Genomic DNA, 72,089 nt, shown 5'->3' on the forward strand with positions numbered 1-72,089 from the left:
GCTCGCTTGCACTCCTCAGTCTTCAAGTGCCCAAGACCATGGTTAAGGAGTACTGAGCTGAGAGACACAATAGCTAGGATGCAGTCCTGCTTCAACCGCTTGAAGACTGAAGTGCCCTGGCAGGCTGTTCCTGCTAAGAGTCAGAACCTCCTCCTCTCCCCCATTCACACATGGGGAACAGTGTTAAAGTGGAGCTAAAGAACTGGGTAACAACACAAGTGAAAACCCAAGAGAGCATCAGAACATGCATGTTTATTAAAGTGCATGCCAGGCCCTTCCCAAGGAGGATGACTAGAGGGGAGGGAACACAACCTATAGGACCACCACTAACCATGGCTTACAAAGACATTAAATACAAAAGCAATCTTCATCTCAGGCATCCTCTGAATATATATGCTTAACTGAACAACTGCAAATCAAAATTGCTCTTCCTCATTACATCAAGGTTTCTATTTGATTAAACACCAACCAAAAAATGGAGGGTTTCTCAAGTCTGGTCTCTTACTTCATAGAGCAGGGAGAATCCCTTCAAATATAAAAGTTTCCAGTCCTCACTTTTTCTCCACTAAAAAGAATCTAGGATCCTCAAAGAAAGGGCTGATTCCAGGGCTAGGGGAGAGTATATACAAGATGAGCCTGAACATCTTGCTATACCAGAGCGTTCTCAAAAAACTAACAAGTTATCTGGGGGTGGGCATGAGAACAGGCTACATGGCACAAATGAGTACAGCAATGAATCACAAACCAACAGGAGATGGGAGTTCATGAGTCCATGCCATTAATAACTAAATAAATATGAATGAAGGACTCTTGCTTACAGAACACTGAGGGCAGCTGTGCACATGGAAGGCGTACTAAGATAGAAAACCCTGATTGTACCCATCACAGCAAATACTGGATCTAGTAAAAATCATCAATAGATGTTAAACCTTGTACTTATTTTGATGAGAAGCAGAGTTATCTGCATTATTTTAAAGCATCTCCCATAGACTTGCAAGTGAAGAAAAAATAATAACAATTAAATGGTAGAGACACTGAACAGCATTCTGATGGCATGATCAAAGGCATCCCCATCAATCAGGCTTCCTTACCTGCAGATGTGAGACCCTGAGAAGTGCACAATGTCAGCTCTACAATATTCCAACTGAGAATACATAACCTATATCAATCATGAGGAAATATCAAACAACCCCAATGGAAGACCACTGTAGATCTTAATGGGAAGAATGAATTCTTAAAAATTATCAATGTCATAAAAAGTAAAGTGAGGCTGTACAACTGATTCCGTTTAAAAGAAACTCATCAATGATATAAAAACGCCTGCCATAGTCTGTACTTAAGGGGAAAGTGTAATAAAAGACATCGCTGGGTCAACTGGTCAAGTTGTCATATGAATGTGAGAATTGATTTATATTTAAAAATTATATCAATGTAATTTACTGGAGTTGAAATAGTGCTGTTGTTCTATAAGAGGATATCTCAATTCTTAGGAAATAAATACTTAGTAATATGGAGGTAAAGAGCTATGATATATTAATATATCCTCAAAACAATTCCCAAAATACTGTGTGTGTGCATACACATGCACACATATCTATACATGTGTGTCTGTAGGAAATAATAAAGCAAAGAGATTAAACACAACAACAGGTAAGTCTGAGGAAAGAATGCATAGATATTCTTTGTACTCCTTTTGTGTACCTTTGAAATTATTTCTAAATGAAAAGTAAAATCAAACAAAAATACATTGTTCTCTCATATTCTGATTACATTTTCTTGAAATATCTCCATGGCTTACCTTCCAGCACATCATTCTCCTCTGGATTTCCTACATTCTCTCTGACTTCTAGAAGTAAATCCTGTTCAATTCATTTCCTAAAATTAGTGGGTCTCTTGTCTATGCAGGATCCTAGAATCTTGCTCAGATCCACAGTCTCACTGACAAGACTCAGCTTTCAAATCTGGGGACCTAACAAAGAAACTCCACCAAAGAACCCTCTCATTCCTCACCCCTATGACTGATAGGTCCACTCAGATGGAAGGGCCAGAAAACAAATGCTGTATTTCACACCTGGAACAGTAGCAAGCTAGAATGAAAGGACGGATTATTTTTTAAATTACTCAAAATAAAGGGAAGAATTGAAAAAGAACAAGTATAATTTCACTCTTCTATGCTGTAGTAAGTAAAGTTCTTAGATTCTAAGAAACCAAAGCAACGAATGTCATAGTTTTCAAGTTTTCCTTATCATGTCACAAGCAAATACCCAGCTAAATGAGTGCCCAGCAGGTGAGACTCGGGGATCCATTATTCTTCACTATCAAGGCTGCCTCTCACCTCCCTCATTTCAAAATTCAGAATATTGGGACTTCCTGCTAGTTCACTATATCAGGGAATAGGACAGGTCCAGGGTTGCATCAGAAAACAATAATCCCAATTAATATTAATTGCCCAATCCCAATTAATATTCTTTGACAACTTTTTACCTGGTATTATGGTCTGGATATGAAATATCCCCCATAAGCTCACCTGTCAGACAGTGCAAGAAGGTTCAGAGGAGAAATGACTGGCTTGTAAGAGTCTTAACCCAATTAATGATTTAATCCCCTGATAGTGATTAACTGAGTGATAGCTAAAGTGGTAGGGTCTGGATGGAGGAGGTAGAAATTGGGGCATAGCTTTGGGTATATATTTGTATCTGGTGAGTGGTGTGTGTGTGTGTCTGTGTCTGTCTCTGTCTCTATCTCTCTCTGCTTCCTGATCATCATGATGTGATCTTCTCCCTGCTATACTCTCCCGCCATGATGTTCAGCCTCACCTCAATCCCTGAGAAATGAAGCCAGCTTAACTATAGACTAAGTATGAAACTGTGAGCCTCAAATAAACCTCTCCTCCTCTATAGTTGTTCTGGTTGGGTCCTTTAGCCACAGCATCAAGAAAAGCTGACTGAAACACCTGGTATCACTTTTTTGTCTTGTAGAGGATAAAAAGAATAAAGTTGAGGACACCTCTGATGGAACTTAGATAGCTCACAGGTGGGGCTGGATCTGGAAACAGGAGGTTTTCACTCACAAGTGACCTAGGCACCCAATTCCAGTGTCCCAGTTACCAGGGAGCATTTCAAACTTCTAAAGGGAGCATCCCTTTTTAGGAATGCTACTGAAATTACAACCCAGCCCTGGCAAATTTCTGCCTAAAAACTGGAAGCAATCCTCCTTTTTGGACACTGCAGATGGCTTATTTGCATATTCTAATTCAGCCAGTTGATGACTGTTTGGGGGCATTATGGGAAGAAGCAGATGGGTGGACAAACTTTTTTTTTTTTTAATGTGTCACTCTGGCGAGTAACCAGGCTAATAAATAATCCCTAAACAATAAACTTTCAAATCAATTCATAATGCATATTCATTAAAAGGTTGCAGAAAATGCCAAAATGACAAATAGAGAAATATCCTCCTCCTAGTTTGACCAAAATTTACGTTTGCAAAAAATTGAAAGATTCCATGGCTCTAGAGAGACAAGGGCTATGGAAAACCAAAGTGGAAACATTATAGAGGTTGGAGAGCACAGCAGAGTAGAAAATAAAGTAGAAAACTGGGGCAATTACTGGCATAATTCCAGTTCAAAACTCATCCTACCTATGCCCCAAATAAAGGAATAAAGTAAAATTTGGTTTTGTCCTGAATTACGCACATAATAGCTTTAATCCTCTATGATTTATCACAGAATCAGAGAAAGTATACACACCTGATAGGTCCAGTGCCCTCCTAGCTATTGGCCAGTTTTAGGCAGATTTAATCTCAAAGTCACTTTAAACATCCTTCAGGCATCAATACTTGTCTAAAGTTAAAGAGCAATGATCTTAATCCCCCCCGGTTTTTTTATCTGATTGTATTTCTAAAACTTCTTGGCAACATTCCGTGTGGAATCAGGAATTGACTTAGAACCTGGCTCTGCCACTTAGTAGTTGGATGTCCATGAGCATATCACTTAGCTTCTCAGTGCTTCAATCTCATCAATTACCTGGAGACAATAATGTGTCTACCCACAGGGCTGTTGGGTGGTTAAATGAGCAACATATATAAAGTTAAAACAGTGCCTGGCACTTAAGAACCATACAAACATTTCCAATTATTGTTTTTATAAATTTATTCCTTATTAGATCTGCAATAAACAATATAGTGTGTGGTAAATAAAAGATACTTCATAAATATTCACTGAATGGCTATTTTAGGCATGCACTAATCACATGCCAATAAGATTCTGGCAAAAGTAACCCCTAATGCTGTATATCCGCTAGCTTTTTAAAATGTGAAATGAAGCCTCAATTTAACTTCATGGATTAAGATGTAAAGAAAATGGCTCTAAAATTTATTTTTTTTAATTTAAACTTTTAAAAAATAAATTGTTCCATGGGCTGGGGTTGTGGCTCATCAGTAGAGTGCTCACCTAGTGTGTGAAAAACCCTGGGTTCGATCCTAAGCACCACATAAAAATAAATAAAACAAAGTTATTGTGTCCAACTACAACCAAAAAATAAATATTTTTAAAAATAAATAAGTAAATAAATAAATAGATTGTTCCGACTACTCAATTTGGGTATTCTTATCCTAAATTTTTTTTATAATGTTTAACTCTTAGTTTCCTGACCAATTAAAAAAATGTCCAGCCATCTGCTTAATTTCCCAGAAAACATCAAGAGACTACATCACAGACTCAAAAATCGGGTGGAAAATTTTTAACATCCCATGCTTTCTAGTGGGAAAATAACCAATACATTTTCTTGGGTATATGAAGAGTCAATAAAAAGTTATATACTCTGATTCCCTTTAAAAATACTCCCTAGAGTTGGGGGTATAGCTCAGGGATAGAGAGTTTACTAACATATACATAGCCCTAGGTTCTATCCCCAGCACTGAAAAAAAAAATAAAAATAAACAATCAGAGGACAAATATTTATATATAAATGTGTTCATGCCAATGTTCTATTATGAAAAAAATTGGAAATAATCTAAATGCCAATAGATGAATGAAATAAATTCTGGTTCACTCAACTATTCTTGTAATTTTTTAAGCAGCAATTTAACAGTGAGATTTTTGAAAAATATGTAACATAATAAGGGAAATACTCTTCCAACATGAAGGAGGTTCAAAAAAATAAAAGCTATAAGGAAATACACTCAAGAACAAAGGCAGCTCTCTCTAGCCACTCAGATCCAGATGGTTTTCTTCTCTATGCCAGAGTTCAAACCTTAGTTGCCATCTAATCGATCTCAGATTTTGGGCAAATTGCTCTTCTACAATTTGCGAACTTGTAAGTATAACAGAAGTTTAAGGGTCAATTAACACCCGTAAAATACCAAGCACAGTGTCTGGCACACAAATACACTGCACAGGTGTTGACAATATTATTACCTTTCTGTGTTAGATTCTTCATGATGATCCTGAATTGTTTTGGGAGCTTAAAAAACTAATACATATTAATAAAAGTTCTGAATATCTTAATAGAAACTAAATGAAGCAAGAATGCAAATCAATATATAAATCCATAATCACTTCTCTGAAACCTCTGGAACACAAAAAAAGAACATGAGGCCCTGTTTTTGATTCCCGAGTACCACAAAACAAGCAAACCACCAGAATTTTTCAGATTTTTCAACAATGATAACAGTGTATTGACCATGCTATATGAAATCCCTCACTAGGTCTAGGCTAACACCCTAAAATCAAACATATAAACATTTACACAAAATCCAGTAAATCAAGACTATAAATACCTACCTATCAACAAAGATTCCTGTATGTAGAAACTTTACCTACTCAGAGCTTTATAAATTTGAATTTATAAATTCAACTATGAATTAGGAGTCATGAATCTATCCTATCAATTCTAGATAATGTCTGCAGCACATGAGCTATTTCTGCCACCTTGGATGCATGGAGAAAAGATGACCATTTCCTAGTCCTCACTTCTAGTAATATTCTATTGAAGCAGGATGTACTGGGGCTATAGCTGATGCCTTAGGCTGAATAAAGCTTTATAGTGGTGTTCTGTTCTGTACACTGAAAGACTGCTTAGAACTACCCTTGATCTCTGCCTATCAGATGTCAATAGCACCTTTGCAGTCATGATAACCAAAAATGTCTCTAGACATTGCCAAAATCATCCCTACTGAGAATCGGGGCCCTATTGCAAAACAGTAAGTAAACAAACAAACAACCACTTTCTGCTCCAGATTCCACAAGAGAACCACAAACTGCAAATTTCTGCTGGAATACTGTTTACTTCAGAAAGTCTCTCCCCTCTCCTCTTCTCCATGCTAGTCTCCAAGCCACCAAAATGACTTTTCTAATTTTGCCCCAAATTATCAAAACATTCTTTTTATAAGTTGCTGTTTTAGCTCTCACCAGGGTCTACCCAAAATATCAGATCCCACATTCTCTCATGCTCACAGAACATGGTTGTGATATGCAGCCTTCGTAACAGGCCATTTCTCACACTAGAGTGAGTGAATAAGCTGCAGACAACAGGAACATGCCTCCAAAGACAGGACATCTGTCAGCTGAAAAATCAAAGGTTTAGCTAGTTTCCAGGAGACAGGAAGAATCACAAAGGTCAGCTCTTCCCAGAACTGTCATGCCAGTGAGGCACCTTGAAAACGTGATGCCCAAGCAGGTCTGAAAAGTCAAATCTGACAGCATATTGGTGTGTTGGTGTAGTGTAGCCCCAGTACACCACATGAATACTTTAAGTCTTTAACATTCTAATTATTTTATGACAGCCCGAGAGATAAATCAAGAACACTGCATTTCACCAATTTATTTAGCCATGAAATCCCATCTTCCTTCTACTCCAACAATGTCTATTTTCCTGATGAGGAAAGGAGCATTAATCTGGGGAACAGAGACGAAAACTCAGGGGCAATTCTGGAACCCTCTTTGAAGCTATTGGTTTCCATTTCTTTCTAAACAAATCTACTATGTGTATAGTTTTACTACTATACATCATATCTACTATATGTGTATACTATAGCATTAGTCAAAAGATTAAAATGGAAACATATTAAATAAAACATCTACTAGTAGTATATTTGTTAAGTAAATCATGACATATTAATTCACAAGACCATTATCCAAGCATGAAACGTTGAGGAAGTTTTTCGAGCGCTGAAACAGAAGGGTCTATACAGTGCATGAAGTGAAAAAAAACAGGCGGACATGGAATATCATATTTGATCATCACTGCTGGTGTAAGAAAGGAGAGGAGGGGGAGCATTTTTCAAAGACTTTGGAAACATGTGACAGTAACACTGGTTACCTCCAGGGAAGAAGACAAGGTAAGGGAAGGAGCAGAACAGACATCACCATTTAACCTTTTACACTAGCCTAACTGTATTATATATTTGGAAATTAAGTTTAAAATAAGTATATAAACTAATTTTACCAATCTCTGGAAAATAAAAATCAAAAACATTAGAATGTAATACTCTACAGGCTATATGAGTAAAAATGTCAAAGAACTTTACTATATCAATTATGATTCTGTACACTGATACCTTCTTGTTTTTTAAGAATAAAGGAGAAAATAATTTTTGATAAAGCTGTAACTACTTATTCTGATTTGTGATTTCATAAAGACAATCTCATTATTAATTTGTTCTATTATGTGCAGACATCTCCCTTCTCCCTCTTATACTATTTCATAAAAATAAAATAAAACACCTCCATAAAAAAACACAACAGTTTATTTCATTAGTTCAGTGCATATAGAATTAGTTCTGGCAAATTTCTCCTTGTTGGTTCCAATGTTTTAAAGTGCTGCTACAACCAATGAGCTGGAGTTGGAAGTTCTACCCATATGCTGTGTTTGTCCTCAATGTAACAAAAATGCAGCTGCCACTTTTATGATAGATGGTCCCTGACTCACTGTGCATCACATCATGTAGTCTTTGCTACCTTGGTAGCTCTTGTTCTGTTTATTTTGTTGCTGGTGTTGTTTTGACACTAAGAACTGAATCCAGGGCTTGGCACATACTAAGTACATGCTCTTCCATTGAGCTATTCCCCCTACCCCTGTCCCTTTTTGTGTTTGTTTTAATAAAAATCTACAAGCTTCCTAGTTTATCCTTTTCCCTGAAATCTAAGAGTTTATCCAATGTGTGATCCAATATACACAAAATAGCTTCAATAATATTTTCCATAACACATAAGGTTGATGTAGGCTAAACATAACAATGGGCAGCTCTCCACTACCGAGAGCCTCCTAAGCAGGGAGATCTGGAGAAAGCAGAAGGCCAGCTTCCTCAGAATCATGATTCCCATAAATAACTCTCTGGATATTCCCATAAATACCTACTACTGAGCACTAATATTAAATACACTGCTTTTCCTATCTCCAAACCCTCTAGCAAATCAGTCTTTCTCATAAGATCAATGTTCTGTATGTAGAGGGTTGGTGGGCAAAGGAAAGGGTCTGGGTTGGAGTTTGAATGACCCGGATTCAGATTCTGTCCCTAACATTTACTGTGTGGCCACAGATGTGTGGCTTCACTGTGCCTGGTACATAATTATGGCACTGCTAACAAAAAGCTAATTACTGTAAGGATCAAATGAAATAACCTATGTAAAGCAATCAGCAAGTGAAGGGGCTCAGTAGCTGTTTGAAAAAACAAAACAGCCTGTGTCACAAATTACACTGTGCTGATCTCCACTTGCTTTGTATGTCCAAAGCTTGTCCCCTCTCTAACTGGGAGTGCAAAGAAAATGTTATTCAATAGAATCCGGCCAAATGCTTCCCTCACTGTCGCCTTCCCTGTCTTGCCACATTAACAAACTTAATAAATTAACACACACTTAACAAAACACAAAGGTTAACACTCATCTACCAGCGAAAAAAATGATTCCTTAATTACACACAAATGATTCTTCCTGCAAGGCACTGAGGGAGATGGGAAAAAGAGGGTATGATTCTCATCTTTCTAATGAAGAATCTGAGGCATCAATTAAGACTATGCTCTTTAAATTATCACATAAAAGTGTGGCAAACTGTTGGAGGATCACAGATCTTCTGGGGTCTGGGCCATGTCTGATCTTTTTAGTTTTGCTGCTGCGCTAGTTAACTTCTCTGTCTGCCTGTCAGCTCTGCTTTCCATAATTCTCCCCTGAGAAGTTATCAGACTCTGTGAGTCGGGAGGCTGCCATCTTGGTGTCTAGCTCTCTGACACTGACTCAATTGTGACTATATCCTTGGGCAGATTGCAGGGAGCTGAGTGGAAGGAGAAATGGAGGAGCTACAGTCCTACGTGTTAACCACGCCCTGATGAAGATGCTCAAGACACAGTCCCTTTTCTTGGTGGGTCTCCATTCCCTAATGCTACAGATCCATCCTTCTTCCTGTCTCCTATTCTTTGCCCTTCTGTCCCCATTTAGGGAGACATTTAATTATTTCTCAGTACCCCTTTTTTTTCTTGGCAATTACAAACAACATTGGGATTATTTTCCTTATAATTAGATGTTGTGTATATTTTAAATGATTTCCCTGGAAAAAATTTCCCCATTTCGTCTTCCCTTCTCATTTGGAATAGGGCACAAGTCTGGGATAGCCTGGTTCAGCACATGGGGTCCTGTGGATGAAAGTGTGTTGGGGACAAAATGTGAGTAGAACAGAACTGAGATCCATACCCAAGTGTGGCAAAATGATCTGCATTCTCCCTAAGGGACAGTGAGGACCAGGAGCCACACGCAGGGAAAATACCACTTCTGATCTCCCTATTTCCACACCAGGGCACCATGAAAGAAGGAAAGAAAAAGAGGAAGGAGAGCTTATTAGTCTTCTATTGTTGCTTTAACAAATTTTGCCTCAATATTGTGACTTCAGGCTACAACTTTGTGGCTTGTTCTCTTACAGTTCTGGAAGGCTAAAAGTCTAAGAGCAAGTATTGGTCTTCAGGACAGAAGGCATTTCCTTGCCTTCTTCTGGGTGCATGCATTCCTGGCTCACAGTGCTTCTCTCCAACTTCTGGTTCTATTCTTAGATCCTCTCTAACCTTGATCTTCCTGCCTTCCTTTAATAAGGACTTATGTGATTACACTTGTCCTACCCATACAGTGCAGAATAATCTCCCCATCAAAAGATTCTGATATGGGGCTGGTGTTGTGGCTCAGTGGTAGAGTGCTTGCTTCGAACTCGTGAGACACTGGGTTCGATCCTCAGCACCACATAAAAATAAATGAGCCCATCTACATCTAAAAATATTTTTAAAAAATATTCTGATTTAATCATATCTTCAAAACCCCTTTTATTATATAAAGTAACATATTCATAGGTTCTGGGTATTAGGGCATCTGGGAGGCCATTATTCAATCTACCACAGCACTTTCTCTGGTCATTCAAAACGTTATGGCCATTCCACACTCAAAAATATGCATCCCATTCCAAACCCTACCCCAAAGTTCCAACCCGTTGCAGCATCAACTTGAAGTTTAACATCTCATCTAAACATTATCAGCTCAGAGACTCCAAATCTTATTATCTAAACCATCTGTTATGGCTTAGATATGAGGTGTCCCCCAAAAGCTCATGTGAGACAGTGCGAGAAAGTTTAGAGGTGAGATGATTGGGTTATGGGAGTTTTAATCTAATCAGTGTGTTAATCCCCTGTCAGAGATTAACTGGGTGGGAACGTAGGCAGGTAGAGTGTGGCTGGGGGAAGTGGGTCCCTTTGGGGTTTATACTTTGTCCTTGTTGAGTGGAGCTTTCTCTCTTCTTCTTTCTCTCTTTCTCTCGTCATGTCCAGAACTGCTTTCCTTCACCACCTGCTGCCGTAATGTTCTGCCTTACCTCGAACCCCATAGAATGGAGTCAGCCTTCTATGGGCTGGGCCCCCTGAGACTGTGAGCCACCAAATAAACTTTTCCTCCTTAAAATTGTTCTCGTCAGGTTCTTTGGTCACAGAAGTGAAAACGTTGACCAGAACACCATCTAAATCAGGTATGGGACAGATATTGAATATGAGCCATCCTGAGTCAAAATTCTTCTCCATGTGGGTTTTTTTTTTGAGAGAGAGAGAGAGCGAGAGGGAGACAGAGAGAGAGGGAGAGAGAGAGAGCATTTTTTAATATTTATTTTTTAGTTTTTTGCAGACACAACATCTTTGTTGGTATGTGGTGCTGAGGATCGAACCCGGGCCGCATGCATGCCAGACGAGTGCGCTACCTCTTGAGCCACATCCCCAGCCCTCCATGTAGGTTTATGAAGTGAAAAAAACAAGATATTTGCACTAAACAGGGAGAAAATGGAACGATTAAAGGAGTCACCAGTTCCAAAGAATTTTGTAATATAGCCTAAGAAAACTCCAATATGTTTTAAAATTCTGCAATAATTCTCTGTGATTTTATGCTCTGCCCCTGGGTTCCCTCCTCTACCCATTTAGCTCCACTCTCTGGGCCTAGAGTGCTGTCCTCTGAGTTATCCCAGATTTTCCTTGAAAGATTTTCCTTGTTTTTGAATAGTTTAGTTGGTTTGCTTTTTAAATAAGGATATTGGCATTTGAAAGCCTTCTTTAATTTCATCTTCTCTCTATTCCTTTCTGTTTAAGCTGGAAGTGTTTTTGCTGATATAACATCCTCGAAACCTTGTGGGTCTCTTATGTACATTATAGCATTTCACTCCAGTCTCTATTCCTGGCTTCTGCTGAGATGGCTAAAGGGATCCATGATTCACATACCTAATCCCTTCAAAAAGTCCTCTATGTAATTGAAAGCTCTTTTCTTTTATCCTTTCTGGGGCCTGAGAAAAGGTTGTTTAGCCACACTCTTAACTTTCCCTTCTCAGTATACTCCTGACAGTGAATATCCTAATTGTCTTTTGCAATCTTGATAGGCTCAAAACTTTCCAAATAATAAAGTCCTAGTTCCTTTTTAATATCTATATTTATTACTTACAAGTTGTTCTTCCACCTAACCATTGAGACACGATTCTGCTAAGCTTTTTGTCACTGTATGTGAATCCACTTTCCTCCCTTTTCCAATATGACTTCATTTCTTTCCAATATTCTTCATTTCTTTCTAAGCTCTAACCAGCAGCACCTTTAGCATTAATATTCCTACCAACATTCTGCTTATGATTTGGTATTCTTTAAGAGGATGGTAGTCCCTACTACACCCCTCTCTTCCTTCTGAACCTCTGCTGGCAGAGTCCTTAGTATCCATGTTTCTACCAACGATTTCCTCAAGGGAATCTATGCTGTTTCCGTCACACTCCTCAAAATTCTTCCACCAATTCCAAAGCTCTCTCCACATTTTACATGTATTTGTTACAGCAGCACTGCACTCCCAGTTACCACAATATGCATTAGTTTCCAATGGCTGCTGTAACAAATTACCATAAGCTCAGTGGCTTAACGCAACACAAATTTATTCTTTTAAGAGTTCTGAAGGTCAAAGTCTAAAATCAAGTTATTGATAGGGCTGTGCTCCTTATGGAAGCTTCAGGGAAGAATTCATTTCTGGTTTATGGAGCCCACCTCAGAGGGGAAGCCTGAATTGGATGAATTTTTCCTTCAAATAGTTGAGTTGTAATCAGAACTTACCGGTACTTGAATTGACCGGTGTAATTTTCCTCTATTGAAGAAGTGGAGGCTCAGAAGCTAGGTTAAAATATAGATAGATGAAAGCTCTACTGTTATATAACTGATTTTCTTGTTGTGACTTAAAAAAATCTGCTACATGCATACTGCCAAATTATCCTTTGGAAAGATTGTACTAATTGGTGTTTTCTGAAGTTGCTGAGTGCCCCTTTCCTCTGGATCCTTGCCAAAAATAAGCACAAATGTTATTTTCTTTTTGGCAATTTGAAAATAGTACCTCATTGTAGCCATAATTGACATTTATTTAATTATAAGTGAAGTTAAAAATTTATTTAATAGGTACTTGAAGTGTTTTTATTTATTTTCCCATTATTTTCTTGTTTTTATAAAACTTTGCACGTGTCTTTGTTGTTTTCAGAAATTGTACCCCATTTGAATCAAATGTATTATATGTCAAGATCATTGTAATGTCTTGAGCAACTAATAAAAAAATTTAAAAAAAGGAAAAAAAAGAAATTGCCAGTTTTCCTCTTAATTCTGTTCTCTTCCTCATTCTTGGCAGTATGACTAAGCTAGAGAATGTAGGTGCCCAGGTATACCACATTGTCAACATTTCTTGAGGGATGGTATGACCACATGGTCAACTTCTCTCCATTGGATGCACATAGGAGCAATGTGTGCCACTTCCAGGACTGGGCCACGAAACCTCCTTTGGAAGAGCAACCACGGCTACTTGGCAGCCATTTGTTGACAATTATTGCATGAGCAAGATTTAAGCTCCTGTTTTGTTTGAGCCAATTGAAGTTTACTTTACCATTACACACTGTTATAACATATGTGCAGGTTTATTTATTCTTAATCGAATTCTTGTCCCTCACTGAACTATGAGCAGAGCCCTTGCTTTAGTTGTCTCTTTAGCCTTATGGCCCAAGGTAAGTTTTCAATAAACACAAATTGAAATGAATGAATGAACTGCATAGTTATTTGAAAAGATTCTTGCTGATTCTCAGAGATATTGTTTATGCTCAGTACCAGGGAAAACAATGAAATCCTACAGGTGAATTTCATGGTGACACCCAAACCAATTCCAAGGCATGTTTCCACTTATGAAATGCAATCCATTGTCTCACCTGATAAGTCAGAGACCAGAAGGTGCTGATTTTATAGCCTCCTGACCTCTCAGGTGATGAGGGAGAAAATGGCTCTGGACGATTGTTTATCGTGGTGTTACCATTACCACTTCAAACTGAGTTCTTGTGAAACTTCAGGCCTCCTGCCTGGAGAAAAGTAATTTTTTTTTTATCCCACACTAGAAGACACATAAACACACAGATCAATTCAAAAAGAGGAAATGACAGTTGTAAATATATATGCACCCAACACAAAGCACTGAATTATATTAGGTAAAGCAAAATTATTAGATCAAAATGAAGCCTACACTCTAATGCAGTAATAGTTGGGGACTTCAACACCCAACTTTCATCAATGGACAAATCATTCACAGAAAAAAAAAATCAACACAAAAACGTTAAAATTAAACCATACTATAGACCAAATTAATCAAAAAGTTACAGAATATTTCATTTAACAGCTACAGAATATACATTCTTTTCAACAGCATATGGAACATAGATTATATGTAAGGCTACAAAAAAGTCTCAAAAAATGTAAAACAGTCAAAATCCTAGCATAGATCTTTTCTGACCACTGTGAAACAATAGAAATTAACAAGCAAGGCTTAAGAAATTACAACTGTATGTTGAAATTAAACAATACTCTTGAATGATCAATGGATTAATGAAGAAATTAAAATGGAAACAAAATTTTTTGAAATAAATGAAAATGAAAATACTAAATACTAAATCTTATGAGATACAGCAAAAGCAGGACTTAGAGGGAATGTTTTAGCAATAAATGCTTACATCAAAAAAGAGAAAAATTTCAAATGAACAACCAAATGATCTGACTCAAAGAATTCAAAAAGAAAAGAAAACTTAAAGTAGAATAACAAAAAACAGACACAAATTAAGCAAAACAAAGACAAAAAAAATAGAAAAGATCCATGAAATTAAAAGTTAGTTTTTGGAAAAGATAAACAAAACTGACAAACTTTCAGCTATACTAACCAAGAAGTGGGTAGGGGTCGGGGAATCCAAGTAAATAAAATCAGAGACAAAAAGAAGACGGTACAACTGGTACTTCAGAAGACCAAGGCTCATTAAGAACTATCATGAATTCCTGTATACCAAAAAAATTGAAAAACCTAGAAGAAATGGATGGATTTCTGGACTCATTATAACTTATCAAAGTAGAAGCAGGGGGGCAAAAACCTAAACAGACCAATAACAAATAATGAGACTGAATTAGTAATAAAAAGTCTCCATATGAAGAAATGTTCAAAATCAGATAGCTTCACTGCTAAATTCTATCAAACTTTTAAAACTATTACAAAGTACTGAAAGGGGGAGAACCCTTCCCAACTCATTCTACCAGTCCAGCATACCAAAACCAGACAAGGGCTCAATAAGAGCACTATAGACCAACATCCCTGACAAACATAGATGTAAAAGTTCTCAACAAAATCAAATCAAGAGCACATAAAACGTTATACACCATAATCAAGGGTGATTTATCCTAAAGATACAAGGATGGTTCAACATGCACAAATTAGGTATAAAAGGAATATACCTCAATGCAATAGAGCAAAAACTACAAACCTACAGCCTACATTATACTGAATGGGGAAAAGATTTTCCTTTCCTTTTCTCTAAGATCAGGAAAAAAAATGAAGATATCTACTTTATTTAGATTGAAAGTCTTAGAGCAATGAAATAAGAGAAAAAAATGAAAGGCATTCAAATAAGAAAAATGAAGATCAGAAAGTTAGTGAACTCTGCAATAAAAATAAAATTCTGATGAAATCAATTGAAGAGGACATACAAAAAGGGGTAACAACATTCCCTGTTCATGAATTGGAAGAATATTATTAAAATGTTTGTACTACCCAAAGTGATCTTCAGATTAAATCCAATTCCTACCAAAATACCAAAGGTATTCCTCACAGAGCTAAGAAAAACACTCTGAAAATGTGTATGGAACTACAAGAGACCCTGAAGAGCAAAAGCAACTCTGAGCAGAAAGAAGAAATCTGGAGGCATTGAACACCCAATTTCATCGTATACTACAAAGGAATAGTAGCCACCAAAGCAGGTAAAAGCACAAAAACAGACACAGAGACCAATGAATTGAAGAGACAACCAGAAATAAATTCATATATTTACTGTCAACTGATGTTTGACAAAGATAGCAAGAACATACATACATTGGGGGAAAGGAAAATCTCTGAGATGAATGATCCTGGGAATACTAGGTATCATGAATGATCCTGGGAATACTGGGTATCTACATGCAGAAGAAAACGAGACCCCAATCTCTCACTATGCAAAAATCAACTAAAAATAAATCCAAGACTTGAATATAAGAACTAAAAGTCCGAGACAACTGGAAGAAAATATAGTGACAAGACTTCAGGACATTAGTCTAGGCAAAGAGGCTTTGAATATGACCCCCAGAACACAGAGAAGAAAGCAAAAATTCATAAATGTAACTATATAAAACTAAAAAAAATCATGCAACAATGGAAATAATCAATAAAGAGACAATCTACAGAATGGGAGGAAATATTTGTGAACGATCCATCTAAGAAGGAATTAATTTTCATAATACTTAAGGGACTCAAGCAACTCCAGAAAAAAAATATCAGATTATAAATAGGTGAATGATCTAAATATACATTTCTCAAGAGATGATATACAAATGTCCAACAAATATAATAAAGTTTTTCAGCATCATTTATTATCAGATAAATACAAAATATAAATCAAAATGAGATACCACAGTGAAATATCATCTCAGCCCAGTTAGAATGGCTATTTTTGAAAAGAAAAAGAAATACAAATTCTGGTGAGGATACAGAGAAAGGAGAACTGTCACACATTATTTTTGGGATGTAAATTAGTAAAGTCATTATGGAAAACAGTCTGGAGTTTCTCAAAACACTAGAAATATAACTACCATGTGATCTAGCAACCCCACTGCTGGGTAAAGAGCCAAAGAAATTGAAATCAATTATGTCAGAGAGACATCTGTACCTCCATGTTTATTGCAGCACTGTTCCCAATGTCTAAATAAGAAATCAACCTAGGTGTCCATGTGGTGAATATATACACAATGAAATAAAAAATAATAAAATTCTGTCATTTGCAGCAACATGGATGAATCCGTGAGACAATGGACTAAGTGAAATAAATCAGCCACAGAAAGACAAATATGTCATTTTCTTATGTGGAATCTAAAAGGTTGATCAAAAGAGGTGAGGAAGAGGGGGATAGAGAAAGGATTGTTAAGGCATACCAGGATACCATTGGTTAGGAGGTGTAGCTTCTAATGTTTTACAGCATAATAGGTCAACTATGGTTGATAAAAACTGAATATTTCAAAGCAGCAAGCAAGAGAGGCTTTTAAATATTCTCTACACAAAGAAATGATATGTCTGAGGTTACGGACATGCCAATTACCCTGATCTGATCATTACATATTATATGTATGTATGTGTGTGTGTGTGTGTGTGTGTGTGTGTGTGTGTATTGAAATGTCACACCATACCCCATTAATAGATACAATTACTATGGCAATTAAAGATCAATTTTAAAAAGAGATTTTTTATATTAAAATAGTTGAAAACCTTTGATTTTTATCATTTTAGAACTTTGTGGTTAATTGGCATTGGCACACTAGAACATGTAATTACAAGAACTTCATTCTATAGATTAAAAAAAACTCAAAAATCTATGTAATTGTCCAAAGTCATGCAATCAGCAAGCAGAGTTTGGATTGTGGTCTTCTGCCTTTTCCCTTAGCACTCTTCCCAAGATTCTACATCATGCCATGCATGCAATTAGTTTACATGACTTCATTTTATACTGATTCATATTTGACACCCCTTCACACAGTATGATTCAGATGCACAAAAAGAATATAATGTAATTTCTTTTTGTCACATTTTTGGATCTTTAGAGGAAAACTAATGTCTTAGCTACATATTGTCCCCTATTTTGCAGATTATATATAAGACTAAACAAAAGAATCCTTTGACCTGTTGATTTGGTTAAATGCATAGGAACTGGGTGAAATATTATTCAGCCTTTATTTTAACCATTGGCAGAAGATTGCTGAAGAAAGCCTATTAGATCCACATTTGAGTGAAAATTATTTCTTAGACTTCCCCACCCCCCATAAAAAGGTCTGCAGAGACAGGTGTTGTTTCTCTTTTATAAAGTATACAAATATATATTATATATACAAATATATGAATATATTATATGTACTCTATATATATAACATCAATCTTCTTAAAATTTATATATATGTATATATATACATATATATATATAAACATGATTTTGGACAACTTAGTTATTTATCTGTGTGTGTGTACACACACACACACACACACACACAGAGAGAGAGAGAGAGAGAGAGAGAGAGAGAGAGAGAGAGAGAGAGAGAGAGATCTCAAAGTGGAATTCCAGTGTTTATAATAATAGCCAAAAGGCAGAAGGAACTCAAATGTCCAACAATGAATGAATGGATAAACAAAATGTGGTGTGTGTGTTTATGCAAAGAAACACTATTTAGCCCCGCAAAAGAAGAAGACTGTGATAAATATTATAACACCCACGAAACGTGAATACCATGCTAAACAAAATAAACCAGTCACAAAAAAATGACAAATACTGGATTATTCTATTTCTATGAAGTACCTAGTACTATAGTCAGGTTCGTAGGCAGAGAAATTAGAATGGTGATTATCACTAGGGGCTGGAGAAGAGAAGATAGGAGTTGTTTTTTAGTGGGTATAGTTTCAATTCTGCAAGATGAAAAAAGTTCATTTTGGAGGGGCGAGTAGTGACAGTTGTACAATGAAGTACTTAATAGGGATGAACTGTGTATTCAAAAATTGTTAAGATGGTAAAGCTTATGTCTTACAATGATAAAAAAATTTTTAAAAATTTAAATGATAAAGTCAAAGATAATTTTAGGTGGTTTCACAGTCATGTCAAAGAATTTCTGTTCACAAGTGTGCACAGTCAGAAAACCTAAATATCTAGACCACATCTTGGAAGTCTCAATATTTGGAAAAGCTAATGAGGTTGAAACCAGAGCCACAAAGTGAACATTCTAGGTTCAAGATAACATTATACTTAGCACCCTCTTGAATTGGATTTGGCCAATAACATGTGAGCAGAAGCAATGTCCATGGCCTTAGAATGAAAGTATTTGTTTAGACTCCTTTAGACTCCTTTTCCTGCCCTGGAGGCCACGGGTGTGGAGGTGAAGATGGAGCTACTGTCAGCAGGGATTACTGTGGGCACACAGTGGACCAAGTACCAAATAATTTGCACCGGAGCTGTGGCCAAATGGGGAAATAACCCTTTGTGGTGTTAAGCCACCATGATTCGCAATCATTGGTTGCACATAATCTCTCCCATCCTTATATAGAGTTTTAGAAGGAGTGTTAGAACATGAGAAATCGAATTTCAGCATGTATCAGTAAAAAGGCACTCTTTAATAACAGCCATTTTCTCTGCAACAGACTTCTGAAAGAAAATTCACAGTGATCATTCTTCATGAAATGCACAAGATTATAACAATGACTATTAACAGTACAGAAAATTTCGTTTCTTTCCATACGTAGGTTGACATCACATGCTATGCATGACTCAGTGTAGAATGTATGCGTGTATTTTGTTTGGCTTGTTTGTGGTTGAGATGGGGAGAACATCCTAAATAATAGGCACATGAAACATTTCCTTTCTCCCTCCAAGAATGTAGCAGCAGTTGCTACATCGCACTTGGAAAGGGAAGGTGTTCACCAGCATGTACTCTTCATTTCATCAAGTGTAAGATTCCTGGATGCTTTGGACAGTTTTCTAACTAAGGATCTGTTAATCTTCTAGGGGCATGATGGCTAGAAGAAAAAGTACACAGAAGCCAGTCTCCAGCAGGTTTTGTGGGCGGGAGAGGGTGGAGGGCTTTCCTCTCCCTTTTTCCTGACCATTCCTCAGCTGCAGAGTGACTATGAGCTGAAGCTATTCCCAAACATCTGAAAACCATTTATAAAAAACTGAGGTTACTACAAATAAAGACACTTTAAGCTGGTAGTTCATATCTTTAGTTCATGATGTAACGAGACACTAAAATAATAGTGTGTGCTCTACTGGGAAAAATCATTGAACAGAGTTATGAGACACGTGGTCCACTCCCACCAAACTGGGACAAGTCACTCAACTGCCTAGGACCTTATTTCTCTCATCTGTAAGTAAGAGAGGTCAGATCTGTGTGTCCCCAAAAGTGGTCTTTAGTCCAACTCTGGGTATCTGAGGGCAGTACCTGTAACAAATGCAGATTCTTAGGCCCATCCTACTCATGTAAATCAGAATCTCTGAGTGTGAGGCTCAGGAATCTGCATTGAAAGTTTCTAAGCACTTAGTCAGATATCTCTATGCTTGGTGACCTCTGGAAGTATATAATATGGCAGATAAAATATTGAGAAGGAAATTATCAAAGACAAATGAAAGCAGATATTACCCAAACTGACTTGCACATGCTGAACTTTGTGAACCACAAGATTAAAGAATCACTAAGCCTTCTTCCAGCTATGCAGTCCCATGTCATGAATGGGGTAGAAAAGAAATGTTGCTTCTGTCCCACCCACTCCATCATCCCCCAAAATGCACAATCCTCTACTTAGAGATCATCCTAGTACAAAACAAAATATTAAAACTGATATGGAATTAATATCTATTCAGAACTATTTCCTCATTCATTTTACCTCATCTCTATCCTCTACTACAAAAAAAGTCTGAATATCAATCACACCTTAGAGAATAAATTTTAATACAATAGATGATATTTCAAGGCCAGATCTTTACATCATGTTAACTCCATGTTCCCTCATAAAACTGTTTCCAAATATGAACACCAAAATTTGTAAAACAAAATATTACTGTGCTGCATCTATCAGCAAATAGGTTAGACTCTGTTTTACTTAAAACAGCATGAAATAAGATGGAAACAGTTACTGAAGATATGAAAACTAAAACCCAAAAATGAAAATGAAGAAAGTATGTATTATTGTGTTTGAAACCCAGAAGGTAAGCAATGATTCCATTCCCTCAATAAAATCCTGAGTCTCTTAGTTGCAGAGAGGGTCAGTATACCCAGAACCAGTTCCCAGACCTCTAGAACTCCAGTTCAGTGTCTTCTTTATAATATTGGGCAAAGTCTCACACTGAGAATTGAAAAGCATCAGTCTTGGAAAAGTATGTATCATAACCAAAATGATTTTTAATGGGATTTGGAAACGGGTAAGGATGAGAAAATGGAATTATGAAAGAGAATACATAGTGCTAACTTCTAGTCTAACATGGCAGATTGAACACCATATTTTCTCCATTCTTTCAGAAATGTCTTTTAAAATAACAGTAAATAAATAAATATGACAAGAGAACTGGAAAGGAGACAACAGCAGACAAAAGATGCCAATAAATTCTTGGAATATGGAAAACTCGTGGAGGATGTAACTGGCTGAACAGAATTGTGCCTCCAGAGAAAGACAATGATGAGAAGCAAGACCATTTGGCCTGTAAAACTTCAAGAAAGAAGACTTCCAACTTGGAGACACCTGGTGCTGTAGATAGGGAGGGAAGAAGAGAGTTTATCTACAAAAAGGAATACTAGTTGAAAATCTATGAAGATTGTTAGAAAATAAAACTGAGAAAAATCTTGTAAATAAAACCATAACAATAAGGCAATAAAAATAAGAGAAAATGTTTTTAAAGATAGATTTTTGATCTAGGAAATCCATAACTAATAGACATTTCATATAAAGAAGACATATAAGATATTGAGAATAAATTATCAAAGACATATGAAAGCAGATATTCCTCAAACTGAAGGAGATAGATCTATTGAAAGCCCACAGATAACCTAGCACAATGAATTTAAACAAACCACACCAAGCCACAATATCATGAAACTTCAACATAGCACTCAGCAAATTATGGCTCGTAAGCCAAATCTTGCCTATCACCTGTTTTTGTAAATAGTTTATTGGAGCAGAGCCTTATTCCATTTATATAATCATTCATTTACATATTGTCTATGGTTATTTTCATGTACAACAGCAGAGTTGAGTAGCTGGGACACAGTATGGCCCACAAAGCCTAAAATACATACAACATTGCCCTTTACAGAAAAATTGTACCAACCTCCATTTAGAGCACCAGATAAAGAGTAACCATTCTAGAAATATATATTTTTTTAAATCAGACTAACAACACAGGATCTAGATTAGAAATGTCATTGGATGCTCAAAGAGATATAGTAATGCCTTCAAAACTTGGGTGGTGTGGTGGAGAGTAGATACAGGGAGAAAATTATTTTCAACATAGGACTATAAACCATGCAAAGTAAGAAACAAGTGAGAGCAGAATAATTTTTTTAGACACAAAACTAATTAAAAATTTTACTTCCATACTCATACTTTATGGTTGTGGAATCTGTAATAGGAAATTTGACAGAATAAAAACAGTAGAGGGAAGTCTTGGTATGACAGCTAAGTGGGCAACTCTGCAGAAAGCAATCAGATAGGAAGACAGCCCAAGACTGTGGAAGGAGAAACCCCAGCAAAGGAACAAATAGGATTGTACTGTGCCTTGGCACCTGAAAAAGGTATTCGTAATATTATGATAGGTCTACGTAGCATTAGAGGAAAAGAGTGACAATTACATAAATTAAGAATTTTCTTTCTACCAAGGCAATTGTTAACTCCCTGAAAAAAAATATGATAAGTAGGGGCTGGGGATGTGGCTCAAGCGGTAGCGCGCTCACCTGGCATGTGTGCAGCACTGGGTTCGATCCTCAGCACCTTATACAAATAAAGATGTTGTGTCTGCCAAAAACTAAAAAATAAATACTAAAGAGAAATAGAAAAATCCACATAGATGATGATTTTGATACTCTTCTCTCAGTATTCAATATAATAAGTATAAAGAAAATCAGTAAGTGTACAGATGATTTGAACAATGCTATCCACAGGACTTAATCGATATTTATAGACTATTCCACCAAACAACAGCCAGGAAAAAAGTAGAAGACACAAATCCGTAGAAAATCTAGTTCTTTTCAAACACACATATGAGTGTATTTACTAAGAGTGAACATACTCTATGCCATAAAACAAGTGTCAACAAATTTTTAAAAATTCAAGTTCCATAAAATGTATTCTCTGACCAGATTGGAATTAAATTAAAAAATCAATAACATAAAGATATCTAGGAAATCCTGTATTGTTTAGAAACAAAACAATATACTTCTGAATACCCACTGGTCAAATAAGAAATCAAAGTGAAATAACAAATATTTTGATCTGAATAAAACTGATACATCAAAATTTATGGCATATGACTAAATAAGAATTTAATAACATTTAAATCATTAAAAAGCTATATCAAAAAACTAAAAAGGTCTTATAGCTATGATCTCAGCATATGCCTTTAGAAACTAAAAAAGTAAGACCAAATAAAACTCAAAATAGTATCAGAAAAAAAAATAATATAAAAGAGGAAATGAAAATATAAGCAAGGAAATAGAAAGCAAGAACAACAAAGAAAAATTCATGAAATTAAAAGTGGTTCTTTAAGAAGGCTTGATAAAATTGAAAATTTTCCAGATTAGTCAGGAAAAAAAAGAAAGAACAAAAGAAAGAACCAGTAGCAGAAATGAGTCAGACAACATAACTACATACTCTAATAATATTAAATTAGATAATAAAGGAGCACAAAAAGAAAAACAAAAGAAATATTTATTAATAAAGCTGACAAAAATGTGTAAGACTACATACTGAAACAATCTGATATGGCTTAAAGGACCTAAACAAATAAAGAGATATACCATATCCATGGATCATATAACTTAGTATTGTCAAGAGGCCAATTTTCTCAAAATAAATCTATAAATTAAAATACTCCCAAATAAATCCCTGCATGTTTTTAAACTACCAAACCGATTATAAAATTCATATAAAATAACCAAATCTATGATATGAAAATGAAGGACAAAGTTGGAAGGATCACATTCCTGAGTTAATGACCTTTTATAAAACTCCAGTACACAAGAGAGCATGCTACTGGCATAGCAATAGACAAAGAGTTCATTCAAGTACAATGGAAAACCCAAAAATAGACCCCTCATGAATAGACAACTGATTTTAATGAAGGTATGTATATAGACAGCATAGTGGAGAAAGGGTAATCTCTACAAAAAATTATGCTAGAACAATCAAATTTCAAATTATGTGAAAACTGAACTGTGGCCCATGCATACAAATGAACTCAATATGATATGTAGATTAAATGTAAAACCAAAAACTAGAAACTTTTAGGAAAAATGTTTCTGTGATCCTTGAGTAGATCAAATGTTTCTTAGAAATGAGCAAAATCACAATACACCAAGAAATGATTTGATAAGTCCAATTTCATCAAAATTAAAAACTTCATCAGAAGATGCTATTAAAGAAAAATACACACCACAGACTGAGAAAAATTTTTTCAAATCATGCATTTCTTCAAAGACATAGCCAGAATACATCAAGAATTCTCCAAACTCAATAATAAAAAACTAACAATTCAATAAAGAACCAATATTTGAATAGAAATTTTTCCAAAGAGTACTGTCATGCGTAATATGCATATTGACATTTCAGTAGATAATGGACTGCTTATATGATGGTGGTCCCATAAGATTTTATCACTTAGTGACATCAGAATAGTCATAGTTTATGTAAGTACACTCTATAAGGTTCAAAAATGGCAAAAATCGTGCAATGACTCATTTCTCAGAACATTTATCCACCATTAAGTGATACATGAATATATATGCAAATAAACCCATGAAATAAATAAAACCCATGAAAAAATGTTCAACATCATTAATACTTAGTGAATTTCAAATTAAAACACAGAATAAACTATTACTACAGGTATGGCTAAAATAAAGCACCACACATGCCAGGGGTTGGCAAAGATAAGAATATAAGAAGAATTCTAAGTCTCATGAGCTTTTGTAAGAACGTAAAATGATAGAGTGGCCTTCCTTTATCCTCAGGGAATATTCTCTGAGACACTCAGAGAATGCTTAAAATTTCAGGTAATACCAATGGTTTTTCTTATTCATATATTTCTATGGGAAACTTTGATTTATAGATGAGGCAGAGTAAAAAATTAACAAAAACAACAATGATATGGAACAGTTAGCAATACAATCATAAGTTATTTAAAACTTATAAATTATTTCTTGAACTTTCCATTTAATATTTTCAGACCACAGCTGACAACAGAGAATAGAAAACACAGAAAGTGAAACCATAGGTTGGGGGGACCACGGTGTTATCTTTAAAAACTAAGTTTCTTAAAAAGTTAAGCACACACCTGACATATGATTCAGCCATTCAACTCCTAGGTATTTACATAATATAAATAAAAACCACATATTTGTGCAAACACTTGTACACAACTGTTCATAGCAACTTTATTTATAATAGCCAAAAAGAAACACACTGGATATTAATAGGTGAAAGTTGATGTACAATAAACTATGAAAAATCCATACAGTGTAAACTCAGGGGGAATAAAAGCAATGAACTATTATTGATATATGATACAGCATAGATAATCACAAGATAATTATACTGAGTGAAAAAGGCTAAACCAAAAAGGATGTGGAGGGTCTGATCCCATTTACAAAAAAATTCTAGAAATGTAAACTGATTTATAGAAATGTAAACTAATTATGTTCCTAATGATATGGATGAGAGGGAGACATCACAAAAGGTCATGAGGAAACTGGGATAACGGTGTCATGGGTGTATGCATACATCAAAACTTATTAAGTTGTACATTTTAAATGTGTAGTTTACTGTATGCCAGATATACCTCAATACAATAAAAATGAAAATGATTGCCTCTAGGGATGGTATCTAAGCTTAAGAAAAACAGTGGAGCAAGAAGTTGCTGTTTCTTTCTAAGCTCTTAGTAGTATTTTTTAACCACACAGTAGTTATTACTCTAAAAATTAAAATAAATGACAGCAAACACATAAACAGACCAATAAAAGACAAGCAAGTCCTTTTCAAGCTCCCTAGTTGAAAAATCTATCCATAAAGGCACAGATTCTTTTCAGCCATTCTAGAACTATTTACTTCACTACTGAATTCCTAGCAAGTATAGCACCAAGAACACCACTGGAAGTGAAAAATATTCAATCTTTATATTTTAATGAACCATCATTGATATACTACCAAAAGGACACAAATTGCCACTAAGTGACATTTTTAAGCAATAGTAGTAGATTTGCACTGATGTGGAAACCCACTCTCTTGATGGACTTTCTTCATTGTCAGTTAGGTTGTAGAAATCATTAAGGAGTTGATAATACCTACTATTTAAAAGCACTAGTTACACCCATTCTCATGGGGGAAAATTTGGCTAAGAGGGTGAGTTCAGGTTCAGCTTATGAAGTGAAATTAATCAGTAAAATAATCAGTTTTATAAACCTAAGGAGTGAGAGGAAAAGATTCTGAAAGGAGACTAATTCAGGCAGACTAGAAGGAAAAGGAAGTAACTTCTGAAAGTAGAAATATAGTAAGAAGAAAGAAATGTTGAGATTTCCAAATAATTTTCATTTGTATTAAAATTGTTCTTTGAGCTATTGCTGTAATTCACTTTAATTTGTAGATCTTGATCTCAGACTATCCTTCTACAATATATATAAAAGAGAGGTCTGATAATATGTACATGGATTGAGTACTTTAATTTAAAAAATGAAAAGTTTAAAGAATATGTAAATTTCAAATAATGTTCAAATCATCTGACACTGTCTCCTGGTTATAGGATGTTTTCTCCTTGATTTGAGATTAACTAGCCTCATTTTTTAATCTATGTAATTCAATAATTACATAATTTCCAAGGTTAATAAAAAAAAGAGTTGCTCTGACAAACACCTGACCAGGTTAGTCCCATCTTATATTCTACCCAACCAGCTACCCTTTTTTTTTTTAAGAGAGAGTGAGAGATAAATTTTTAATATTTATTTTTTAGTTTTCGGTGGACATAACATCTTTATTGTATTTTTCTGTGGTGCTGAGGATCCAATCCAGCACCCTGCACATGCTAACCAAGCCGTGATACCGCTTGTGCCACATCCCCTGCCCACCAGCTACCATTTTTAAACTGTCCCAAACCCTTTCCTCAAGTTTAATCAGGCTGTTCACATGTGGAGAATAGCCCTGAAGAGTGGAAAAGGACCAAACCATTTGGAATTAGATAATAAGCCACTGCCAACCCCCACACAAGGCCCAAATCTGCTTTTATCAACCTCATCTATAAGACATGATTGAGACCTGCTGCAAGAAAGGACAGGTGTGTAATGTTAGGAAAATCAATTTGTTTTGAAGGCCAAAATCTGGAATGACTTGAAGTGATCTGAACAGGCAAAGTGGAAAGTATTTAAAATTATATATGTATATATGTCAAAAGTCTAAGAAACTGAATTAAACTCCTCTTTAGCATTTTTGCTACATCCAACATTAGTTGACATGTTAACAAAATCTTAAGGATAAGGTAGAACTTCTCCTGTGGGTATAAAAAAATAAAACTGAAGTTGTCTTCATCTGGTTTGAAGTCAACCTGCCTGGAGTTGTTGGAGCTGGCAATACCTTTGAGAACACAGGCCAACACCCTTATTTTACAGATGAGGAAATGGAAGGTTAAGGACCTTGACCAAAATGACACAGCTAGTTAGGGGCAGAGCCAGAACTGGAGACTACATGCCAAGACTCCTGAGCCTTTTTTCTGTTCTCTGTTTACTTTTGGAGAATAATTCTCCAAAAAGGTCACCTTAAGAGTTGTCATTTTTGCACAGCGGTTTTCAACCTAGCTGCACAAGGAATCACCTGAGACTTTAGGAATCTTGAGCCTGGGCCTCCCCTCTCCCCTAGTCATGTAATTCAGGTGGGGCAGTGACCCTAGCACAGGGAGTTCCAGAGCTCCCTTGGGTAACCCTACTATGCAGCCATGGATGAGAAGGCCTGCCTGGAACAAGGCAGGTGGGAATAAAACCTACTGTTAATTAAGACAAACTTTTCCTATCTAAGCAGATGTTCCCAGCTGGAAATTTCTATCACTGATTAAGGTAGCCTCTCAGGTCCTAGTTGGCTCTGGGTCCTTCTGAGAATTCACTTTCGATCCTCTCTCAACCTCAAGAAGTGCACCTCAACAATTAAAATACAGAAATAGAATAAGAGAAATAGCGAAACAAGTTTCAAAACACTAAGTAAAAGTGAGGGCAGGAACCCCCACCCCTACCCCGCCCCCTGATTTGGACAAGTCTCACTAAGGAAACAAAGGGAAGCTATCTGGCAATGATTTGGGGCAAGAGTAACTGAGTATTTTCCCCAATAACCCAAGTAATCCTATGAAAAGCAAATCTATGTCGTCAAATTATGTACAAACTGCCTAAATCGTAGGTTTTCGGCCAAAGCTACCTGACTCTGAAAAACAAGCCAAGGCGAGATACCACAAGCATCTTGACGTTGACTTGACTCTTGGCCCCGCCCCCTCCCCTAAGCAGCTCCCTCCAGTCTGGAAGTCATATACCACGAACTGTGAATTAGACACCTTTCTCTCAGGGTCCTTTTACGCAGCCTGGGGGCCTAAGCAACCCACTCAGAACTCCCCGATTCCTGTACACTGTGTGACCCAGCAGAAAACCTCGGGAGGACTTGACAGGGTGTGGTGGGGACCAGCCCTCGTGCGCCCGCCTCATCTGCTCTCTGGAAGTACCCGAGAGCCCACCTGGTCTTCGGTCCGCTCTGCCCTGACACACAGCCACCGGTGGCCCCAGGGTGACTGTGTCAGAAGTTCACCGAGTCCGCTGAAGAGCGGAAGTGAGGAGGAGTATCCCAGCACCCTTGTCTCGAAGGCACCGCCCCGAGGCTCCCCCAGGAGCCAGAGAGGGGACTCCTCAGACTGTCTGGAAAGGTGGAGGAGTCGCGGGCTTCCCGAGAGATGACAGCTCTACCATTCAGACGCCGCCTCTACACACGGGAAGCAAGACCTAGGCGGCACCGGCGAGAAGCCGGGGCAGGGTCTCAGGACTCAGGGCACAGATCGACCCCGCCAGCCTGAAGCTTGCCGCCGGGGCTCGCCTTAGCTTTCCTCCACCTGTCCCAGCTCGGGTGGTGGCGCAGACTTGGAACAGACCTTCGCGGAAAAGAGCGCGCCCCAAGCTGTAACGCTCCCCACCAGAGCACGACCAGAAGTTCAGGAAGGACGCTAGAAACGCAGGCTGCCCTACCTGTCCGGCGACATAGAGCAGGCACCAGGTGCCACCGAGGAGGCGGGCCAGGAACCCCGGGTTTCTGGGCGCCTCCTGCCGTGCCATGGTCCCCCGCGGAGACCAAAGGGAGTCTTGGAAGAGACCCCTCCCTGGAAGCTGTAGCCGCCTCCAGCGCGGTTGCAGTCAGCGACCCAGCTCCAGTCGTGAGCCGCGCGAGGCCATGCTGCGCTGGGGTTGGCGGTGCGTGTTCGGAGCTGCGGTGCGGCTGCGGAGCCCGGCAGCTTTCAATGGGAGCGCGTGCGCTGGGGGTGGGGGCGTTATTTGTGAATGTGCCGCTAGTCTTGGCTCAAGATGGTTCGCTCCCCCCACCCCGCCCGCCCCGGCACCCCCTCCGGCTCGTGCTCCTCCCCTCCGGTGTCGGCCCAGCAAAGGCGGGGAGCACAGACACCCAGCCGCCCGGGCAGCAACAACCTTGCGCGTTTTGGGAAACCCGAGAGGAGCTGCGCTCTAGCTTCTATTTATTTGTTCTTTAGGGGAGGATCGCGCGCTGCCCACCTTTGCTTAAGTTTGGAATGCCACCCTGCCGGCCCTCGGAAAAGGAAAAGGAAAAGTTCTCCTAGGATGCTGAAACTTTCCAGGGAACGAATCCCCGAGGCCATTCTCTGAGCGCTTTCCCTAGAGCCCAAGCTCTGCAGACTTGTTGCTGCCCTAGGAGCAGCGCAGCGTAAGACCCTCCGGAGCCTAGGGACGGACGTTGATTAAGAAATTCACAACCCCAAATAATGGGACGGAACTGAACGTTTTAATGTGTTTGTCTGTGGGGACCTGTCTCCAGGGGTCTCATGGGGATTCTTTGATGATGTTGATTTGTTTTGCAACCTCGACTTGGGAAAAGCAAAGGAGACCCACCACAGTTGGGTAGGGACACAGAAAGCGGTGCACAGCTGGGAGCCCAAGAAATGGTTCAATGGAACTGACTTCCCTAGTTGTCTTTCTCTACCGGGACTACGGGGTAAAGGTAGGGCGCTCCTACTCTGATTTGCACCACACTTTTATTACATTTTTGAGGCTTTCAAACCTTCCCTTTAACAGAAAATAAACATTGTGCTCTGTGGCGGTTACCATTGGGACCTAGGCTTATTTTTTCCTCAAAACCTAACACTCCAGAGTCAGCCTCCCAAAGCATCTTTATAAGAAAGCAAATCCCCCACCCTCCTTCCAGCCGTCTTCCAGGCCACTCCACCCCTCTTCAACTTTGGCAGTGAAGCTGGAAGAGGCGGGCAGCTGGCCCCACTTCAGTAAACTCACAGGATAAGGAGAGTCAGCCTCGCGCTCCTGAAATCACTTCTGTGAAGTTCCCACGTGCGCTCCTTGGGATGAGCCCAGCATGAAATTAAGACGCCACCATCATACTCCCTAGCAACCATTCACTCAATCCACATACTCCTGGAGACCTACTGCAGGCCAGGCGCTGTGCTTAGTTGTAGCCCACCAACGACTGGGACCAGACACAAACTGCTGACCGAGAATGAGAGGCAAAGACAGGGTAGAAGAGATAGGAAATGAATGTTCCTGGAGCTAGCGTCATCATTTATATCCAGCATGAGGTTTTGTGCTTTAAATAGTAAAGGAGGCTGTTTTTCAGTATATTCACCTAGTTTTATTTAGTTGGTTAGTTAGTTGTAAGTGGAGCAATACCTTTATTTTACTTGTTTTTATGTGGTTCTGAGGATCGAACTCAGGGCCTCACATGTGTGAGGCAAGCGCTCTGCCACTGAGCTACGCCCTCAGACCAGTATATTTACTTATTTACTCATACTATACACCTTTATTGAGTTCCCAACAAGTGGCGGGGGGGGGGGGAGTGAAAAAACAGCCTACTTTTCTTCTATCTCAGAAAAAGTTCAAAGGTCAAAATATCTAGAGATTTTTAAAGGGGTTTAAAGCCAGAATTTCAGTTTCAATTGATGAAGAGAAAAGGAAAAGCTATTAAAATTAAATATTATTAAGTCATAATTTTTTAAAATAAATAATACCAACAACAAAACACCAAATACCCCTACCACCACCACCACCCCACACACAAAGAACAAAGGTCATAAAAGCTAGAAACAGGAAAGAATTTCTGTGGAGGATTACAAATGTCTTGTTAGGATAATTGAGGCAGGTTCTGCCAAAAAGGGCAAGGCTGTGCTTGGTGGGGAGGTGGACCTAACATGTTCTGTGAGGGATACCTCCAGCACCAGGCTGGAAGAAAGAATTAGTATACCAGGTATCAGTGCTAGGCAACATAAACTGAATGAAGTCTTTAAGCAATACTCAAAATAGATGTAGATTATCCCACTATGACATATAAGAACACTGAAACTCAATGGTTAAGGAGCCTAGGACTGGAACCAGGCCCTAGAGGGGAGTACAACAACACGATTTCAGTTTGGGGAGGGAACTCTAACTCAGCCACATATTCTAAACCCCAAAGAATTTGATCATCTAATAGCCACACTTTATTTTTAATTAGTTGAAGAAACTAAGACCCAGAAAAATTTAATGAAGTGTCTAATGTCTCTTAAGAGGCAGATGAATTGGTTCCTTCCTCAAAGTGGTTAGAGAAGAGCAAGCTGCTTCTCTACTCTTTAAATAATGAGGCAATAGAAGAAAACAAAAATTTAAAGTTAATTATAGGGCAGTTAAGTATAGAATTTTTAAAAAGGGTGAAAGTCTAAAAGGAGGAAGACCATCCAAGAAGATACTGCCATAAACTGTGTAAGATGGAAAAAATTCTAGCGCTATAAATGTACATGGATAGTGGAGAAAAGCCCAAAAAAAGAAGGAAAGCATTGTTTGTGCTCATATAATATGAAGAGACAGCATCTCCCCAGAGCATCTCCATACCAGTGGGCCAACAGATCCTTTTATCAGCCCCCAGCCTTAAATGTTAGCAAATAGCACAGTTTTGCCGGTTGTTCAGTTTTTGCTTTACAACCTGTAGGTATTTTAAACCCTCGCAATCAATATACCTCATCCATAGTTAAAAGAATGACTGGATACCAAGGAAGCACTCTCATTATCCACTGAAGACCAAGTTCTCTTGACAAAATGTAGGAAGACTACTTGAAGCAGATGCTTTACTTCTTAACAGTTTAATAACTTCACTATGATACAAGGCCTGAGAAATGTCACACTCCTCAGGTCTTGGGATCCAAATGGGGTATCAGAAGACCACAGCCACCACTGATGACTCTTGTCTCACCTCGGTGCCTGTCCTACCACAATCCCTGCTCTAGACCACAAGACCATCCACAACTTGCAGCAGGAGAGAGATCTGGGCACCACAAGCTGAACTTGAAAGAATGGTTTCATGGAACATTGGAATACATGATGCTCAGGCTGGCTCTCACTCCCTCAGTTGATCTCTTAGTACTTATTCTCTATTGACTGCTCTCTATGTTCTCTACTTTTCTTCTTGTCTCTTTTTATCCAGTATTTTCTCCTAGACCCCATTATTTCAATAACACTGTTTATAATACCTTACACTTTTAACCCTTTGGTCTCCCTTCATGACTCAATTCAACATGAACTCAGATACCTGCTTTGGTGCCTGCCCTATAGGAGCAAGCACTGCAGGGTAAAGCCACAGAACAGGACAGGTAAGCATTGCCAAAACAGACTCTTCACCACCCTCAAGAGGGATGCCCAACTGTGGATTCTGCATCCACTCCCTCTCATATCATCCCACCCATTTCCCCCCAAATCTTCTCCACTATCTCCAAATCTCCAACTCTTCCTTTGTCATTCTCCTTTTCAGAAACAAAGCTCCAGCTACTCAGAACCAAATCAGTTGAATGGGAACACTTTCTACTTCTGTATTATTTGTCTCAGTAGACAAGCAAAACACAGAGCAAAGCTATTCAGCGAAGCAAAATGTTCATTCTACTTCTGTGTTTTTCTATCATCCTGCCCCTCTGCTAAGTGTTGTCTTTTTCTGGGTCTAATCCTCTCTTGCCTTCAACTCATAAATAAGCGTTCTCCAAGTTTTCCCTTCCTTGAATAGTATCTTCAACGACTTCTTACAAACCAAATGCCACCTAGGTCAGGGGAATCAAGAGGGAAGGACAATGCCTTCAAAGCTCATGTTCCCGCACAGCCAAGAGAAGTGAGAGTTTCCAGAAAGAAGCCATGCTCAGCCATGTCCCGTGGTGTGTGAGGACGAGGAGGAAAAGGACTGAACAATGTTCCATGGTATGACAGCATGAAGGTCACTGGGTTCTGTTTGTGTAGTGTGTTGGGAGTCAAATTCTGACTGGGGTGGACTGGGGATTAAATAAGAAGAGAGGAGAGCTACAGGGAGTAAAATCAAAACTTTAAAAAAATATATGGTTGTGGTGGGAAGGAGGAGTATATTCATTGAAGGAGGGTTAATTTCTTTGTTTTATACACAGGGGGAGGCTCAAATATGTTTGAATATTGACAAGATTTGGTTTATAGGAAGTTGTACAAACTCCCAATAAAAATCCATAGTCTTACATGTAGCTCTTTAATAGATAATAAAATGTCACAAAAACTTCCTTCTTCTAAAAAAAAAAAAAACACAGGATGAAGGTTGTTCTAGAGCCAGTTATGTTCCTCATCAACATGTCAGTGTCCCCAGTGAGGAGAAAACAAGAAGAATATAACTTCTATATTCAGAAAGTTCACCACAATACACATTATGTTTTTTACTAAATATTTAGAAACATAGGGAGGAAGGAGATCCACAGTCTTGTTACCCAAATTTAAGATTAAATTATTTCTAGTGAGCATATCATTTTATATTATCATTAGATGATAATATAAGATGTTCGGTAAGAAAGGAATTTTCTGATAACTGGCTCAAATCCTGCTTTATTCCCCTTTTGCTCTTTAACTAGCTAGAAATGCCCTTCTTGTCAGCCTTTATTTGTCTCAGTAGACAAGCAAAACACAGAGCAAAGCTACTCAGCGAAGCAAAATGTTCATTTTTGACAAGCTGAATGTCACATACTTTGTTCAAAGAAAATATACATACCTGAGTTATATAGTTATAAGTCTCCTCCCATGAGTGAAGCTGTTTCAACAATATCCCAGTCCACAGAGACATGTGGCTTCAACTATTACAAACTGTTAAATTATGTGCATAATAAAAAAATGATAGGAAACATAAAGTAGTATGTTTACATCCCACAAATATGACTCAAAACCATATTTCAAGAAAGTAAATACTGGAAACCAGCAATTTTACTTACTTTCTGACCCAGTTTAATCTCTGTTCTAATTCTGTCTTTTAAACAAATATACAGATTTTTCTTTAGCCTTAGCTACTGTATTTCTTGATTTATAAATTGAAAGCATACAGGTTAGCTAATATTAGATACACATAGTTCTATGAATTAACATTTAGATCAAAGTATTCTAAGCTACCTTTGCTTCCATCGAAGGGAAAACAGTGTCTCCTGACCTTATCAGCAGACTTATCTTTCTATTCTCTAACACTGAGTTCCTGAGAAGTATTTGAGCTCACTGCAATTTCCTGGCACCCATTGAACTCCATGGATGATAGTGTGTTAGTAATGTGCATACTTAATCTCTTCATGTTGGCTTGCAGGAGTCTCAAGTATAAAATGTGACAGCATTTGTTTTTCTTACCACATAAAAAATGACATCACAAACCGTTAAGAGGTTAAACCATATATTATGCCTTCATTTAAGAGTCACTGTTCACATCCTATGGTTGCCCAGCAGGAACCGAATCTAACACACTTAACATTCTTGAGTCTAATAACATATATAAGCTTCTCTGGGTGAGGCCCATTGGGTGGGGTTTTATCACAGAAAATCTTATATAATAATCTTTTTGAAAAATTGTCATTCTTTCTCCACATGTTAAAGGGTGGCAAAAGGCAACAGAGATAATGAAGGATTCAAATTACATTTAGAACAGACATATTAATTCTGTTCAGAAGTCAAAAGACCTCAGAAACTTTTACCTGCACTTGGCTACAATTTTTTCTTAATTCAGTTTGTCAACAACAATGTTCAGTGTCTGTTTTCTGTTAGCCATTCTGAAAAAATATTTTCCAAAAGTATGATCCCTGTTTTTTCAAAACAGATAATTTTCACAAAATACACTTATGAAAGAAATTTATATCTTCAAAATACTTGTGGTCTATTATTGTATAAGCCCTTAGAGAGCACAGTATCCTGTTGCAGTCATTTTTGTATCAGTACCTACCACATAGTGTGCACTAAATAAATGTTTGATAAATGACACCAAACATTTGTTCTAATGCAAACCACATTGATGAGTTAATGAGAGAATGAAACACTCATTCTGTATATATGCCTAGATTCCTAAAGGTGATGTAGGAATATTTTGATGATCATAGCCATTACTTACCCAAAGAAGTAATGTGGGGGTTGAGGATATGGCTCAAGCAGTAGTGCACTCGCCTGGCATGCGTGGGGTGCTGGGTTCGATTCTCAGCACCACATAAAAATAAAATAAAGATGTTGTGTCCACCGAAAACTAAAAAATAAATATTAAAAAATTCCCCCCCTCTCTCTCTTTAAAAAAAAGAAGTAAAGTGGTAGACTGTAAGATAAAATCTAAAATATTATACAGAAAATAGTAGTGCAAAGTAGGTAAATCTCAGTCAGTTAATTCAATGTGCAACATAGGGGTTTTTCTCACAGAAGAGAATGTGATTTTAAAATCTGTTGCTTTTGTATTTTGGTATGTTTTGCTTCACAATATCTCATACAGTAGCAGTTTATGTTCTCTCTGCTCCCAAGCATCCTAGGAAACTGGTGGATGAAGTACAGTATGTACTCTAAGCTCAGCACCTGAAGTTCCTTGACTGTATCTCTAAACATCCAGAATAACTCCTGAGACCTGGATTTCCATGGCTTATAAAAACCACTTTAGCAAATACAATAAAAGCAAATAACTATCCTCTTAGCAATGATTCACTAGTCACTTATGACTGGATCATGAGAATTCCTGTTTATCATAATCACCTTTTGCTTGTTATTTGAAATCAGTGCCAAAACAAAAGGAAAATGAACCAAGTCATAGCCTCAGTTTTTTCAGAGTCATCTCTAGAAAGCAGTAGCATATATTATACTGCTGTTCATTTATTTTGAAAACTCATCTTGTATATGTGGATTATTTTTATTTATTTTTTTGTTAGTTGTATATGGACACAATACCTTTGTTTTATTTATTTTTATGTGGTGCTGAGGATCAAACCCAGTGCCTCATACATACTAGGCAAGTATTCTATCACTAAGCTGCAACCCCAGCTCCTGGTATGATTTTTCTAGAAAAGTCAGAACTTCAACACTGAGTCAGTACATTGTACTGGGAAATTATACAACAAGGATGAAGACATGAGAACACTGGGTTTGTTTATTTGGTTTCTTCACATGAACAACTTAAGACAATTTCTCATAGAACAGAATTAAAACAAATTGTGATATGAGGCATAACATGAAAGTATTTGTTACTTTGAGCTCCAATTAATGACTAATCTATTTTTACCTATTCTATTGTTTTACATATCCTTATGTGTCCTTCCTATTCAAAGACACAACTACAGATGATCTCACATCCACAGAGAAGAATGTGAATGTAGAGTTTGGAGCTTAACTTACAGTTTTTCCTAAATGGATGCAATGGAGCATTAAAACAAGAACAACAAAATAGTGGTGAGAAAATGAAATTCAGAAAAATTTTTGGCAATGAAAAATATGGTCATGTTATAAAAGACACTGTTGGCCATTCTTTATAAGATTAAAAACTAAAGCATGAAAAATACTTTGTAAATTGTAAAGCACTATTAAAAACATTTAGTCACTATTCAGTGATACACTGATATATTCCAGAAGAATTCAAGGCAGCTATTAAAGAAACATTTAAAAATATACATCATGATATTTATTAGAGGACTGAGGTTGTAGTTCAGTGGTTGAGTGCTTGCCTCGCACGCATGAGGCACTGGGTTTGATCCATATCACCACGTAAAAAAATAAATAAATAAAACAAAGATATTGTGTCCATATACAACTAAAAATGTATAAAAAAGATGTTTATTAGAAATAGGTGAGAATAGTAGCATTCTCTGGTAGTAGGGACCAAGTGTGGAAATATTGGGATACTTCAAGTTCTTTGCTTTTTGATATTCTTTTAATGTTGTTAATTAAAGCATGAATTGAATTTATAACTAAGTAAAGCAATAAAGATACTCAATTTTGGAAAAAAAAGTTGGATGAGAAATAAGAATAAGGATATAACCTTAAATATGAATCAAGGATGAATTTACTACAAATGCACATCCCATAAAGAACTATGGCTACAAATTTGGCTCTTGATTTTCAAAGAGTCATGAAACCTGATAGATTACAATGGCCACAGTGGGGGAAAATCAGACTAGTTACATTCAAAAGACACTATGAACCTTGAAAAAATTCAGAAGAGCTTCAGAGTTGTCTTTTTATCTTGTCTCATAGATTTTATCATCTATGTGCTAAAGTTTATTAATACATATAATAGTTTTTAACAGAATATGATACAGTTAAACAATTTAGAAAGGAAACTATAATTGTCATTCCTTGGTATCTACCACTTGCAAGCAAAATTTCCAGAACATGTATTTTCCCTTTTTTGAAATTAATTAATTTATTTATTTATTCTAATTAGTTATACATAACAGCAGAATGCATTTTGATTCATAGTACACAAGTGGAGCACAATTTTTCATTTCTCTTGTTATACACAAAGTAGAGTCATACCATTCATGTCATCAAAGATGTACCTAGGATAAAGATATCCTTCTCATTCCACCATCTTTCCTACCCCCATGTCCCCTCCTTTCCCCCTCCCTCCTCTTTGCCCTATCCAAAGTTCCTCCATTCCTCCCATGCCTACCCTCCAGGTATTTTCCCCTTTAAATTGCACATTTAAATTTTCAAAGACAAGACAAGACATGAAGGGGAACATAAGGAGAAATTCAGGACTGAAGCTGGGAGAAGTGTGCCAATGGGAATTGCAAATTGTTACCTGGATTTAGGTCCAGGTGATGGTGAGAGGAGAAGGGCCTCTTCCCAACCTCAGCTGGCATTTCTATCAGATTCTGCTCTTGGTGGTGGGATCCCACAGATGTCCTGAATCAGCCAAGGATTAGGGATGGGTAATAGAAACAGCTATTGACAGATAAATCCCCAAATCTTAATAGCCTAAAATAATAGCTCCTTAAGGAAAATGGGTAAACTTTGGCCAACAGTATGGTGACTGAAAAATAAGTGAAAAATGCTTTTAAGAAAGTCTAGGGAACATCAGAAAACTGAATATTTCCAGTGAGAGCAATTTGGAGTTGAAAGATGGAAATGCCCATAAATCAGTTACAGTCTAATGGAAATTCTCCAGGAATTCTCATTTCTTCCCCGACAAGAGTAGGTAAAGCATCTTCCCAGGTAAAGTCCCACTGTCACATACTATGATGTAATTGCTTATTTCCTGTGCCCTGACTAGGCAGTAGCTCCATGACAGCAAGAATTGCATATTCTCACCCTCATATTCCAGAGCTCAGAACAGTGCCTGGTACATAATAGATTCTGACTCATGTCCACTGAGGGAGGGGAGAACAGGAGAGAGGAAAGAGAAAAAAAATGAAGAAAAAGCACAAGGACTCATAAAGTCATTAAATTTTAGAAGACTGGCTATAATCTTTCCTTTATAAGAAAGTATATTAATTGGAAAAAGAAAACCACAGAAATGTGATAAATACACATTTAAATGTCTTTATGCTGGGGGAAAAAGACAGAAAGAAAAATATAGCCTAGATTTAAGCTTTTATTTTTCATTATGTGCCATTATGTGAAATAAATTTAAAACATAAGGAAGGCACATAGACTTAACCTACCAATCTTTATTTATTTAATCATAATATGTAAAAACTTCATTTTGGAAGTAAAAGTGATGTGTGCCTAATTCATTCTCTTTCAGAAGTTTTTTTCTTTAAAGCAATTTGTGAGCAAATATACCAAGCAAACAGAGCCTTCAGAAATCCTTGTGCCTCAGATACTGCTACTCAGAGCACATGAATGTATTTATCAACTACATGTGCAAATTATAATGTTGGCTGTGCAAACAGGGCATGTTATTTTAGCCACCTATGGAAGCTTTTCACACTTGAAATCTTTTCAAAGTCTGAAAGAGTCTTATCAGAGATTATAAAGCTCCTTACTAATCATCTGAAGTGAATTGTAGACTTGAGAAAATAAGGTCTGAGGTTTATAGGAGTACCTTATAAAAGGGTAACACTTGTGAATTATTTCAAGAATTTGCTCATTTATGCAATATTTGCACTTTCCTAAATATTTCCACACATATTTCATTTTAACAGGAATCAGTTTTCCATTTCATCTCAGTCCTTAATATCTTAAAGGAAATCAATACACAAACTGAGCAAAAGTTCCAAAGAAATGCTTATAAATTATAACCCTTACCATATTAACATCATCTATATCCAAAACTCAGTCCTTATTGATCTTTCCAATTTGGCAACTGTATATTAATGATTTCATTTAATTACCATATCCCTCAATTTTGTTACAAGCAGCGTTTCTTGCCATTGTTATTCTTCTAATTTTATAACAAATAAACTCACATTTCCAATTATTTTCTTAGGTTGAAGAAATTCTGAATTTATTCACATTTCAGTAAACTGTTTTTTCTTTTGTGATTTTTTTTTGTCTTTGAAATTTTAGCATTCAAAGACAAATTCTAACCCGATCTCAACTGTGATCTTGACTTGAATATCCATTTGATGGTTTGATTATCAATGACACTGGCTTCTCTTCTGTCTTCTAGTGAAATCCTTTCCAATAGAGTGTGGGGATTTGGGAAAATTGGAACCAATAGTTGAGGTGAGAGTTCTGAATTGTCCTTAGATCATCTACATCAGAATCACCTGTCCTGCTGTGAAAAGTGCACATTCCCAGGTCCTATTTAACACCTAAAAATTCTAACGTGTGTGTGTGTGTGGGTTTGTGTGTGTGTTTTAATAATTTCTAAGCATCTTCCTTCTCTGTTTTAATGTTTTCAAAACAAAAGGAATACACAATCTGAAAAAATGGGTTATGTGATCAATATAGATCATAGAAAATATTTCAATCCAACATGAATTCTCACAAAAGAGAATAGGGTCCACTGTTTTAGATTCCACTAATAACAGGGAAATTTAGGTCTTCCCTCATGGCATTTCCATTCCCCTAGGCTATCATAAAGGAATCTGAAATGGACTTTCCAGGAAGAGAGTGTGGAATCTGAAATCTTCTTTCCTTCCAAGATCAGGGTGGCTGCCCAGAGGAAATCCCTCACTTTGGGGAATTACATTCCAGTTGCTAGATATTTGGAAAACATCAGAGTTAACTAGTAAGATGGAGAGTTAGAGAGCAAATGAAGAGGATCTGAACCATAAAAGGTTTCAGCTAGTGGTTTGGGCCCAGTGCCTGGCTTGAAAGGCAAATGTTTTATTACTTGGCCGGATTCCCATTACATGTCACTCCTGATAGCTTGCATTTCCTAGTCCTTTCATACACCAATCTGTAAGGCCTCACATTCCTTTCTCCCATTCAAGAACTAAAGACTTTTACAGGTACTGGGAAAGTTCTCTCCCTCTATCTAGGAAGGATTGGAAAATGCAAAGTTGGATTAAGAGATCCACTATGAATTTATTACTGGTTTCTACTGATTTTCCAGGTGAAAATATTCTAAAAAAAATCCCTGATAGTCAAATATCTGGTCCGGGGGATAGTTTTTCTACTTCAGTTACATCTATAAAACAGAGATGATAAATATTGATAGCCTCAAGGGCCAGGCAGATAAACAGGCAAATAGGTCATGTATTAGATAGTAACAAAGTGGCACTATGGCAAAGTGGAGGATCAATATCTATCTGGAAGGAAATTTTACAAATTGTACCAGTCAAATAAAATAGCAGATTTTAAATACTGCTGACATAGGACCCAGTGTAGTGGTTAGGAGCAATACACCTCAAACTACCTAATATTTCAATCTATGAATGTATTCTAGGATTGTTATTTCCAAATATTTTAGCTTCGTTTTCATGATAAACAAGCCTGTAATGAAGAGACCGATAGCTAAATCTTTTTTCCAAATCCTTTTGTCCTTCAAAGTTATAAATTTCTTTCAAAGAGTTCTCTACTTCATTTGTTTTCCCCCTACTACAGACACACCCTCTTATTACACCTCTCAAAGCATTATTTCACTTGTATAGGTGTGTGTGTCCCTTTACTAAAGTGTGAATTCCTTGAGGGATAAAAGCAGAGGGTTTCCAGGACTGTGAGTAGCAGTGAGCTAGATATGCCTGGGCAGCTGATGAAAAGTCACTGAAAGAAAGTAAGAATGAATGAATGACAGAGACCGGGAGAAGAAGAATTAGTAGAAATCCCTGACAGCCAACTCTGTTAGTTGAGAGTTGGCCTTTTATGACAGAGCAAATGGGTCATAAGCTCAAAAATGCTTTAAAAGGAGCCACTAGAGAAGCTGCTAGAGTTCTGTGTTGAAGCCAGTGGAAGTGGTCACCAAGTGTGAGGATGAGGGCCTGCATAACTGTAAGAGTACAGGTGGCAGTTTGGCAATCAAAATGGCCTGCTAACTTGCCCAACTGTATAAATTTTAATTTGAAAATTGATCATTTTTACATAATTTAAAAGTAAATTCCATAAGGAAGCCATCCAGGACCCCTGTGAAAAATAAGGGTGAAAAGAAGTTAAGTCACATAAAAGATGGCAACAAAATCCCAGGATGCCTGTTCTGTTCCACTTGGATACAGACATTTTCTTTTAAATGTGAAGTTCCATGAATTGTCTCATTGTGGACCTAGCAAAACTCAAAAGAGTCCATGGGCCTGGATTCTGTTACCTTGTCCCTACTTGAACTTTTTATGTGACATTTGAAAAACCTTCAGCTATTTTACTTGTATCTGGGTCTTTAGAAGTCAATTGGGAATCACAGCCTCTACCCTCTTACAGGAGTGTCAAGATTAATGAGAAAATAACAGCGACACACAGAGGTTCTAAGGCATTTGAATCCAGTGAATTCCATTTGAACACTGTGGATTACTACTGCTGTATCTCATCAGATGTGGACATATTGAATGTGATCATTCGCCTACATGGTAACATGCAGCAAAAATAAGAGGCACAGGTCATAACTTATTACAAATAGGAAGGGAGAATGAAGACTAGCTCTTTATTCATCCACAAAATGTGTGGGAACCAGTGATGGAGAGGATCACTGATACTCTTCTGTTATTCTGTTTGGGAACATTTCATTATAGCCTGTTAGTTCCTGAAAGTCTGTATTGCTTTAATATTTCCAAGAGTAACTGCAGTTTTGTGGGATGAGAGCAAGCTAGAATGTTCTTAGACACCCGAAGTCCTTTAACCACTTTGTTCACTAAAGCTTTCACTACTTCAACTGAATCATTTTTGGTCAATGTAAATTTTTTTTTATCTTAAAAATATTATTCTGGGTTGCAGTTGTAGCTGTGGTAGAGTGCTTACCTAGCATATGTGAGGTGCTAGGTTCAATCCTCAGCACCAAATAAAAATAAATAAATGTATTACTAAAAAACAATTTTAAAAATATTATTCTGTGACTGCCTAAATAAATCCAAAATAAAATTGTTTATAAGTTACAGGTACAACACTGACATCCATTAAAAATAAATATTTTTTATAACTTTCAATCAACCAGAAAGAAACTTACCTTCATGAGAAACAAAGCATGATTTCTATCCATGTGTACAATGCAGGCGCCAGAATTCAGTCAGAATAGAGACATGCAAAGTAATAGTCATATAGCTATGACATTCTAAAAGGAATAAAAATCATAGTTACTCAGTAATTCCTTCAGGATTAGCATTAACAGTAATCTGGGAAGGAGTCTTTAATACCCAAATAGTTGGCTCTCTGAAGTTTTCGAACGAAAGAGTGCTTTGTATTTCAGGCAGATTTACAGCCATCCCCTGGGCATTAGGACCAAAATTCCTGTTCAAATATTTATGTGTCATTTTATCAGATCAGATTTTTAATTCACAGCATACTTTCATACTTGACTAGAGTTCAAAATAGACCCTTTTGAGTAAACAGTAAATATTTTCATATCTAAAAGTTTGAAAAATTACAACATTATGTTTCCCTTTCTCTGAGGATGATTTTGAAAGAAGTTGATTTGCTTGATTACACCATTCTAAACTAGAATAAGAATTTCTTTCAGAAATTAAACAATTTACATTGTTTAAAAAGTCTCAGGTGGGCTGGGGGTGTAGTTCAGCCACAGAGTGCTTGCTGATATGCATGAGACCCTGGGTTCCATCCCCAACACTTAAAAAAAAAAAAAAAACCACTCTCAATTTGATAAGGAGATGACATACTAAGGAAAAAGAAATAAATTCACTACTTCAGCTGACATGGTTTTGAAAAGGTAAAAACCTATGATGCCACATGGAAAAAGAGCATGCCTCCGGCTTTCTCCATCAACAGTGGGTCATGATTTACAGTGCAGGGGGCTAACTTACTGTTGACCTGGTAGAGTCCACTTACTCAATGTTCTTAAAGATGTTCTCCATTGTGAAAAAGAGGAAGGGGGTGGAGCTATCTCTACATATGAACTGCATTGTAAACCTGAAAACTTGGTCTTAAAAACTGGTACATCTTGGATCACTTAAGTCCTGTGTATACCCTGGAAAATTTTCCAACATATCAAACTTCATTGCAATGGCATCTAGTTGTTGTGCTGAAATTTTGAACTTGTGCTCCATCCAGATATCTGAAATATGAGATTAACTCTAAACAACTCTACTTCCCATGTCACATAGACTTTGAATATTTTCTAGTTCTGTTTACTATTGATTACTGAGACTGTACTTGACCGAGGACATGGACTCATCGCAGCTCCATTTTCATGTCTATCTTGATCAGGGCTAGAGTTTACATTTCAGCATTTATATTACTGAAATAACCTCTCCCAGCCAAAAAAAAAAAAAAAAGATATCATGAGAACAACATTATATCTTGGAGCTCAACCCCCATAACCTTACATCAGCAAAAATTGCATCAGTGATACCATTAGTATTGTTTAAATAGCATTAAACTTCTCTAAACATCATGTAATTTGATAGCACAAACATTTCCCAATTCAATACAGTATGATCTCTTAATTCCTGCCTTAAAATAGTATCCTGTTCAGGACTTTTTTGAATAGATAGAGGTCACAATTCTGCTTCTAATGTAAACTTATCAAATATTTCCCTATGTTCTTAATTCAATACAGACTATTTAAGTGCTTGCTTGCTTATGTCAGAGACCGGTCTAAGGCCTGAGGACTGAGTGACGATCAACTTGAAGTCATTTCCCTGATGGAACTTATATTTCAACATTGGAGATAGGTAACAAATAAATGAGAGAGAGAGAGAGAGAGAGAGAGAGAGAGAGAGAGAGAGAGAGAGAGAGAGAGAGAAGAGAACAGAGAGACAGACAGAACATAAGCACAACACCAACAATGCCAGGACTACAAAAAGTAATGGAGGGCTGGGGTCGTGGCTCAGTGGTAGACCACTTGCCTAGCATATGTGAGGTACTGGGTTCAATTCTCAGCATCACATATAAATAAATAAAAGGTCCATCGACAGCTAAAAAATATTAAGGAAAAAAAAAAAAAGCAATGGAGACAAATGGGCAGGGAGGAAGGTTGAGATTTTTTTCCCCAAAAGACAAACAGGGAAATGGGCTAGTGGAGGTAACATTTGAAGAAACCTTCACAAAGTGAGGAAAGAAATCATGGAAGATGTGGGATGGAATGTTCCAGAAAAAGGAAAAACAAGTAGGAGCACCCTGGAATGCAACCTTGCTTGGTGCCAGTATTAAGAGGCAGTACTGTAAGAGGTGATTATACCATCCAGGGCTCTGCCATTATCAAGGGAATAGTTCTTTAAAAGGGTGAATTTGACCTTGTCATCTTCATTCTCTCTCTCAGTTCTTCTGCTCCTCTGTCGTATTTGAAGGAGCCTTCCTCCCCTCCCAAACATGAAGTGGATATCAGGGCCCTCACTAGACCCCAGATCCCAGACTTGCTGTTATAATCATGGACTTCCCAACCTCCAGAACAGTGAGAAATGCACTTCCATGATTTATGAATCACCATGTCTGGAAGTCTGCTACAGTAGCACCGAGGGAGTAAGACTCCAGGGACCAAGTTATCTGGGGCCTAGAGGTCATAGTAAGCAATCTAGATTTTACTGAGTCCTGTGAGAAGTCATTGTGAATCCTAGGAAAAGTGGTATGGCCTGATTTACATTAAAATGCTCACTGGAATCCCAGGAAGAAGGGTCACTTCATGGAACAGAGATAACAGTTAGAAGTCTACTTAGGGGTTCAACCACCAGATGGAGATGGCTTGGGCCGGGTGACAGCAGGGGAGGTGGGGAAAAGTGACTAGATGCAGGGTATATTTTGATGACAGAGCCTAAGATTTGTGAATGAATTGTCGGTAGGGTCTGAGGGAAGGCGATATACCAAAGATAATTCTAGTTCTTAGGTCTGAGTGACTTACTAAGAGGAAAAAAAGAAAATGCAGGTTAGCAGACAAAGATTAAGAGTCTTTTTGGGTGTGTAAAGTGTGAGATTACTATTGTAGACACTGATGTGGAGAAGTAAACTTGGCAGCTGGCACACGTGTTTTCTATTGCTGAGTAACAAATCCCCACAAACATAACAGTTTGAAACAGCACCTGCTTATTATCTCACAGATTCTGTGAGTTGGAGTTCCAGGGATGGGATGGCTGGGTCATATGCTTAGGGTCTCACCAGACAGAAGTCAAGGGATCAGCCAGGGATGTGATTTTTATCTTAGGCTTGGGATCCTCTTCCAGACTCACTAGCTGCTGGCAGAATTTATTTCCTTGCAGCTGTGTGACTGAGGTCCCCATTTTCCTGCTGGCTGTCATACAGGGATTGCTCTTGGCTCTAAGAGGCTGCTCACAACTCCTTGCCATGTGACTCGCATGGACAGTCCACACCATAGCTGTTTATTTTCTTCCAGGCCAGCAGAAGTACATCTCTCCGGTGTTTCACCTTCTTTTAAATGCTTACTTGATTGTCAGGTGCACTCAAGATAATCTCCTTTGGGTTATCTCAAAGTCATCTGATTAGTAACTTAACTGCAGGAGTGATATTACATCATATTCACAAGTTACACCCATAATTAAGGAGAAGAGACTGTAGAGGGTGTGTATATTAAAGGACAAGACTCTTGGAGGTCATAGTAGAATAGCTGGTTATATGAATTGGTTACATAAGACCAGAATTCAGCTGCAATTCAGGGCTGGTGGATTGGATAAAATATCCCAGAGAAACTGCAGATGAAAAAAAATGATGTGAATATTAAAAAGTTATACCTAATACTTGTTAAGTATGTTCTCCATGCCAGCCATCCTTCTAGGTGATTTACAAATATTACTCATTTAAATCTTGCAATAATTAATAAGGCTTTGCAGTGCCCACAATTTCACAGATAAAAGTACTGAGGCACAGAGAGGTTACTTCACTTGCCCAACCTCATGGTTATTTAATTAATAGAGCCAGAATTTGAACCCAGGCAATCTAGTTCTAGAATCTATACTTTTTTGTGTGTGTTTTGTTTTGTTTTACACTCGGGATTGAACCCACAGGTACTTAACCACTGAGCCACATCTGCAGCCCTTTTATTTTTCTTTTGAGAAGGGTTTCACTAAATTGTTTAGGCCCTTGCTAATTTGCTGAGGGTGGCCCAGAATCTGTACTATGAATCACTAGTTAATATTGCATCCTTGAAGAAAAGATGTAGGAAAGAACTGATACCTGAAGTTTCAACTTTTCCAATGTCTGGGGGAAAAAAGTGCTGACAAAGGAGAAGGTGAACAAGCAGACTTTGAAGCAAAAGATTAAATTTGGTTTTACAAATACCAAATGCAGAAAGCATCATGAGAAGAAGCATGTTGGTTTTTTGGGTCCAACATTAATATTTGGAGGAAAGTGCCCGTTCTCTGATGCATGAAGGCATACCAATATAATCCCATCTGTTTTACTCAGCTTTTCACTGCTATGACTAAAAGACCTGACAAGAATATTAGAGGAGGAAAAGTTTATTTGGAGGCTTGCCGTTTCAGAGGTCTCAGTCCATAGATGGTCAACTCCATTCCTCGGAGCTTGAGGTGAGGCTGAACATCATGGTAGAAGAGTGTGGTGGAAGAAAGCAACTGACATCACATGAGGAAACGGAGAGACTCAACTAAACAAGGACAATATATAAACCCCAAAGGCACACCCCCAGGCACCTACCACCCCCAGCCACCTACCTCCTTCAGCCCATCTGCCTGAAGTTACTACTCAGTTAATGCATCATGGGATTCATTCACTGGTTGGGTTAAGGCTCTCATAACCCAATCATTTCACCTCTAAACCTTCTAACATTTTTTCACACAAGATCTTTGGGGAGACACCTCATGACATATCAACCATAACACCATCACTAGTGCATTCACTCAGTGACTATATAGTTTGCCTAATTGTGACTGGGGGTACCTCAGTGACCAAGATAAACAATTCCTCTGCTTGAGGGGTTTACATCATAAAAGGCGAAAGGGATTAGCAACAAACATGCAAATAAATGCTGTCTATAAAACCTCATTATAGATGGGCTGGGAAGAAAATTAAGCTGAATTCACAGTGAGTGACTATCAACCTTTGCTTTTCCCAGGGCTACCATAATAAAATACGCAGGTTAGGACACATAGACAATGGGAATTTATCCTCTCACAGTTCTGAAGACTAGATGTTCAAGATCAAGATGCCTTTGAAGCTGGTTTCTGGTGAGACTTTGTCTTACATTGGGCTACTGTGACAAAATACCTTAGACTGGGTACTTTATAAACAATAGGAAATTATTGTTTGGTTCTGGAAGTTGGGAAGACCAAGATCAAAGTACCAACTGATTCTGAAGCTGTTGAGTTACAATTTTTTGTTACATAGATGGTGGCTTCCATATGTCCTTACATGGCAGAAGGAGCAAATAAATCCCTCCAGCCTTTTTTATAAGGGTACTTATAGATTCCTCATGATCTAGTCACTGCTTACAGATTCTACCTCTTAATACTATTGCTTTTAGGGTTTAACATACTAATTTTGGGGAGATGAATGCAAATATTCAGGCCCTAGCAAGCCTTTTTTCCTGATTTGTAGAGAGTGCACTTCTCACTGTGTCTTCACAGGGCCTCTTCTCTATTCAAGCAGGGAAAAGAAAGCACGGGAATCTCTTCTTCTTCTTATAAGGCCCTAGTCCCCAAGAGTAGAACACCACCCTATGACCTCATTTAATCTTTATTACTTTCCTAAAGACCCTATCTACAAATACAATCACATATGGAGCTTAGGGCTTCAACACATAAGTTTGGGGTTGGTGGGAAATTAATTTAGTTTATGACATATTTCTACCCTTAAAACAACTTCCTTACACAAGGAGGGAAAAAAAGTGAATCCTTATATAGGAACCTTAGGAAAAAATAGCAAAAAAAATCACTTTTCTTCTATAATATTAAGTAATATAGATGATTAAAATAATCAAGCTCCTTTTTTTTCCAGTACTGGGTATTGAACCCAGGGGTGCTAAACAACTGAGCCACATCCCCAGCCCTTTTTTGTACTTTATTTAAGACAGGGTCTCACTGAGTTGCATAGAGCCTCACTAACTTGCTGAGGCTGTCTTTGAACTCACAATCCTTCTGCATCAGTAATTAAGCTGTTAAAGATATATAAGCCTCATCATTTGGCACTTACTGGAGAATTTGTGAAATGGTTGAATTAGTGAATTTAAAATGATCAAATTACTATTTTTTATTTTAAAGGAAGTGAATATCTACAACATTCACTTTATATATATATATATATATATATATATATATATATATATCCACAGAAGTTAAACATAATTATTTCCATCCCATAATAGGTAATTACTAGATTTGGAAATCATGGAGCTTCCAGGATGGGGTACTTGCACTGGTTAACCCTCCCCCTTGGCCTTTAAGTAGCCAATTTAAGTCACAGTAGCCTCTAATACACAACTGCTGCTGGGTAAGCTAGTTAACTAAGGACAAGCAATCTAAACGGTGGTCACTCGTGAGGCCCTGGGATCAATTCCTAATACACCCTGGGGGAAAAAAAAAAACAGCACCTGATAAGGCACAGAAGAGGAGGTCTAATGCAAAAGGCTGAGCTGGACCAGCCCTATTTCTTCTTGTAGAGATTAGAAATGAGCCATAGGAACTGAAGTTGAAAGAAAACAGAGGAACTATGAAGTAGAATCAAGGGAAACAGGTGATGTACCAAGCTGTTGTGAGAGATTTTAAGTACTCAGAATCTATAACTTAGAGAAATTACATAGATGAGAGAGTGAGTAGGGAAAGTCCCTCAAAAAGATAATTTCCCAAATTAGTGCCAAGATAGTGCCCCTTAACTCAGACACAGTGTAGAAGGAAGGAAGACTAGTCAGGGGGAAAAATATGGACTCACTGCAGGCTAATGACTGTTTTCATACCTCACTATTGGAAGTCAGGCAGCTAAACTGATTAGAGAGGAAATTTATCACCTCCCACTGTGCTTGTCCTTTGCTTATGTCTCTATATGGTGCAGTAAGGAAAAACGTCAGGTAGAAACATATGAGATCCCCAATCTGTACAACTGATTCCTCACTCTAGCATCAAAAAATAAATTCAAACCACCTAGAGTTGGCAAGGTAGACAAATGTGAGTCCTGTGTGTTCATAGACAACCTACAACAGGTGACCCTCACTCTACCTGTTGTGGGTATTCCATGGCCACTCATTAAGAAGGGTAGGAAAATTCTCTTCTGAAACCTCTGTACAGCCCGTGTCTTTTGAACCACTCATCTGCTCATCTGTTCCATGAAACACACACCTTCTAAGTCCTACGTTCTGTTGGCATTCTGTGCTCCATTTCTATTGCCAGAATGGAAATGTTTGTACTCCTGAGAATGGAGAGAAGGAAGTCTATTAAGGCACTTAGATTCAGGATAAGATATCTGAAGAAAAAGAGGACATTAGGCAGAAGGGGACTCTCTTTCCCATATAGTTTTTACATCTATTGTACCAAAAGGCCTCTTTCTCTAATTTGAACTAAGTAACAAAAAGCCGTCTCAAAGGTATGGGCACCAGACTTGGATTCTGTTAGCTTCTCAACTCATTCCAACAAATTCCTTTTTTATTAAGGTTAATGATGAACATCTCTGTTCTTTGCAACTCAAAGAGCCCATATAAACCAAAGTACTCAACTATCTTTAACCATGAATGAATACAAATAAGTAACAGTTGAGAATGAATGGATGCAGTTAACAGATTTACTGAAGAATCTTATATATTCACTAACATCCTCTGAAATTGCTTATTAATAATTTACTTCATAAAGTATTTCTTTACAATTAACACAAAAGGTCAATATCCATATTACTTTTGAGTATAATATAATCTGAATTATTGAGATTTTATTATATTCTCGACTGTCAATGTATTAGTTATCTTTTTGTTGCAGTGACCAAAATACTTGACAAGAACAACTTAATGGAGGAAAAGTTTATTTTAACTCACAGTTTTAGAGGTTTAGTCCATTGGCTGAGTCCACTGCTCAGGGCCCAAGGTGAGACCAAACATCATGGTGGGAAGGCTGAAGAGACCTGGTAGAGAAGTGCTGCTCTGCTCAAGGTGGCTAGAAAGCAGAGAGGGCAAGGGGAAGGGGCTACAGGGAATATGAACTTTCAGGACACGCCCCCAGTGACCTACCTCCTCCAGTCATTCCCCACTTGCCTACCATTAACCCCCACTTAATCCATTCAAACCTGGTGGACTGATTAGGCTGTAGCTCTCAATCCAATCATTTCACCCTGAACATTCCTGCATTAACACAGGTGTTTGTGGGGATAAGGCATATCCAAATCATAACAATCAACCACTACTGATTGTTGAAAGTATTTTTGGTCAATGGGATATCTACATGCAAAAGAATTAAGTTGGGCCACCAAAAAAATGGTGCTTCACAACAAATAGAAAACTAACTAAAAATGAAAATGAAAAGACATATATCTAAGAATTAGATCTATACAACTCTTAAAGAAAACACAGGTGTAAATGTTGGTGATGTTGGTTTAGGTGATTTTTCCTTAAACATGACAATGAAAGCACTAGCAACAGAAAGAAAAACTAGATACACTGGAATTCATTGAAATTTAAAAACTTTTGTGCTTCAAAGGACATCATCAAGAAAGTGAAAATGAAACTCACATATTAAAATATTTAAAAATCATATAACTGATTTATATAATTATATGAATTTATAATATAGGAAGAACTCTTAAAAATAAATAATAAAATGACAAGCCAATTTAGAAATTACAAAAGGATTTTAACAGACATTTCACCAAAGAAGAAATGGACAACGAGTATATGAAAAGATGCTCAGTATCATTTAGTAAATGCAAGTCAAAACCAAAATGAGATAATCCTTCCCATGCACACCAGAATGGCTGTAATAAAAATGTTAGGTAATAGCAAGGGTTGATAAGGAGAATTGAACCATCATTGCTTGTAGGGTTATAAAATGGTGCAGTTGCTTTGGAAAACAGTTTGGTGGTTCTTTAAAAAGCTAGAGTTATCATTTCACCCAGTGGTTTATCATCTCAAAAAGAAATCCAGGCCCATTACATTTACTTTACAGACCCTTCTCTTTCAAGGCCATACGAAAAGCTAATCTCCTTTGTCTTTATGAATTTGCCTCCTCTGGATATTTTATACTATTAGAGTCACACATACTGTTTTGTGTCAATGTAAACTCTTTTAAGTTTGTACCCAAGGGAACTGAATATCTATATTCATGTAAAAACTTGTATATAAAGGTTTATAGCAGTATTATCTATAATCATTATCTATAATAGCCGAAGAGTAGAAATCCGAAAAAGATTGTTAAACTGTTGAACAAATACACAAGGTGGTCTTTCCACACAATGGCCTATTATTCTGCCATAAAAAGGAATGACGTATTGACCTATGGTACAACATGAATGAACCTTGAGAACGTTATGCTAAAGGAAAGGAACCAGATATCCCGGAGGAGGATGGCATGGAGAATGAATGTTAAAGAGCATGAGGTTTCTTTCTAAAGTGATAAAAATGTTCCAAAATTAGGGAGTGTTGATGATTGCACTTATTCATTTTGAAAAAGTAAATCTTATGATATGCAAATTATGTATCAATAGACTATTTCTTCTTTAATTTTTTTACATAGTAGTAGGTTGGCATAATTACCCAGCCACATTGTAATCTTATACTTAATTTTTATAATTTATTTAGTTATTCAACAAGCATTGATTAAGAACCTGATATTTATAGGCAATTTGCTAGGTACTAGGAATAGAGAATTCAACTGAATGACCCTAAGGAATTAATAGACTAGCAGAACTAATATGAACATTAAAATATAGCTATAATAATATATGATATGTTTTATAAAACAGAATGACAGATTTACAGAGTATTAGCTCAGAATCTAGTCTATAACAAAAAAGTATCTTGAGGGCTGGGGCTGTAGCTCATTGGTAGAGCACCCACCTCACACATGTGAGGCACGGGTTCAATCCTCAGCACCACATAAAAATAAATAAAGACATTGTGTCCAACTACAACTAAAAAAAAAATTTTTTTAAAAAAGTATCTTGGAATTAATTCCTTTACCTTCCCTGCCTTACTCTTTGGAGATTAAGCAGTCTATTGTCAGGATGTCACAGAAAAGGAAGAGCAACAAGAAACCTGTTTCAAGAAGTGTGCAGTGGCACAAGCCTGTGATCCCAGCTATTCTCTAAAGATCACAGGTGCTCACCTGTAATCCCAGCTACTCACCTGTAATCCCAGCTACTCAGAAGGCTGAAGCAGAAGGATGGAAAGTTTGAGGTCAGTCTTGGCAACTTAATAAGAATCTCTCTCAAACTAAACTAAAATAAAATAAAATGCTAGAGATGTAGCTCAGTGGTCAGACACTTGCCTAGCATGCACCAGACTCTGAGCACAAACCCCTAGTACATCAAAAAATGAAAACCGAAACAGAACAAGAAAACTTTTTGCCTGTTCTTACACCGTCAAGAGTGGGTGGTCATGAGGATCACATACAAACTGTCATTTTTAGGCCAAATGGTTACTTCTACCTTAGAAAACATGGCAGTTTTACAAGCACTTTTAGCCGATGAGATTCTGTTTCCTCTTGATTTGACATTCACATATTTGTCATTAAAACCAACATCCCATGATTTCCTTGCCTTCATCACACCTGAATAGTGGACAAGTAGGTGTCATACTTCCACAAAAGTAGCTTAGACTTGTATCTTGGGTTTGTTGAAAGTAATGCTATTTTCCAAAACCCTTAAGATCTCTCCCACTTATCACCACCCATCTAGAGACATCCAAGTCACACCTTCAGATCAAATGTACCTAACTGTGTTCCCAGAAAGCTGCCTAGAGCTGAGCTTAGTTGAAAGAAATTGGAAAATGGACCACCATCTCTCTCAAAAGCATGCCAAATGCATGTGAGAGGTTACCCCAGTATACCTTATTTGTGTCTGTTTTCAGAGGAACACTAACAATGCAAACTTCTGCCAGTAGAACTTACTCTGAAGTGGTTGGCAATGTAACTCTAGTCATTTCCCCCATTTATTTAACCTTAAAAATATTTCCAAAGATTTAAACTATTTCCTGTGCTTCATGGTATGGCTTCCCACACCCGAACAACTTTACATCATCGAGCGAGAATGCACAATGGGGAATGGTCAGAATCTAACGAAGAACAGTTTTATTTCAGCACAGTTGTATGGGTAGCTATTTTTTTTCCTCTTTATTTCACTCGCTAAGAGATCAGAGCTCAGCTGGCTATGTTCCAGGCAAATATATTTCAGACAGAGCAGCGAGGCATCTAGGTAAGACAAATGCCTTTCCCACCTCCCTCTGACTTATGTTTGCTTATACTATTTCTCTTCCTGCAGGCCAATTGCATTCCAGCAGCAAAATCTGTGTACATTTAATTTAAAAGCAAACATTGAGATACTTCTAGATAAAAGACTAATAATGTGCATAATTGCTTCATCATTTATAAGGACTTTTGCTAATTTTTATGACCCATGTGCCTTGGCCTGAATTATCTTACTAGAACCACATTACTGAATTTGTCTCTTCTAAGGTCACTTATATGTCCATTTTTGTCTAAGCTTCCCTTTAAGAAAGGAAAAGAGAAAGGGAACTAGCAATCCCTGGCATGCCCCAGAACAAAGAATCTTCTTAAGAAAGAAAAGGTTACTGTCACCTGTTTCTGAAAACCACATTCAAAGACAAACTGCTCAGTCCAAAGGGAATGCCTGCAGTATCTACTTCAGCCCAGAAAATCCAATAAAATCATTTGGTGCATGTGATAGTAGAAATACAAAGAAAAGAAGACTTGCTGGCAGCCCTCACCAGAGCACCTGTAAACCAGCTGCCTTGTGCCAAGTCACTGCAGCACATGTGGTCTATAATGATGCTACAAATATTCCCATATTCCTTCTGTCCTCATGGGAAGACAAAAACGAATACTTCCGCCAAGACTGAATCCTAAAACATTAACCTTCATTACAGAGTTATATGGTACCATCTGTGTTGTGGGGATACTCTGGGACTTTTTTTCCTTTTTGGTTGTTGTAATGTGTTTTGAATATATAAAAAGTTCATGATCAGAATGAAAAATCATTTGAATAAAAGTTTAAAAATTATCTTCAAGGCCTGTCATCATCTTTTTCATTAAGTGTTACTCTCTACAAACTAGTTGATTATAAACTTTGTTAAGTTAAAGGTCTTATCTTAACAATTGCTTCCCCACTAAATATGTGGTGTTATATTCAGGTATCTATAGCTAGTGAATAAAATGATTCCACTCAATCATATGTGGCAGCCCAATTGAGCTCGTTCTCCTAGGTTTTCATTTATTGTTAGAAACAAATTCCTCCAAACATGTACATACTGCCTCTATTCCATGTCCACTCTCTCCCCGTCTTTTACTAATTAACTATATAAACTTAGTTTAAGTTTTAGCCTCTCCACATTTCAGGGGAGTTCAAGTCTCCTATGTTGAGTCAGCTCTCCTTTCTTTCTTTCTTTCTTTCTTTCTTTCTTTCTTTCTTTCTTTCTTTCTTTCTTTCTTTCTGAGGTTATATCAACATTTTATATATTTTTTTATTTAATTGATTTTTTAAAAATACATGACAGCAGAATGCATTACAATTCTTATTACATATATAAAGCACAATTTTTCATATCTTTGTATTCAATATGTTCACACCAATTCATGTCTTTATACATGTACTTTGTGTATTTTTTGTAATACAATTCTTATTACACATATATACCACAATTTTTCATATCGCTGTTTGTATATAAAGTATGTTGACACCCAATTCGTGTCTTCATACATGTACTTTGGATAATGATGTCCATCGCATTCCACCATCCTTGCTAATCCCCTGCCCCTCCCTTTCTCTCCCACCCCTCTTCCCTATCAAGAATTCATCTATTCCTCCCATGCTTCCCCTCCCTACTCCACTATGAGTCAGCCTCCTTATATCAGCAATAGTAACAAAAACAGCATGGTTCTGGCACCAAAACAGAATGGTAGACCAAAGGTACAGAATAGAGGACACAGAGAATAACCCACAAAATTACGATTATCTTATATTAGACAAAAGTGTCAAAAAAATGCATGAGAAAAGATAGCATCTTTGACAAATGGCGCTGGGAAAACTGAAAATCCATATGCAACCAAATGGAATTAAACCCCTATCTCTCACCATGCACAAAATTTAACTCAAAATGGATCAAGGACCTAGAAATTAAACCAGAGATTCTGCGTCTAATAGAAGAAAAAGAAGGCCCTAATCTTCATCGTGTGGGATTAGGCCCCAACTTCTTTAATCAGACTCCTTTAGCGTCAGAATTAAAACCAAGAAACAATATATGGGATGGAATCGAACTAAAAAGTTTCTTCTCAGCAAAAGAAATAATCTATGAGGTGAACAGAGAGCCTACATTCTGGGAGCAAATTTTTACCCCTCACACATCAGAGCACTAATCTCTAGTGTATGTAAAGAACTCAAACAACTAAGCAACGAAAAAACAAATAAGCCAATAAACAAATGGGTAAAGGACCTGAACAGACACTTCTCAGAAGAAGATATATAATCAATCAACAAATATATAAAAAAAGCTCATCATCTCTAGCAATCAGAGAAATACAAATCAAAACTACTCTAAGATACCATCTCACCCCAGTAAGAATGGCAGCCATTATGAAGACAAACAACAACAAGTGTTGGCAAGGATATGGGGGAAAAGGTACACTGGACATTGCTGGTGGGACTGCAAATTGGTGCAGCCAATATGGAAAGCAGTATGGAGATTCCTTGTAAATCTGGGAATAGAACCACCATTTGACCCAGCTATCCCACTCCTTGGTTTATACCCAAAGAACTTAAAAACAGCATTCTACAGGGACACAGCCACATCAATGTTTATAGCAGCATAATTTACAATAGATAAACTGTGGAGCCAACCTAGATGCCCTTCAGTGGATAAATGGATAAAAAAATATGTGGCATATATACACAATGGAGTTTTACTCAGCAAAAAAATAAAATAAAATCATGACATTTGCAGGTAAATTGATAGCGTTTGAGAAGATAATGCTAAGTGAAGTTATCCAACCCCCTCAAAAAAAAAAAAAAAAAAAAAAAAAAAAAAAAAAACAAATGCCAAATGTTAGCTTTCCTTTCTTTCTGAGTATATGCCTGAAATGAGCTACAGATTCCCTGGAGCAATCACTGAGGTTTTGTCGATTTGGTCCTAAGGGAGGAAAAAGATTAGTGGCTCTTCAAAATATTAACCCAGAGAAAATAATAGCTGTATTATCCAAATTACAGTAGTTCCTCAGACAGGCTAAACTAAAGCAAGTTCATTTTAAGAAAGACTTGAAAGTACTTTGATAGAATCAACTTCTATGACAAAACAATTGGTTCCTTAATATTTTCATCGCAAACCTGAAAAGCATCTAATGTCAGACTTCCACAATATTCTTCAGTTATGCTTTCCTTTAAACAGAAAATAACCAGCCAGAGCTTATCACCAATTGAGGAAATGGGGTCACATGTGTTCTAAAATAAAGAAATGTGCTGCCTCATGCAGAGGAGATATATCTGAGGCAAGCAACAGAAATCTACACAAAGGAGCATGAGCAAAAATGGCTCTGTGTCGGGCCTGAAGCAGAAACACAGCCAGGCCTCATGGAGGCCTAGAAAGGAATTAAACGTTTCCAGAATCCAAGCAGCCCTTCCTCTCCCTTCAGGCTGTGCGGCTGCTTTTCTACTCTCTCAACTTTGTCTATCATTCTCTCTCCCTCTCTTTGGACAAGGCTTTCACTTCTTCCTTAGAGATCTGTCATTACTGAACTCACTTCCCACACAAGCGTTTCTGTGTTTCTCATTTCAAATCCTTATGTGGGACAGAATCTGTTGGCCCAGGTTAAGTCAGATGTTTGTTGCTCATCCAACAAGCTAGGGACAGAGGCCAAGGACATGTAGCAGAGGTGGATCTAGTGGAACTTGCATAGGTTCTTCAAGATATCATTGTCAACCTGTTGATCATCCGGTCAGTATACCCTCTGCCCACACATACAATGCCGTGGATGCCCCTGTGTAACATGGACCAACCTTTTCCTAACAATCTCCCAAGTACACTCTCTGAATTCCCAGGGGCAGCAAACTCACAGTCCCTTCCAGTCAATGCCTGCAGAGATGTTGGGACCAAGGCTCTCAGAGTTCACTATCTCCAGATGATGTTTGCTCCTGAGCTCAAATTAACTACTCAGCCAAATGACTGACTAAACAATAAATGTGACTACCATCTGTGAAATCGTGGGGAAGATTGAAGAAGTGTATTGGGCTGGGCACAGTGGCACATACCTGTAATTCCAGGAGCTTGGGAGGCTAAGGCAAGAGGATCATGAGTTCAAAGACAGCCTCAGCAAAATGAGGTGCTAAGCAACTCGATGAGACCCTGTCTCTCAATAAAATACAAAAAAAAAAAAAGAGGGGCTGGGGAGGTGGCTCTGTGTTTGAGTAAAAAAAAATAGTGGATTGGTTGAATATATAGTTGATCTTTCTATACTTTATCAGCAAACAGAACAGATGGAGAGTATGAGTGATATTCAAAAATTTCACCCCTATCTATGGAATGCCCCATTTATTGATTGATTTATATGCAGTGCTGAGAATCAAGCCCAGTGCCGCATACATGCTAGGCAAGCGCTTTACCACTGAGCTAAAACCTAGAATGACTTTGACCAGTCCTGACAGACACCAGCCTAAACATAGGGAGATGTCTCAGGAGACCCCTATTTTTTCCAGGCATTGACCATGTACTTGCTGGACTATGGGGACCACCCAGGTGGGACCCCTACCCCTGTCCTAGGTACCTTTGCCTTTGAGCCTGTATCCGTCATGAAACATCCAAAGTCATATTTCATGACTATGTTGGTATAAAGACAAATACAATCTTGGCTGGATTCATTATTTCATATTTATTATTGTTATATTCATTTTTTTCTTCTCACTTTTAAAAGAAACTAAAACATTGTGTGCTCCTGACTGTAACTTGGCCCTGATAGATCAGTCAGCCCTGGTCCCAGGAGAGAAGCAGAGCTTACTTACCAAATTACATTTCAACTACACCCATGGCCATATTATTGGGTACCAACTAAATTTCAACCCTCCACCTACCTAAACAGCATGTTGTCAGTGAAAGGACTTTACAGCTAAAATTGTTTTTACATGTTACTATAGATTTACAATTGAAAAAGAAACCACAGCTATATTTTGTATTCTCTATTGGCATAGAGGTATGCATAGGGAATATTTAGGAAGGATATGCACAGATTGGGTACAATGACTCTCACTGGAAGAAGAAGTTGAAGTTATTATAGGGTCAAAGGGGACTTTTCCTTTATTTGGATGTGTTAATTGCTTTACATGAGAATTTATTTCATGTGTTCCTTATGTAACTGAAACATTAAACAGTCAATTAAAGGCTAAGTATACCATCTGGCCCAAGAAGGCTGGAGATAAGCCCAGAAGATCTGCCTTGAAGGGCTGTAATGTTTATAGCTAAATGCTAAGCACAAAGTCCCTAGAGCCAGGCTGCCCAGGGCTTGTGTCCCAGCTCTGTCACTGATCACTTACTTGGCCTTCTATCTGGGTTTCCTCTGCTACAAAATGGAAGAAGAAGTAATTGTAATTTACCTTAGAAGGTTATTATAAAGATTAAATGAGTTTAGTATCTGCAAAACTATTGGAAAAGTGCATGGGGCATGTTATACAGTAAGTTTTAGCTGATTTATTATGAATGTTGTCATCAATTATTTTTATTGTTAACAAATTCTCCTAACTGTCCCCTTTGGTAAGTAGTATGAAAGGTGGGAAGCACCCGCTGTCTCCACACAGGAAGATTTGTTGCAGAGCAATATGTCGGAGAGAAAATGGCACACCCAGGCATGGAGCGTGGTCAAAGGATGAGTCCCCAAAGTGGCAGTGAAGCTTCATGAGGAGCCGATACGCGGTAACAAGGACAACAGCCATGATTTCAGTCCATTACAGAAACAGGCGTGTTTCGTTCTGTACACAGCAAAATACACTGAGGCCTCATTGTGCACCAGGCTGTTCTAGATACAGAGGGTGCTGAGAAGAATGAAAGGCTCTGTGCATTCCCAGGACCAGGTCCTCCTGAACTGAAATCCAGAAGAGGATTCCAGTCTCTTGCTCAACTCACCCCCTCCACCTTCCTGCTCCTTCCCAAGAGCACCAGTGTGATTGTTGGCAGAATGAATGCCTCCTGCAACTTTATTTTTTATGTCTGAAAAGGAAACTATTCCTTTCCTCACAGAGCTTACATTTCACTGCCAATAGACAATGGACTATCTGATTGACATGCACTGTTGGCCCTCTGAAAGAAATACAGAGCATATCAAGATAAAGAATTATGGTGCCAGAAGATCCTTTAAGACACAACAATTGAGGAAAGGGGTCTGGGTAGGTGAGGTGTTTAATGAGCCTAATGAGGCAACCAGGCGCCCACTGTGTGAGAGAGGAAGAGCATTTCAGCCATGTCTGAGATGACTAGAAGCTCGTTTGGCTAGAATGGTATAAGCCAAGGGGAAATATAGTCAGAGAGAGGTAAGTCGTGGTCAGATGATGTGGATTCAAAGTTAAAATGTAAAACTACTTAAGAGTCTTAAGGTGGGAACAACAGGGTCTGATTTTTTCCCACTCTTCCTCGTATTTTTGAGAATCAAGAAATTACTAATAAAATATTTTTCTAAAGAGATGCTAGAGTACAATGTGACAGTAATAGAGCTAACACCTCAGAGTTTACAAAGAGCTTTTGTGCTGATTTTTTCCCTTGCTCATAGTATATGGTTATTTGAACTACAATTTAAGGTATTATCACTGTCATCTTGTAGATAAAGGAGGAATTGCTTATAAAAGTGTAGGGTCTTACTTAAGTTCATACAGTAAGTATGTGGCTGTTTTGGTCAGATTTTTTTGTCACTGTGACAGAGATACCTAACAAGAACAACTCAGAGAAGGAAAATCTTATTTTGATTCACAGTTTCAGAGGTTCATTCCTTAGACCGCCAACTCCATTCCTCTGTACTTAAGGTGAGGCAGAACGTCATGGCAGAAGGGCATAGCAGAGGGAAGTTGCTCAGCCCTTGGCAGCCAGGAAGCACAGACTGAGAGGTGCCAGGGTCATATTACAAAGGCACACCCTCAGCAATCTACTTTCTCTAGCTACACCCTATCTGTCTACAGTTATCACCCAGTATGGCAGTTCTTTCAAATTATTAATTCATTAAAAAGAGATTAATTCACTGATTAGTTATAGCTCTCATAATCTTATCATTTTACCTCCTACATAAATACAGGAGCTTTGGGGTAACAACTCATATCCAAACTGTAACAGTGGCCAAACTATGATATAATCTGAGTTTCATGGATCTTGTCTTCTTTCTGCTAAAACAGAGCAAGAGAGATGGTATTTCAGTCAGCTTTTTTGCTGCTGTGACTAAAGGACCCAACCAGCACAATTGTAAAGGAGGAAAAGTTTGAGGACTCATAGTTTTAGAGGTCTTAGTCCATAGACGTCCAGCAACAATCCTTGGGGCTCCAGGTGAGGCTGAATATCATGGAGGAAGAGTGTGGCAGAGGGAAGCAGCTCATATCATGGTGACCAGCAAGCAGAGAAAATAATTCCACTCCAGATACAAATATATACCCAAAGCCATGCCCCAATTCCCACCTCCTCCAGCCACACCCTACGACTTCAGTTACCACTCAGTTAATTCCATCAGGTATTAATTCACTAATTAGATTAAGACTCTCACAGCCCAATCACTTCTCCTCTGAACCTTCTGGCATTTTCTCACATGTGAGCTTTTGGGAGATACCTCACATCAAAACCATAACCAGATGGGGGACAGGTGATGTATTCCTCATTGTGGTTACCATATATTAGGATTTGGAAGAATAAAAATCTGTGTCCATGAGGTGGAAAAATAAGTACAGTTCAGAGATTGTCCAAGAATGTCTTACCCTGTGGTAGGAACAAAAGAAAAGAGGAATAGGAAACCACGGCCCTGGGAAACTATGCCAGATTCAGTTAGGCCTGGTCTGATCAGCTGTGTAATTGCTGAATATGCAATCTATAGCCTCCTGTGTGCTGTTCCAACTCATTTCTACAACCGCAGAAAATCTGGAGACGATGTGCATCATGTGTACAATTGGGCTGTGTCTTCTCCAGTCTCTAGCGCGTTCTTTTATTTAGGACATGCCAGAATTTGGCAAGTTTACCTAAATCAACACCAAATTCCAGGAGTTTGAATGCTGACATAAAATCATTTTTGAGTGCTTTAAAAAAAAAACAACACAACTGCTCTTCATTCAAGGAAAATATTAGCATGGAATAACTGAGAGATTGCCTGTGGGAGGGAGTATTTAAAACAGTTCAAAGCTGTGTTCCTTTTCCAAATTACATATATCTACTAGCTCTCAGTAGAACTGATTAAATACTGATGCCTAATAGCATCATACATCAGTAAGAAACCAAGTCCCTGGAATCTTTCCATCACTGCTGCTATGCTGGCTGGCAGTCATGCTGGTTAAACCACACCTCATTGAAGCAAGCTGCATTCTCCAACATAAAACTCTGTGATGTGAAAACCCTGCTAAATGCTGGGAAGAGTATGGCTAGATGTTCCAAAATATTTATGTGCATCACTGATGGTTTGTAAAGTAATTTGGCGGTTATGTGGAAGAATAATCTTAGCAAATATGTACATTTTAATGCACATCAAAAAGAATATAATTCATATTTCAAGCTCATGATTTTTACAAACATATTTGCTTTGGGAGAAGCTGAAGCTGGTACCATCAGGGTGATCACCTTAGGCCAATCCCCAAATTAATAGATATGGTATGAAGTGATATCAAGTTATAGTAAGAGAAGGAGGAGGAGAAGGGAGAAGAAGAAGAGGAGGAGGAGGAGGGAGGAAAAGAAGGAGAGGAGAGAAGAAGTTAAGGAGGAGAAAAGCTATAATGGCCAGGCACCAATGTCTGGCAGTTGGGAATTATTACTGGAGTATGAAGAACATTGAATTGAGAATGGTTAACATAGGCTTATTGGGAAGGTTCAAGCATTGATAACAATGTCTTTGAAGAAAGGGACTATGTCTTCTTTAAAATTATATTAGTCTCCTATATTGTTGTTATAACAAAGACCTCCACAAAATTTCCCTGCCTTTTTAAGCTTCTGGATGATACAAAAAATTCCTTTTCTCATGGCTACTCCACTCCAATCTCTACTTCTGTCATCACGTCTCCCTCTCTAACTCTGGCTCTTTTACCTGCTTCTTTCATTTGCTGAGGATATTCATGATTACATTGATCCCATCTGGATAAACTCTCTGTGTTGGATTCTAAACTTAATCACAGCTGCAAAGTTTACTTTAAGCTGTGAATTAGAAGGAAAGGCTTGATTTTCCTATCTTGAATAGATGACTATAAAATCAGGCATGGGGGAACTGCTTTCATCCCTTGGCCAACATGCACAACAGAATTCTGTTCTCTAAGAGAAACAAGACAGATGGTCCCTACAATCAGGCTTGCTTTCTGCCTGAAGGTATACTGTAGACCATGGAGGAAGATGGACATTCCTGAAGAGCATGGCAGAGTTACAAGAGACAAAGATAAGTCTTTAAGAAAATTAAGGTGACTGGAAATTGCCAGCTGCAGTTCTGGGAGTAGGAAACTATGCAGAAATAGCTTCAGGAACCTGCAGAGGGGCCTGCTTGTGTCATAGCTGAATACTGAAATCTGCACACACAGGCTAAAATTCAGAAGACTAACAAAGCAGCTGCTCAATAGCTATGGACTTAGTGGCTCACAGAGCTCACCTATGGTTACAAGTTGTACCTGGAAGGTAGGGAGACTTGATCTTGTCAAGCATTTAGTAGAAGCTCCAGTAAGACACTTTAGAAAGGGATTAAAAATCCCTAAAGGGTATGATACTTTAGAACCACTCTAATAAACGTTTATAAAAGTTTCAAGAAGATCAAAATGATCAGAAAACTGAAGTGAACACCAGAGGAGAGACTAACACTCTTAAAAGGTTGACAATAAAATCCATAGATTTGATGAAGTAATTTTACCAATGTCTAACATATCAAATATCATATTAGAAATACCAAGAAGCAGGAAAATAACCAAGATGAAAATTTTTCAATTGAAAGGCTAACAAATGATAGAATGAAATTGCAATCAAAGACACTAGCTACTGTATGTTCAAATGAGGATATAAATGGAAGACACAAAAATAAACCAAAAGGAGCAAATATTTAAAGAACCACAGCATCTAAAATGAAAACAATTAGACATTCAAAAGAAAACATAATTAAATTGACAACACAGTAGTACAGATTATCCAAATAAAGCAGGAACAAGATGAAAAGTTTAAAAAATAAAATGTATTGCAATGATCTTTGAGACAACAGTATATGGTCTAATATATACACATTTTGGATCTCAGAAGAAGAGTGGCAAATAAAAGAATAAAAATTTTATAACAAATAATGATTAAAATCTTTCTGAATGTGATGATAGTAAAGCTCAATGATTCTGAAAATGCTTGGGGATTTAGCTTAGTGATAGAGCACTTGCCCACCAGGCACACGGCTGAGTTTGGTCTTTAGCCCTTAAAAAAAAGAAAGAATACGCATGCAAAAACAAAAACCTATTCAAGGAACACACTAAACAGTTTTTTTTTCCTAAGAGATGTAAAAGAAAAATATTAATGCAAGGAGAAAAGAAAGGATATATTACCTAACTGGAACTCGCATAAGAGTATAATAGATTTATTGACAGTAACTATAGAAGCCAGAAGACAATGGAATCACATTTTTAGAGTGTTGAAAGTTGAAAAAAAGAATTTAAAAAGACTTTATCAACCTAAAATTTTAAATCTAGAAAAAATATCTTTTTAAATTTAAGAAAAATACTATTTTATACAACAAAAATGTAGAATTCATTTCCAGCTACTATGCATTACATGAAGTCCTGCATTGAAGGAAGTCCTCAAGAGCAAGCAGAATGTTAGCAGCTGAAAAGTTGAATCTGCACAAAGGAATGAAGCACACCAGCTATGGAATATATTCAGATAGATATTTAAAACTTTTCTATAGATAGAGGGGTGCGAGGGAAAGGAAGGGGGCAGGGGATTAGCAAGGATGGTGGGATGTGATAGACATCTTATCCAAAGTAGATGTATGAAGACACGAATTAGTGTCAACATACTTTATATATAACCAGATATGAAAAATTGTGCTGTATATATGTAATAAGAATTGTAATGCTTTCTGCTGTCATTTATTTTTTAAAAAATCAATTAAAAAGATAAAGCAAAACTAGTAACAATGTATTGTATGGCTTATAGCATATATATTTTTAAAGTAAGAATAAGAACAACATATTATAGGTTTTACAACGTGTATGACCACAATAGCCAAAGTAACAGACTATAGAAATGAAAATATATTGTTGGAAGTTTCTTTCATTATACATGAAATAGCACACAGTGGCACAGCCTGTAATTCAAGTGGCTCAGGAGGCTGAGGCAGGAGGATCACAAGTTCGAGGTCAGCCTCACAAACTTAGCAAGACTGTAAGTAACTTAGTGGGACCCTGTCTCAAAATAAAAAGTAATAGGCTGGGTATGTGGCTCAGAGGTTAAGTCCCCTTGGGTTCAATCCTTGGTACAAAGAAAGAAGAAGAGGAGGAGGAGGAGGAGGAGGAGGAGGAGGAGGAGAAAGAAGAGGAGGAAAGTTTATATAAAAGAGATTGTAATCCTAGAAAAAACACGAAAACTAAATTAACAAGGTCTAGATAATAATATTTTAATGCAACAGTGACCATAAAATGAAATCATAAAAAATTCTCAATCCTAAAGAAGGCAGAAATTGCGGGGGGGGGGGACAAGGAAGAACAGATGTAATTAAATTTTAAAAATCACAATGATTGACTTAAATCCAATCAGATTGATTGTGAATATTGTAAACTACAGTACGAGAGAAATTTTCATAATGAATAAAAAAGCAAGGTCAGCTATGATAAATCTTTTGAAAAGACTTTCTGTGATAGATCTTAACATAAAGACACAAACATGTTAAAAATAAAATCACAGGAAAAAAATATGCCACAGATATACTAATCATGATCATGGCAGCAAATAGCTGTCTTTTCCTGTTATTTTCATGTGGGGTGGTGGTGTGATATCACTCCTCAAACAAAAATGGGTCCCATAGATCATAATTTTGAGCAAAATAAATCAAACTCAGAGATAAAAATATCATTTGCCTTATTTTATATGTAGAAGCTAGAATGAGAAAAAATAAACAGGGGAAAAGGAGAGACCAAGGAAGTAAAGGGAGATCCTTAGAGCAGAGGAGGGGGATCAGGGGAGGGAGGTGGGAAGGTAGGGGGAGTGACGGGGGAGTGACTAGGGATTGAAATAAATCAAACGACATTTTTATGTATATAAGAATAGGCCACAATGAAACCCACCATTCTGTATAACTAACACGCACCAATGTTTTAAAACAGAGGGAAAAAATGGGTCTCACAGATGTTCATGTGACAGCTTTCAAACTGAAAAGCAGAGGATTTTAGTAGGTGTTGGGCTGAGAGGTTTGGGCAAGAGAGACAGGCAGGGGTTTGCCTTTTATCTAGTATGGAATTAAAGCTAAGTGAGGCATTTTGATGAAGTTTGGAGCAGGGGCCATTGACTGTTAAGTTGGGGCCCCTCCGAAAAGGTTTGACATCTCATCTGCTTATGAAGTATGTCAAGTTTCAAGCCTCCTCCTCAGCAAGAACGCCTGTCCAAAAAGTGTTGACCAAGAATTAGAAAGAACAGGCCCAGGACATTCTAAACAATGATTTCATACTCTGGGTTTATTCTGGGTTTCCCTGAGTTTCCATGGTAACCATTTATTGTAAAGACTTGGCATCTTTTGGGTTAAGTTATAGGGTAAAGGCCAATAAAATTAGTGAAACAGAGCTCTTTTGAGGTCTGTGAGCACATCAAGCAGCCCAAACCAATGTTTGATCTGGGACCACATCTAGCTCTTCCACTCCCACTTTGTGATTCCCCTGGGATGGAAAAGTAGTAGAATAGCAGAGGTTTCACTGAATCTTCAGATGTATTTCACTACTGGAGACTGCCTAGTCTAGAGAGAAATAGAGGAAAAAACCTTGCAGGTCCTGATATTAATTCTTATCAGTCTAGCAAAAAAATCTTGATGAGAAGTTTAATCTGAAAATATTTCTTAGGAACTCTGATAAGCAGCAGCATGATCACCAGGAAAGTTACATGCAATAAAGATATCTAGGCCTCATGGAAGAGAGAAAAGAGAAATTTCAGCAAAAATATTGATAATGTCCACTCCACCTCTTCTCTCCTCTTCCCGCTGAGTTACAAATTAAGACACTTGAAGAAAGAAAGGGAGAGTAAATTATTGCCAGTGTCTGAGGAGGCCCCTTGGAAAGAAAGTAGCTTCACTTAAGCATAGGATTAGTGAGCTCATCTCAGAATAGAGCTTCATTTAGGAATGCTAATTTTATAGCACAGGTCAACACTGTCCAATGACCCAGCCTCTCGTGAGCCAGCAAGAACTCCTAGTAGTAAGATACGCAGAGATCATCTATGTGTAGTTTCAAAAATTACAGAGCGATACCCCAAAGCAAAATACCCTGAGCTCTGCTCGCCCCCCACAGCTTCTCTCATTGGGATGATTTGGACTCAAACATCATCTGGTCTGTTAGTCCACGCAGTGATGATTCTATTTCTGTTATTTCTGATAAATGCTTAATTTTTTGATGAGTATAAAGCCATTGAAAACTTTGAAATTGCTATTTTAAAAAGCTGTAGCTTCAAAGGAAACAAAATTCAAAGGCTAAAAAAAAAAAAAAAAAGGAAAGAAAGTGCCAAGAAGATGACGGATGTCCACGGAGTAGTGGGATGAGTCACTCATTAGAAGGAGCAATTTTGAAGGACAAAGAGCAAATCATGCAACATGAAGATCTCCAGGCCTAAGCAAAGCACAGTAATCAGCAAGAGACAAAGAAAAGTGACTGTTGAAATGGAATATTTATCCTTAATATCAAAAATCTGCTAGCTTACTGTTAAATCAGAAGAAAGGAGTATGTTGGAAAACTGAACCACAGTAACATTCACAAAACTATATGCCTGGTTTTAAAGTTTATACCCTTTGCCATGAAGGACTTAGGAATAAACGGACCTGCAAGCAGCATTTTAAAGCTTACCCTTTGTGCAAAGGGAAGTATTAGGTGTGTATTAAAGCTGTCTTGTGCTCAAATCAAGGTGTCATAACCAGGGCTGGTCTACTGCAAGAGAGGTGTCTGTTCCCAATTTGAATGAGAATTTTAGAAGCAGCTCTAGAAGTGGCAAGGCATTGGAAACAGGAAGGAGGAGTGTCTTGGAACCACTAGGAGATTTTTAAGAAAGAACTTGAAAAGAAAGGTCTGTGTATTCTGCTCAGTTCTACCCCTGGTCCCCCAAAGGGATGGAATGAGCAGAGGAGAGATTCCAGAGCCTCTAGGATCCCACCGCCCAGGTGGTGTGGCTCAATGAAAAAGGGCCTCTGCTCTTACATGTCCACAGAGGGAGTGAATACGAGTTTAAAGGTCCCCACGATCTTGGCTTACGTACGTGCTCAAAAAGATATTTTTATGGGGCTGGGGTTGTGGCTCAGTGGTAGAGTGTTTGCCTAAGTGCGTGTGATGCCCTGGGTTCAATCTTCAGCATCACATCAAAATAAATAAATAAAACAAAGGTATTGTGTCCAACTACAACTAAAAAATAAATATATTTTTTAAAAAGATATTTTTACTGCTGAGTGACAAGCATTCACCAAAGCTGGAAAATGAGAATTCATCTAATGTACTTACTTAACCCTGGTTAAACAGAATTTCTTTGAACCAACCATCTTTGTTTAGGCTTGGTGGAATTGTCTGGGAATACAATTAAGGACAAACTAAAATGGGTTTGAATTAGAGAAACTGGTCTCTCTACAAAACAAGTAGGAATTCAAGGGGAGAGAATGAACAGTGTGAATGAGATGGAGAGGAGAGGAAGGATGATGGATGAGTTAGACAAAAACACGAGGGAGCAAAAAAAGCTTCAGGGAGAGAGATGTGGAGCTTCCTTTTCAGGTTTGTATATTGTGAATCCCAGTCCCCACCCGTGAGTGGGGCTGTTCCACACAGTATACTTCAGACACAAAGAGATTAGCATTGTGCCAAGTGGGATGACACGGAACTACAAAGGAACAGGAAGAAAAGGCTCTGATGCCCCAGAGAGTTCTCTGCAAGAATTCAATGGAGAACTAAGAGAAAGCCCCATCACCTTCCCACACAGACACACGTCTGTCCACCACCACCAAGAATCGCTACGTATGTTAGAAAGGACACCAGATATACAACTGTAGATTTCACATGGTTCATGCAAATTGTACCTAAATCGCAGAGGACAAAGTAGCCCAAGCAAATGGAGACATTGGACCCATCCAGGAGCTGAATTCTGGGTCTGCCTTCCAAACACAGCACCCCAGGCTCTCATTGTCACTCTAACTGCAGCACAGCTCCAAATCCTATGGTTTCTTTCATTCCTCTTAATGACTTCCAGAGCATTTCTCAGAGATGGAAGAAAAGGCGCTTGGGAGGAAAAAAAAATCAGGGAGATTGCAAGACTTGATTCAGCCAACCTTCCTCTATTAGAGAGATCCCTGGAAATTACCCAGTGCTTGGGGGGAGAAAGGTTCATTGCTCCTAGTTTTTCTGGCAGACTCACTATATATGTAATTATATTTACTTCTCATTTTCTCTTAACATGGGAATAGGATTTAGAAGTCTTCAGCTGCAACTGCTGATATTTAGAGCTTCTTACAAGTCAAAATATCTGACAATTCAGAATATTTCTAGAAATATCTAGAATTCAGGGTAAGGGTGTATTGGGTGTCTTTGAGTGCAAGCTACAAGGAACTTTCCATTGTTACAGGCAAATTCTTTATCCAAAAGGGATTTCTGATATTCCTTCAGGGATTTATAATTTAATTGGTTTTGTTTTTGTTTTTTGCTTAAACTCTGGTGGAATATGAAATCTGATATGGAAGCTAATAGAGGACTACACTCTTTCCATTTAGATTGTATGGCTAGGTCACTTTCGTAATCAAAAATACTTCATTACGTGTACACACCAGACATCAGGTTGACAGACTCAGCTTTTCTCAAGAAAGTCTATCACATCTTAACTTCGTGTTTACATCTTAAATATTTTCCATCATGGCATCTCTTTTCTCTAACAATTTTGCAAAGAAGCTTGTTTTTCACACTAAGGTGGTTCCTGAAGAGCCAACCCATGGAATATTTGCAAATCAGATACATATTAAATATAACCAGAAAACTTATTCTTTATGAAAACTCCAGTCAAAACAAAAAATGATTATGTAAACAATAGCTCTTAATCCATTTGTTCTATAAATGTACATGTGAGCAGGTTTTCTTAAAGTCAATGATATTGAGATATGTAAAAATAAGGTTTTTTTGGTCACAAAATAACTATTAAACTACCCAGGATCTCCTTTAATTTCTCTGATCCTAAAATCCTATAGAAAACTTCAGCCCCACTAGTGTCCTATTGGCACTTCCTTTAAGGAATGACTTTCTAATTGGCTTAAATATAGAACGATTGTGTCACAAAAGAAAAATGCCAATTACCATTAGACCCAGCACTCTGGACTATTAACATTAACAAAGAGGAGGGTCTGGGGAAGACTGACTCCTCTAAACCCCCAGCCTAGGATTAAATGTGTGCTAATCTATCATTGTATCAGTCTATAAAAGGGCTGTGCTGCTGCCTCAGCCTTCACACTGCACGGAATCAGTTCATATATATTTCCCATTTGGGGGTTTGGGCAAAGTTCCACTGAGGTCTGATCCAGGAACCTCCCCCAGGGCTTTCAGGGTCATAAGTCCTGCAGGTTTATGATGGTTTGATTTTAACTTCTGACTACACTGGGCAAGGTTTTTACATACCTGATGATAGCAAGCTTCACTCCAGGCCAAAAAGCTGTGCAATCCAATTGGTGGTAAGTCCTGCTAATTCCCTAAAGTCTAGCAAGGAAGCTGAGAAGAAGGATAAAACACACAAAAAAAATAGAATTGTTGCTAGGCATATGGAATCTGGCCCTCCAGAAGTGTTAGAGAATTGACTTGAGAAAATGTATGCTTGTGAATTTTTTATGTAGAAAATGTGTCTTATGAATTCTATGACCACACTGCTTTTGATGACAATGTTCCCTAAAACCACTCTGAAAATCTTGTGGAAGTGAAGAATCTTGAGAGTCGTAGCCAATAAGAAGAACCATAGAACCAGAAGGGCTCCTTGACTTTTGACAACATGCTTGCATCATCCACGAAGTTTCCTGACCATTCTTTCTTCTCTAAGCCTGCCCAGTACTTTCAATAAGGTAAAGGTCCTTAAATGTTCTGAAATCAATTTTTTTAAAAATCGTCTTTGAGTGGGGGTTATAATTCTGGTTAATGATATCAACCCTATATTTATTGACAAGGAAGAAAAAGAACCAAGTTAATTTATCTTTATATCTTCTTTTATCCCTTTCTTTTCATACCATATTTGCAAACAAACATCATTCTATGGGTTAGGAGATGCTCCTCTTGCAAAGAGAGCTGAGAGATCTCTAACAAGACTGTGCTTAATTCCAACATACTGTCAACATGTCCCTTCTCCAACAGCCTCCCTCTCCCACCTCCAACCTGTGGCCATACTCATGAACTTGAAAATATTCCACATTTCTTATAGGAAGTGAAGTAAGGATATGAGTTTCAATCAGTAAAGAGTCATATTTAGATCATATCTAATACAATGTTTCACATAGTCTATAATAGGATCAAGTACAAAAATCTGTTGGCACCATTCATCCAGGACCCAGATATGGATACAGACAGACTACTGCAACTAGAGCTTTTTGGTTGTTTTGTTTTTAATGATTTTTTTCTCCAAATACTCTCATCATTGTTTTAAATGTTTAACCTGCTGATTAACCCTTGCTGCATGTGGTGGTAGTATTTTTTAAACATTTATCTGAGTAATAAGCATTATTTTTTAATTATCACCAAGCATTCAACCCATGCTACAA

Source organism: Ictidomys tridecemlineatus, chromosome 12 (assembly GCF_052094955.1).
Source record: "Ictidomys tridecemlineatus isolate mIctTri1 chromosome 12, mIctTri1.hap1, whole genome shotgun sequence".
NCBI lineage: Eukaryota > Metazoa > Chordata > Mammalia > Rodentia > Sciuridae > Ictidomys > Ictidomys tridecemlineatus.